At 49.8% G+C, this 71,288-nt stretch overlaps 1 protein-coding gene across 1 annotated transcript; it reads left to right on the top strand.

Annotated features, from left to right (window-relative positions):
* Positions 1–33,501: 33,501 nt before the first annotated feature.
* LRRC75A (leucine rich repeat containing 75A) lies at positions 33,502–70,745 on the top strand (the record flags this gene model as incomplete). The annotated part of the gene is made up of 3 exons (XM_080713454.1): positions 33,502–33,753; positions 58,966–59,094; positions 70,587–70,745. 3 exons carry the CDS (start codon positions 33,502–33,504, stop codon positions 70,743–70,745), a joined length of 540 nt encoding a protein of 179 aa, XP_080569580.1.
* Positions 70,746–71,288: the final 543 nt, after the last annotated feature.

The raw sequence follows: 71,288 nt of genomic DNA, 5'->3' as shown, positions 1-71,288 counted from the left end.
TGGTGCTGCACGATTATAATCCCCACGCTTGGGAGGCTGAGACAGGAGGATGGCAAAGGTTCAAAGCCAACCTCAGCTTACTGAGTGAGGCTCTCAGCAACTTAAACCTGTTTTCAAAGAAAGTATAAATAGGTCTGGGAGTATATCCCCGGAGGTAGAAAAGGCCCTGGGTTCCACCTCCAGTACCAAAAAAAAAAAAAAAAATAGGGCTGGGGGTGTGTGTAGCTTGGAGGTAGAATGCCCCTGGGTTCCATCCCCAGTACTGCAAAAAATAAAGACAGTTGTTTATATAGTGACATAAAGAAAATGAATAATACTTTCATAATATCTAAATATCTAGTTTCATGTTTAAGTTTCTCCTGTGGATCCAGTCATTTTTCACACATAATAGCTGATTGTTCTGTCTCATGTATCTAGAGCAGTCCCCACCTTTAGTTTGCCTCCTTTTGTTTTAAGAGAGCAGGTCAGTCCTGTCCATGTCTCACACTATGTTTTTATAACCACTTACTTACATATGGTTTACTTATGATTCCTATTTCCTGATGTTTCTGTAAATTAGAAGTTATAGCCAGCTGGGCATGGTGGGTGCATGCTTGTAATCCCAGCACTTGGGAGGCTGAGACAGGAGGATCATAGGTTCGCAGCCAGCCTCAGCTACTTAGTGAAGCCCTCTGCAAGTTAGTGAGGCCCTGTTTCAAAATCAAGGATAAAAAAAATAGGGCTGGGGGTGTAGCTCAGAGGTAGAATGCCCCTGGGTTCCATCCCCAGTACCACACACAAAAAAAAGTTACAGCCAAAGGCTTGATTGGATTCAAGGGAAATGTTTTTTGTTTGTTTTTGGTGGTCCTGGGGATGGAACCCAGGGGCCTTCTACCTCCAGGCTACACTCCCAGACCTATTTTATATTTTTATTTGGAAACAGGGTCTCTTAAGCCAGCTGAGGCTGGCTTCGAACCTGCGCGATCCTCCTGTCTCAGCCTCCCAAGCACGGGGATTACAAGCATGCGCCACCACGCCCAGCTGCAAGGTAAATGTTTTTAACAGTAACATTTCACAGATGGGTCTCCTTTTGTCTCATGGAAAGTTTCAATATCAAGCTGGCACCGCCCAAGGCAGGAGAGTGAAAAGTTGCAGGGCAGCCTGGGCAACATAGCGAAAGCATGTGACCATCAAAATAAAAATGGAAAGGGGCTGAGGGTGTAGCTTAGTGGTTGGGAGCCCATGAGTTCAATCCCCAGTACCGTAAAAAAGGGAGGAAAAAGTCACTATCAGGTTGACTCGCTGTTGATGATGTGAGGTTTGATGGTTCGCTTGAGGTGATGACTGCCAGGTCTTCCCAGTGTAGAGGCATTCTTTCCTGTTACAAATAAGTAATCTGTGGACTGACACTGCAACACGTGGATACCATCCTGCCTGGGACAGCTTTTCCCCTGGCTATGCCTTGTTGAACAACCCTGCCTCAGTCCATTTTCTCGCCAACATTTGCAAACCATTACTTTCTATCATTCTGCCTGCATTTGTTGAGTGGTATTCTTCTGTAAAGAACCTTCTCTCCCAAGGCCTGGTGGCACACACTTGTAATCCTAGCACTTGGGGGGGCTGAGACAGGAGGATCGCAGGATCGAGGCCAGCCTCAGCTAGTTAATGAGGCCCTCTGCAACTTAGACCCTGGTTCAAAATAAAGAATAAGCCGGGCGTGGTGGCGCACGCTTGTAATCCCCGCCCTTGGGAGGCTGAGACAGGAGGATCCCACAGATTCTAAGGCAGCATCAGCTACTTAGGCTTTCAGCAACTTAGACCCTGTTTCCAAATAAAATATAAAATAGGTCTGGGAGTATAGCCAGGAGGTAGGAAGCCCCTGGGTTCCACTCCCAGTACCACCAAATAAGTAAATAAAAAGAAATAAAAAAATAGGGCCAGGACCATAGCTTGGAGGTAGAATGCCCCTGAGTTCAATTCCCAGTACTAAAAAAGTAATAATAATAAAATAGGGCTTGGTATTAGCCTGGTGGTAGAAAACCGCTGGGTTCCATCCCCGGTACCAAAATAACTGGAATGCAGTAGAGGCAGGGTCACATGCAATTCTCTTAATTTCCAGTTACAGGATTTAATTGCAACTAAGGAGTTTGGTTGGAGGGATAACAAATGATTCAGTGTGTTAGTCAATTATGATCATTGTTACTTATATTTAAATTGTCCTGAGCTGCCAGGCATGGTGGCACACACTTGTAATCCCAGCATTTGGGAGGCCAAGACAGGAGGATCACCGTTCCTGGACAGCCTCAGCTACTTAGTGAGGCCCTCTGCAACTCGAGACCCTGTTTCAAAATAAAGAATAAAAAACAGGGCTGGGAGTGTAGCTTGGATGTAGAATGCCCCTGGGTTCCATCCCCAGTATTGCAAAATTAATAATAATAATAATAATAATAATAATAATAATAATAATAAATGACAAGTAGACATAAAATATGCCAGGCGTGGTGGTGCACAGTTGTAATCCCAGTACTTTGGAGGCTGAGACAGGAGGATCACAGTTCGCCGACAGCCTCAGCTACTTAGTGAGGTCTTCTGCAACTTCGTGAGACTCTATTTCAAAAATAAAGAATAAAAAAATGGGGCTGGAGGTATAGCTAGAAGTCAGAATGTCCCTGGGTTCAATCCCCATTACACAAATAAATTAAAGAAAGAAAGAAAGAAAGAAAGAAAGAAAGAAAGAAAGAAAGAAAGAAAGAAAGAAAGAAATATTGCCTATGGCTACTTTAGTGGGTCAACAATACCAAGGGCCATAAAACTGCAAAGCCTATAACATTTAATATTGGGCCATTTATAAAAGTTTACCAGCCGGGCGTGGTGGCGCACGCTTGTAATCCCCGCGCTTGGGAGGCAGAGACAGGAGGATCACGCAGGTTTGAAGCCAGCCGCGCTGGCTTAAGAGACCCTGTTTCCAAATAAAAATATTTAAAAAAAAAATAGGTCTGGGAGTGTAACCCGGAGGTAGAAGGGTTTCCAAGAACCCCAGTACCACCAAAAAAAAAAAAAAAAAAAAAAGTTTACCAACTGTGTCTATAAAATGGGGTGGGAATTTAGGTCTACATAAATTAATTAATTAATTAATTAATTAATGGAGCCAGACTCCTCCAGGGGAGAGGAGGGAAGTCCGGAAATAAACGATTACCAAGAGAGCTTTGGCGCGTGGATGTGAAGGTGTACACGGGCACGTGGCCAAGAGTCCAGGTTAGCAGAACTTTGATTCTTTCTGCAGGAAGCTTGGGGCCATTGCTACTGACAGAGCTTGGGACAGAGCTTGGGATGTGTAATGCCACCTCCTTCCGCCCTTCCCCTGACCGTGTGCCCACACCGTCTGTCTTAAATCGAGGTGAAGAATTACTGAGAATATGGGCTCTCGGACGGGCTCAGGGGAGTGGTTGTTATTCGCGTGCAGTTTGCCACAGTCCAGACAAGGGACACGTGGGTTCACAACCACTTTGCCCCTAACACGCCAGGCAGCTGGCATCCCTTTCCTCTAACTCTCGTCCTTCGTTCAAGTCTGCGAGAAGGCCGCCTTAACTACCCGCCTCCTTTCTGTAGACACCTCGCCCACCCCCTATCGATGCCCAACTTCCCCGGCCTCCAAGGGACCACGAGGCAACCACGAAGAGAGAAGATCCTTCTTGCCCGCCCCTGGCTACCGGCAGCCATCGGAGTGAGAGGGATGTGATGTCCAGGGGACCAATTTCATCTCGTGCAAGCCAGAGTTCAGCCCTAATACTCGTTTAAAACGAGCCCTGAAGCCGGTAATCCCTGTATTTGAGAGGCTAAGACAGGAGGATCGCAGGTTCAAGGCCAACCTCAGCAACTTGGCCAGACCCTGTTTCAAAATAAAAATTTAATAAAACAGGGCTAGGGTACAGGGCTCAGAGGTAGAATGTCCCTGGGTTCAACCCCCAGGACCACTTTTTTAAAAAAATTAAAAATAAAAAGGCCACCAAAACAAGAACTGCCGTTCCTTGAACTAGGGTTCCGCAGCCTTCAGGACACAGGACAGCTCTGTGGCCCAGAGAGACCAGGACCGAAACCCAGCTTCCGGTTTGCAGGGCTTCTGGGACACTGGGCGGGGCCAGACGCGCCAGCGTTCCTGGGAAATGTGGGCTGCAGCCTCAGCTGCGCAGGCGCAGCGCTGGGCCTCTGCGTGTCGGCCCCGCCCTACGGAGCATGCGCGCTGGAGGCCGCGTCCGCGAGCGCCCCCTGGTGTTAGAAGGAGAGGCGGCAGGTGGAGACACCTTTGATGTGTGCCAAGGATAACCAGGATTTTTGGGTGGGTGGGTGGGTGTGCTTGTGTGTTTTATTTTTAATGAGAAGAAAACGCTTTTTGTAGGAAGTAAGGGGAGTAAAAGATCCTCACTCGGTGCACAGCAGGATGTCCTCTGTGCTGCTTTAGAGGGCTCTGCTTTCAGGGAATCCAGGGACTTGTTGATGGGGTTTCTGTAAGGAACTGCGCTACCCGCCTTGTACAGCCCCCGTCCTCTGTTCCTTTCTCAGAAGATTGCAGCAGCCTGTGTCTGGTCTCTAAGTGAATCTTCACGTGCCTGTTACCAACCACCAGGTGCGGGGGCGCACTCCTGTGACTTTAGGGCTTGGGAGGCTGAGACAGGAGGACCACAGGTTGAGCCAGCCTCAGCAACTTAGCGAGAATCTACTTCAAAATAAGCAAAGCAAGGCGGGCGTGGTGGTGCACGCTTGTAACCCCAGCGCTTGGGAGGCTGAGACAGGAGGATCGCACAGGTTCAAAGCCAGCCTCAGCTACTGAGTGAGGCTCTCAGCAATTCAGTGAGACCCTGTTCCTAAATAAAATATAAAATAGGTCTGGGAGTATAGCCTGGAGGTAGAAAGCCTCTGGGTTCCACCCCCAGTACCACCAAAAATAATAATAATAATAATAATAATAATAATAATAATAGTAGTAGTAATAATAAATTAATTAAATTTTAAAAAATAAGCAAAGCAAGAAATAAAAATAAAAGCCGGGCGTGGTGTCACACGCTTGTAAAAGCTGAGACTGGAAGTTCGTAGACAGCCTGAGTTACTTAGTGAGTCCCTCTGCAACTCAGTGCAAGCCTGTTTCAAAATAAAGAATAAAAAAATATATATGGCTAGGGTTGTATCTCAGGTCCCCAGTACCGCAATAAACAAATAAATACATAAATAAATAAACAAACAAAGCCAGGCGTGGTGGCACACATCTGTAATCCCAGTACTTGAAAGGCTGAGACAGGAGGATCACAGGTTCGCTGCCAGCCTCTTAGTTTCTTAGTGAGGCCCTCTGCAACTTAGATAGATAGATAGATAGATAGATAGATAGATAGATACATACATACATACATACATACATACATACATACATACTAGGGCTGGTGGTGTAGCTCGGAGGTAGAATGCTCCTGGATTCCATACTCAGTACAAAAAAAAATTATTCCACGTCCTTTCTGACCTCCACCCTGCCACACCTCCACTACTGCCACACACACACCTGCCCTATTTTTTATTTTTTATTTATCTTTTAACTATAGGCACTGGTCTCCCAGTGTTGAGGTGGCCGGAACTGCACTTCAAGGCTCAAGTGATCACCCGGCCTGTCTCCCCCATAGGTAGAACTATAGTCATGCCCAACCACTGCAACTTTTCTATTCCTGATATTTTCAGAAGCACAGATGAGCAACATATTATTTCATCTGTAGACATTTCAATATAAATCTCTAAAGATGGAAACTAAATATCATGACTTTTTTTTTTTGGGGGGGGGGGTTTACTGGGAATTGATCCCAGAGGCATTCAACCTCCAAGCTATACCCCCAGGCTGATTTTGTTTCTTATTTGGAACTAGGGCCTCAGTGGGTTACTGAAGACCTCACTAACTAGCTGAGGCTATCCTTGAACCTCTGATCCTCCTGTCTCAGCCTCCCAAGTACTAGGATTTCAAGTGTGTGCCACCACACCCAGCTTATCATGACATCTTTGATATGATATTAAAACAAAATTTAGAATAATAACCTAATACTGTTGAATGTCAAATGGATAGAATTTTCCTGCTTAATGTAAATTTTTTGCACTTTTTTTTTTTCAGTTAACTTGAATCGGTATCCAAATAAGTCTCAACACTTTGAAAGTCCATCTGTAGCTCCTGCCATTTCTTTTATTCCTTTCGGTGTTTTACTTGGAGGACCTAGGGGATTTTTTGATGAGGCTTTTGTTGGTCCTGGAGTTTCCCACAATCCAGACTTTGTTGATCAACCAGTATTTTATTTCACATACTTATTTTTTTGTCCCATGTGTTTGCTATTAACTGATAGCACAAGAGGTTTGGTCCACTTCAGATTTGATTTTTTTTGGCTAAAAATATTTCGTAGGAGACTTGTGTTCTGTCTGAAATCACATAATGTCTGGATTTCTTTCTTTCTTTTTTTTTTTTTTTTTTTGGTGGTGGTACTGGGGGGTGGAACCCAGAGGCTTTCTACCTCCGGGCTATACTCCCAGACCTTTTTGTATATTTTATTTGGAAACAGGGTCTCACTAAGTTGCTGAAAGCCTCACTAAGTAGCTGAGGCTGGCTTCGAACCCGTGCGATCCTCCTGTCTCAGCCTCCCAAGCGCAGGGATTATAAGCGTGCGCCACCACGCCCGGTTTATAATGTCTGAATTTCTTGTGGGAGAGGGTTACTAGGAATTGAACTCAGAGATATTCTACCTCTGGGCTACACCTCCAACATTTTTTACTTTTTTTTTCAAAGAGAGCCTCACTAGGTTGCTGAGTCTCACTAAGTTGCTGAGGCTGACCTTGAACCTGCGATCCTCCTATCTCAACCTCCCAAGTAATGGGATTACAGGTATGTGTCACTATTCCTGGCTTGTATTTCTCTTTATGTAATGTCAGTAACCATTAGTAATCATTACCTGGATTCATCTGTTCACTTGGTATTACAAAATACTGTCTACACCTATCATCCCTTCATTTATAAATAGCATTATTCCAAAGCCCGGCCTGGTGGTCCACACCTATACTTCCAGTACTTGGGAGGCTGAGACATGAGAATTCCAGATTTGAACTAGCCTCAAAAACCTGGTGAGACTCTCAACAACCTAGCAAGACCCTGTTTCAAACAAAATTAAAAAGGCTGGGATTGTATCTCATACCTCACATCTTGATTATTGTTTACAGCGCTTCAATAAACATTTAAGTGCAGATGAAGAGATACACTTTACACAAGCAAAAAAAAAAAAATAGTAAAATACGCAAAAAAAAATTAATGCAAGCACTAATTTTGAAAAAGCTGATAGCACTGTATGATCACATCAAGGCAATTTTAAGGCAGGAAGCATTACTAAGATGAAGAATGATATTTTATGATAAAAGTGTTACTCCACCAGAAAGACTCAACATAAAAAAAAGCCCAATAAAGAAATGGGCAATTGAAATAAAAAGACGCATTACAAAAGAAGAGATACAAATGGCTAATGAATACATGAGAAGCATCCAACATCACTAGCAAAGGGGAGATGCAAATCAAAACTTCACTGAGATTTCACCCCAATCAGAATGGCAATCATCAAGAAGTCAAACAACAATAAATGCTGGCGAGGATGTGGGGAAACAGGAACTCTTCTACACTGTTGGTGGGATTGCAAATTAGTACAGCCACTATGGAGATCAGTGTGGAAATTCCTCTGAAAATTGGGGATGGACCCACCATATGGTTCATCTCTACCACTCCTGGGTATCTTTCCAAAGGGCATGAAATCAGAAAATTATAGTCTCTCCCTTGGCAGTACTATTATTATTTAAGAAAAACTTTTTCTTTTTCTCCTTTCTTTCACTCACTCATTCATTTTTTTTTTTTTTTTTTTTGGTGCTATTGGGGATAGAACCCAGGCGCTTTCTACCTCCAGGCTATACTCCCAGACCTAATTTATATTTTATTTGGAAACAGGGTCTCACTAAGTTGCTGAGAGCTTCACTCAGTAGCTGAGGCTGGTTTTGAACCCGTGCGATCCTCCTGTCTCAGCCTCCCAAGAGCTGGGATTACAAGCGTGCGCCACCACGCCCAACTGTTTATTCATTTTTTTTATTGGCACTGGGGATCTAATCCAGGGTGTTCTACCCCCGAGCTACAGCACTATCACTGCTTTTAGTTTTTATTTGGAAATGGGATCTCTCTCTCTCTCTCTCTCTCTCTCTCTCTCTCTCTCTCTCTCTCTCTCTCTGGCTGAGTGTGTCAGTATATTGCTGAGGCGGGCCTTGAACCTGCAATCCTCCTGTCTTATCCTCCCAAGTGCTGGGATTACAGTTGTGTGCCACCAAACCCAGCTACCAGCCTCCTACACCCAGCTAAGGAAATCTATTTTGTCAACTTGGAATATAGATTTCTGGAATTTATGTAACCAGCCTCCTTATTTGAGAGAGGGGAAGATGATAAGAGAAACTGAGCCCAGGGGTATTTTACCTTTGAGCTATACCTCCAGTCCTGTTTGTTTTCTTATTTTGGAAAAGGGTCTAAGTTGCTGAGTCTGGCTGAGAACCTGCGATTCTTCTTTTTTTTTTTTTTCTTTTCTTTCTTTCTTTTCTTTTCTTTTTTTCTTCCTTTCTTTCTTATTCTTCTTTTTTTTTTTTTTTTAGAACTGGTGATGACACCCAGGGGCATTCTACCTCTGAGTTGCACCCCCAGCCCTATTTTTTATTTTTTACTTTGAAACGGGGTCTCACTGAGCTGCAAAGGGCCTCACTAAGTAGCTGAGGCTGGCCACAAACCGGGATCCTCCTGTCTCAGCCTCCTGAATGCTGGGGTTACAAGAGTGCACCACCACGCCCGGCTCTCCTCAACTCTGTTCTGTAATAAATGACACCGCTGTGAGCATCTATTAACGACGTGTACATAGATGTCAAGTGAAGCCTGTATTTGTAATGTCTGATTCTTTAAATGGAAAGATCAGGAGCAAATATGGTAAAGCACTAACCTCTGCTGCGTCTGTGTGACAGGCACGTGGGCGTCTTCGTTTCCGTGGGCTTCAGTGTGTGTGAAATACCTTGTGATCAAAACTGTATTCAGAGAAAATCGTTTCAGCAGAATAAGAAAAAATTGGCCCAGTTTCACCCATTCTGTGATTTCTTTTTTTTTTTTCTTTTTCTTTCCTTTCTCTTTTTTTTTTTTTTTTTTTTGCGATACTGGGGATGGAACCCAGGGGCATTCGATCTCCAAGCTACACCCCCAGCCCTATTATTTATTCCTTATTTTGAAACAGGGTCTCACTAAGTTGCAGAGGGTTTAAATAACTGAGACTGGCTACAAACCTGCGATCCTCCTGTCTCAGCCTCCCAAGTACTGGGATTACAAGCGTGTGCCACCATGCCCAGCTTTGTGTGTGTGTGTGTGTGTGTGTGTGTGTGTGTGTGTGTGTGTGTGTGTGTGTGTGGTGGTAGTACTGGGGATGGAACCAGGGGCTTTCTACCCCAGGCTACACTCCCAGACCTATTATACTTTTTTTTTTTGTGTGTGTGTGTGTGTGTGTGTGGTACTGGGGGTGGAATCCAGAGGCTTTCTACCTCCGGGCTATACTCCCAGACCTATTTTCTATTTAATTTGGAAACAGGGTCTCACTAAATTGCTGAGAGCCTCACTAAGTAGCTGCTGGCTTCGAACCTGTGCGATCCTCCTGTCTCAGCCTCCCAAGTACGGGGAATACAAGCGTGCACCACCACGCCCGGCCCTATTATACTTTATTTGGAAACAGGGTCTCACTAAATTGCTGAGAGCCTCACTAAGTAGCTGTGGCTGGGTTTGAAATTGAGCGATCCTCCTGTCTCTGCCTCCCAAGCGCGGGGATTACAAGTTTACAAGCTTGCACCACCACGCCCGGCTTATTCTTTATTTTGAAACAGTTTCTCAATGAGTTGCAAAGCGCCTCACTAAGTGGCTGAGGCTGTCCATGAACCACGGTCCTCCTGTCTCAGCCTCCCGAATGCTGGGATTACAAGCGTGCGCCACCGTGCCCTGCTTGGAATTTCTCATTGAGTGTCTTAGTTAACCAAAGATAGCGATGGTGGGGGGAGTAAGGACTACAACCCACGATTTTCAACATTTCCGAAATCCAACTCCTAATATCATTGGGAGCTGATTAGCTAGGCAGAGTTTCTGCAATTGTTTGCCAAAACTAACATTTCTGCTCGACAGCAGATTAAACAGCTCTGGCCCCCAGGTGCCCTGGATTGGGCTTTAATGGGGAATAATGGTGCATTTTACCTCCCCAAATGGGCCTGGCTGGCAGGGACGCTTCCTAATCCTCTTATCTATCCACCAGATGGCAGTACAGTGACGTCTAACAAATCCTCTTGGAGCAAATATCCAAGTATTTTCAGTATTGGGGATTGAACCCAGAGCATTCTATCTCTGAGCCGCACCTCCAGCCCGTGTGTGTGTGTGTGTGTGTGTGTGTGTGTGTTACTGGGGGTGGAACCCAGGGGCTTTTCTCCCTCCGGGCTATATACCCAGACCTATTTTATACTTTATTTAGAAACAGGGTCTCACTAAGTTGCTGAGGCTGGCTTCGAACCTGTGCGATCCTCCTGTCTCACCCTCCCAAGTACTAGGATTACACGTGTGTACCTCCCAGCCCTATTTTTTTTATTCTTTACTTTGAAACAGTCTCGCTGAGTTGTGGAGGGCCTCACTAAGTAGCTGGGACTGTCCTCGAACCACCATACTCCTGTCTTAGCCTCCCCAAGTACTGGGATGACAGGTGTACATCACCGTGCCCGATTCCATGTCCACATCTGTAGTGAAAAGCATCCCAACAGAAATGTCTCCTGCTTAAAGAGTAGTTTGGGCCAGGTCTGAGGTTCGAGGCCAAACTCAGCAAATTAGACCTCAGCAAGTTAGTGTGACCCTGTTTTGAAATAAATTTAAAAAAAAAAAAAAAGGGCACGGTGGTGGAACGCCCCTAGGTTCAAGCCTCAGCATCACAAAAACAACCCAATAGTTTAGACTCTTAGATTGCTGACAGGCTTAGATTCGGGCTGAGGCCCCTCCCGTGGGGACAGTTGTTTCCTGAGTTACAGTTAGGGTGGCACCAGTTTGAAGGGGGATGAGGGCAACGAACTGGTGCGGACCAGGTGTCCGGACGCTGGACTTGCCTGCAGTCCACAGGCACTCAGTCTCCCCAAGACCAGCGAGCCAGGGAGCTCGGGTCCCCCAAAGAGGAGCACCCGTCGGGCCACTAGGGGGCGGTAGAGGGCCGCAGGGCAGAAGACAAGACCCTCTGGGACGCTGGGCACCGAGGCCCAGGACCCTGCAGCCTGGTGACTCTCAAAGATACATTCTTCCTCCTCTTCCTCCCTCCTCCCCCTCTCCTCCCTGCTCTCTCGCCTCATCCTCCCCCACTCCCCCTCATCCCACGTCTAATCTCCTTCATTTCTGCTCCTCCTCCCTCTCCTTCCTCCTCCTTTCTCCCTCCTCTCCCTCCTCTTCCTGTCATCCTCCTGTTCCCGTCCTCCCCTCTCCCTCCTCCTCTTTCTCCTTTCCCCTCCTCCCCTCCTCACCCTCCTCTTCTCTCCCCTCTCTCTTCCCTCCTCTCTTCTTCCTCCCCTCCTCTTCCCCCTCCTCCTCCCTGTCTTCCCCTTTCCTCTCCTCCCCCTCTTCCTTTCCTTCCTCTTCCCCTCCCCCTCCCCCTCTTCTCTCCCCTCCTCTTCCTGCTCCTCCTCATTCTCTGACCCTCCTCTTTCTTTTCTGGACTGGGGATTGGACTCCGGAGCATTCTACCTCTTAGCAACACCCCCAGCCCTTTTTATTAGTCTCACTGGCTTGCTGAGGGTATCACTACAATGCTGAGGCTGTCCTGGAACCTGAGATCCTCCGGCCTGAGCCTCCCAAGCACTGGCACAACGGCCGTGCACCACCACGCCCAGCTAATGCGTCCTTCTTTCAGGCATGCTGTCCTAGTCCCAGCGCTGCCCAAGTCCAAGGGAATGCACACAATCCCCTGACAGGCAACACCTTCGTGGAGGCCCAGAGGAATCCTCAGCAGGGGCGGGTGATGCCTTCTGCCCCCCTGAGGTCCAAGTGCTATCTCACAGTGCTTGCCCCTAAGAGTCTGAGCCCTGCGGGCACACGCCTGTCATCGCAGTGTGTGGGAGGCAGAGACAGGAGGATCACAGGCCAGCCTCAGCAACTTAGCGAGGCCCTCTGCAACTTAGTGAGACCCTGTTTCAATTTTTAAAAATAAAAACAGAGGTATAGCTTGGAGGTAGAATGCCCCTGAGTTCAATCCCCAGGACCACAAGAAAATGGAGAGTATAGCTCAGTGGTAGAGCACCCCTTGGGTTCATCCCCCAGTACCTATATATAGACACACATACACCTTATGTAACATATACATAATATATACATACATACACAGTATCTTCTCTAAAAAAAATAAATAAATAAAGCAGTAGCCCCCAGCTAGTGGAAGTAAGAATGAGACTAGCAGATCCCTGGCTCCTACGCCCCAAACAGGTGTCTTTCTGGCACACTGAGCCTTAGGGGAGACACAAGTGAGCGGCCCTGTCCCCCCACCCACCATCAACCTGCTTGACGGTGAGAACCGCTTTGAGTTCCATCTTTAGGTGTCGCTGGGAATCGATCAGCCTGATCTAACTCCTTGGGCAATCACCCGCCAGCTGTGTGACCTTGAGTGTGTGATATAATCTCTCTGGGCCTTGGTATTTCATCTCCAAAAGCCAAATTCTGCTTGTACTTGCATTTCAAGGCTGTGAAGGATGAAATAAGAGTGTGTAAGCCGGCTGTGGTGGCCCATGCCTTGTCGACCCAACATTTGGAAAACTGAGACAAAAGGATCGCAGGTTCCAGGCCGGCCTCACCAACTTAGCAAGATCCTGTTTGAAATTTTAAAAAATACAGCCAGAAGCCAGGCGTGGTGGCGCACGCTTGTAATCCCCGCGCTTGGGAGGCTGAGACAGGAGGATCGCGCAGGTTTGAAGCCAGCCTCAGCTACTGAGTGAGGCTCTCAGCAACTTAGTGAGACCCTGTTTCCAAATAAAGTATAAAATAGGTCTGGGAGTATAGCCCGGAGGTAGAAAGCCTCTGGGTTCCACCCCAGTACCATAAATAAATAAATAAATAAATAAATAAATAAATAAATAAAACAGCCAGGCATACTGGCGCATGCTTGTAATCCCGGCGCTTGGGAGGCTGAGACAGGAGAATCACACAGGTTCAAAGCTAGCCTCAGCTACTTAGTGAGGCTCTCAGCAACTTAGTGAGACCCTGTTTCCAAATAAAGTATTTAAAAAATAGGTCTGGGAGTATAAAGGTAGAAAAGCTCCTGGGTTCCACCCTCGGTACCACAAAAAGAAAAAAGAAAAAAGAAAAAGAAAATTAAAAAAAATAAATCTGGGCATGGTGGCGCACAGTTGTAATACTAGTATTGATTGGGAGGCTGAGACGGGAGGATCACAGGTTCCCAGCCAGCCTCAGCAATTCGTGAGGCCCTCTGCAACTTACTGAGACCCTGTTTCAAAATAAAAAATTTAAAAAGGCCTGGGGGGCATAGCTTGGAGATAGACTGCCCCTGGGTTCAATCCACAGCACCAAAAGAAAAAAGACAAAACACATAGAATTACCACCACGTGTCTCCTTCACAGTTTATAAGAAATATTCATATCTAACACTAGCAATTGTCTGCATAGGACCCACAGCTATTTTATTTCATTTATCCTAAATTTGTCTAACTCTTTTTTCTTTTGTGGTACAGGGAATTGAACCCAGGGACATTCTACCTCCAAGATACACCCCCAGCCCTATTTTTTATTCTTTATTTTTGAAACAGGGTCTCACTAAGCTGCGGAGGGCCTCACTAAGTAGCTGAGGCTATCCACAAACCACGATCCTCCAGTCTCAGCCTCCTGAATGCTGTGATTACACACGTGTACCACCATACCTGGCTCCTAGTTTTTTATTCTTTATTTTGAAACAAGGTCTCACTAGGTTGCACAAGGGCCTCACTAAGTAGCTGAGGCTGTATCCAGGAAAACGGATCCTCCTATCTCAGCCTCCCAAATTCTGGGATTACAAGCGCACGTCACCACGCCCGGCTCTGTTTTATTTTGACACAGGGTCTCACAAAGTTACTAAGTGTCTCGCTAAATTGCTGAGGTTGGCCTTGAACCTGCAATCCTCCCGGGTCAGCCTCCCAAATACTGGGACTACAGGTGTGCACCGCTGCACCAGGCTAACTTTGTCCGGCCCTCTGAACACGTAAGCAATGGTTTGCGGCGGTGCTGCAAAGCCGGCTAGCTGCTCCACCCCGCCTGGGAGAAACCTTCACGTTCGCCCCTGCCGTTCCCTCCACCAACAGGGGCTGGTTATTTTTGTCAACCATCATTTCCTCCCACTCCTCCCAAAGAAAGCTCGCGGGTGATTCATCCGGGAGACCCAGAGGCATCTGCCGGCTGCTCAACCCGAGGTCCCCTTGGGCTCACTTTGAAACAAATCCACAGAGTCATAGAGTCCTAGAAACTCAGCATCTCCACCGTGTGTGTGTGAGGAAGCTGGGCATGCACATGTTTATTTGTTTTCACTTCCAGACTTAGTAAATATCCCTGGAACAGGTGCTCTGTGTCAAGCATTGCATTAGGCTCTGTTTTGCAAGGAAACAGCAGTGTCCTTCTTTCACAGAGAACTGGAGAATGAACCCAGGGACACTCTACCTTCCAACTACACCCCCAGCCTTTTTTATTTTTTTTATTTTTTTTTGTTTTAGAAATATGATCTCAGAGCCGGGCGTGGTGGCGCACACTTGTAATCCCCGCGCTTGGGAGGCTGAGACAGGAGGATCGCGCAGGTTCAAAGCCAGCCTCAGCTACTTAGTGAGGCTCTCGGCAACTGAGTGAGACCCTGTTTCCAAATAAAATATAAAATAGGGCTGGGAGTATAGCCCGGAGGTAGAAAGCCTCTGGGTTCCACCCTTAGTACCACACACACAAAAAAAAGTGGGTAGAGCCAGGCACAGTGGTGCGCACCAGCTATCGCGTACTTAGGAGGCTGAGAAAGAGGATCACAAGTTCAAGGCCAGCTTCATCAAATAGTGAAGCCCTCAGAAACTTACCGACACCCTGGAGGGTGCTCATGGGTTCAGTCGCAAGTACGAAAAGAAAAGTTGTGTAGAACTACAAGTAAGAAGATGAGGCTTTTATTTATTTTATTTATTTATTTATTTTGTGGTACTGGGGGTAGAACCCAGAGGCTTACTCCCAGACTTATTTTATATTTTATTTGGAAACAGTGTCTCACAAAGTTGCTGAGAACCTCACAGTAGCTGAGGCTGGCTTTGAACCTGAGCGATCCTCCTGTCTCAGCCTCCTAAGTGCTGGGATTACAAGCGTGCGCCACCACGCCCAGCTCAAGATGAGGTTTTTAGCTGGCCGTGGTGGTGCATATTTGCAATCCCAGTACTTGGGACGCTGAGACAGGAGAATGGGCTCTATGTGTCTGGCCTCAGCTACTTAGTGAGACCCTGTTTTAAAATAAGGGTATAGCCTGGAGGAAGAATGGCCCTGGGTTATATCCCCAGAACCAAATAATAATAATAATAATAATAATGATGATGGTGATGATGATGATGCCAGGCGTGGTGGCGCACGCTTGTAATCCCAGCATTTAGAAAGCTGAGATAGGAGGACTGAGGTTCGCAGGCAGCCTCAGCTACTTAGTGAGGCCCTTTGCAACTCAGTGAGACCCTGTTTCAAACTAAAGAATAAAAAAAATAGGGCTGAGGGTGTAGCTTGGAGGTAGAATGCCCCAGGGTTCCACCCCCAGTACCACACACACACACACACACACACACACACACACATACACATCATCATCATCATCATCATCATCATCATCATCATCATCATCATCATCAATCATCATCAGGCTAGGGTATAGCTCAGAGGAAGAATGCCCCTGGGTTCAATCCCCAGTGCCACAATAGTTAATTAATTAATTAATTAAGCAGTAAACAAAAGACAGTCTGGGCACCATATCCAAAACCCTGTCACACACCAGTTTATGCCTCTCCAACCTTGATCTCTCCATCTGTACCAGGGATCCCCATCTTCCAAGTTATCACTGTCATGACAAATGGGTACAAGAGTCATGGGAAATCACACCAGACACTAGAGAAAGCTGTTGTTCGCATTTCAGAGTCTTCAAGGAATTCTGCAAGGTGCGCTGCAGGCATGAGGAGGTTCAGGCTGGGCGTCATGGTAGATACCTGGAATCCCAGGACTTGGGAGGCTGAGATGGGAGGATCACAGGCTCACCGCCAACCTCAGCTACTTAGGTCCTCTGCAACTCAGTGAGACCTGTTTCAAAATAAGGAATAATAATAGCCGGGCGTGGTGGCGCACGCTTGTAATCCCCGCGCTTGGGAGGCAGAGACAGGAGGATCGCACAGGTTCGAAGCCAGCTGCGCGCGCTGGCTTAGGAGACCCTGTTTCCAAAATGAAAATGTAAAAATAGGTCTGGGAGTGTAGCCCGGAGGTAGAAGGGCTTCCAGGAACCCCAGTACCAGCAAAAAAAAAAAAAAAAAAAAAAAAAGGAATAATAGCCAGGCGTGGTGGCACATGCTTGTAATCCCAGCGTTCAGAAGGATGAGACTGGAGGATCGTGGTTCATGGACAGCCTCAGCTACTTAGGCCCTCCACAACTTAGTGAGACCCTGTTTCAAAATAAAGAATAAAAAATAGGGCAGGGGGTAGCTTGGAGGTCAAATACCCCTGGGTTCCATCCCAAGAAAGAAAGAAAGAAAGAAAGGAAGAAAGAAAGAAAGAAAGAAAGAAAGAAAGAAAGAAAGAAAGAAAGAAAAGAATAATAAATAGGGTTGAGGGTGTAGCTCAGAGGTAGAATGCCTCCGGGTTCAATCCCCAGTACCAATAAATAAATAACTAAGTAGGGGGTTGGTGTAAAGCTCAGTGGTAGAATGGCCCTAGGTTCAATTCCCAGTACAAAAATTAAATAAATAAAAATAGAGCTGGGTGTGGTGGCACACACTTGTAAACCCAGTGCTTGGGAGGCTTAGACAGGAGGATCACAGGTTCACGCCAACCTCAGCTACTTAGTGAGGCCCTCTGCAACTCAGTGAGACCCTGTTTCAAAATAAAGAATAAAAAATAGGGCTGGGGGGTGTCACTCGGAAGTCCAATGTCCCTGGGTTCTATCTCCAGGGAGCCAGGGATCAGAACCTGACAAGGGGTGAGGCCAGTTTCAGGGTCAGCAAGGCTGGGATTGGAGCCTGCCAGGAGGCAAGGCCAGTGCTGGGGCCTTCGAGGCCGGGATCAGAGCCAAGGGGTGAGGTCAGTTTCAGGGCCAGTGAGGCTGGGATTGGAGCCTGCTGTGAGGCAAGGCTGGTGTCGGGGCCTCTCAGGCCGGGATCGGAGCCTGCTATGCGGCAAGGCTGGTGCTGGGGTCAGAAAGGCCTGGATCGGAGCCTGCTGAGGGGTGAAGCCAGTGTCGGGGCCAGTGAGGCCGGGATCAGAGCCTGCCATGAGGCAAGGTTGGTGCTGGGGTCTTGGACGCTGGGATCGGAGCCTGCTGAGGGGTGAGAGAGGTGCTGGGGCCAGCAATGCCAGGATCGGAGCCTTTGGTGAGGCAATGCCGGTGTTGGGGCATCGGAGGCCAGGATCAGAGCCTGCTGAGGGGCGAGGCTGGTGCCGGGGCCAGCAAGGCTGGGATCGGAGCCTGCCGTGAGGCAAGGCCAGTGCTGGAGCCAGTGAGGCCGAGATCAGAGCCTTCTGGGTGGCCAGGCCGGTGCTGGGGCCTCCAAGAGTGGATCAGAACTTACAATGCGGCATACACAGAGAAATATCACAGAAAACAAAAAATCAGATGCTTTCCCTAATATGCAAAAACTAATAAGAAATGGGTAATAGGAGGAAATCCAGTTGAAGAAAGGGCCCTATGGAGGAGCAATTAAGGTGACCAATGAGAGGGGATGGGATGGGGGAAGATGGAATATCTTTAAAGCACATGATGTGGCCGGGCGTGGTGGCGCACGCTTGTAATCCCCACGCTTGGGAGGCAGAGACAGGAGGATTGCTCAGGTTCAAAGCCAGCTGCGCGCGCTGGCTTAGGAGACCCTGTTTCCAAATAAAAATGTAAAAATAGGTCTGGGAGTGTAGCCCGGAGGTAGAAGGGCTTTCAGGAACCCCAGTACCACCAAAAATAAATAAATAAATAAAGCACATGATGTCTGTAAACAAATATATCAAAGTTAATCACTAAATCAAGCATGGGATCGAAGGAGGGGGAGGGAATGGGATGGGGATTAGATAAAGGCTAATTGGATGCTGTGTGCTTGTATACCCCCACAAGTCTTGTATTCCATTGAGATGTTTGACTACAATGCACCAATAAAAATATATTAAATTTAAAAAAATAAAAAATAAAGAATAATAAATAGGGCTGGGGGTGTAGCTCAGAGGTAGAATGCCCCTGGGTTCCATCCCTAGTACCACTATATATATATATATATATATTCCTTGCATAAAGCCGCACTCCTCACAATAGCAAAAAAAAAAAAAAAAAAAAAAAATTGAATGGCCACAAGAGGGAAAAGGAAACATAAGCCAAGGTACATACATCCAATGGGCTGTTTCACACAGTCTAAATGAATGAGCTCTGGGAATGAGTGAACCCTGCAGCATCAATAAGGATGATTCTTACCGATGCAATATTAAGTGACAAAAAGTCTCTCCGCAAAAAATATTCCAACAGCAAGATGTATTTTTTTTTTTTTTGCGGGTCTGGGGATGGAACCCAGGGGCATTTGACCTCCGAGCTACAGCCCCTGCCCTATTTTTTATTCTTTATTTTGAAACCGGGTCTCACTGAGTTGCAGAGGCCTCACTAAGTAGCTGAGGCTGTCCGCGAACCGCGATCCTCCAGATCTCAGCCTCCCGAATGCTGGGATTACAAGCGTGTGCCACCACGCCCGGCTAAGATGTATTTTTATAAGGTTAAAAAGCAACTGAAAGTAAAAATAGATATCCCTTAGGAACACATACAAATCCAATGGAGCTTCCCAACGGTGGGATAAAGTAAGTTTGGCCGTCCTGTGGACACGTAAAATCCACACCACAGTGCCCTGTGTGTCCATCAGTCTAATCTCTCTAGTTGTGCGCGCGCCTGTGTGTGTGTGTGTGTGTGTGTGTGTGTGTGTGTGTGTGTAATTTTCCATTATAAAAAGGAAATTTTAAGTCAAGCGTGGTGGCGCACGCTTGTAATCCCCGCTTGGGAGGCGGAGACAGGAGGATCGCGCAGGTTCGAAGCCAGCCGCGCTGGCATAAGAGACCCTGTTTCAAAAATATAAAATAGGTCTGGGAGTGTAGCCCAGAGGTAGAAGGGCTTCCAGGAACCCCAGTACTAACAAAAAAAAAAAAAAAGGAAATTTTAAAACAAGATACAGAGAGCCTGTAATCCTGTTATTTGAGAGGCTGAGATAGGAGATTCACAGGTTCAATACCAGCCTCAGTAACATGGAGGGACGCAGCAACCTAGTGAGATCCTGTTTCAAAATAAAAAATAAAAAGCTGGGCGTGGTGGTGCACACCAGTAATCTCAGTGCTTGGGAGATTGACTGAGACAGCAGGATCACAGGTTCGAGGCCAGCTTCAGCAAGTAGTGAGACTCTCATCAACCTAGTGAGACCTTGTTTCAAAATAAAAACAAAAGCCAGGCACGGTGGCATACACTTGTAACCCCAGCATTTGGGAGGCTGAGACCAGAGGATCGCGGTTCGTGGACAGCCTCGGGTACTTAGTGAGGCCCTCTGCAACTCAGTGAGACCCGGTTTCAAAACTAAAGAATTAAAAAAAAAAAATAGGGCAGGGGATGTAGCTCGGAGGTTGAATGCTCCTGGGTTCCATCCCCAGACCGTCAAAATAAATAAATAAATAAATAAATAAATAAATAAATAAATAAATAAATGAAATAGGGCTGGAGATACAGTTCAAGGCAGAATGCCCTTGGGTTCAATCCCTAGTACCACATCAAATAAATCCCTAGTACCACATCAAAAAGTTAAAAATAAATAATAGGATGGAGAGGAAAGCAAGAGGCGATGGACTCCACATTCAGGATCCAAGTTATTCAAGAAGTGGGAGGCAAGGGCATGGATGACCATGGACGCTTGAAGGGAACCCTATGATTCCACGCCAGTTCTTGTCAAGTGTGTTAAGCAGCTTTCTGTTGCTATAAGAAAATACCTGTGGGGGGAAATCAACTTATAAAGAAAAAAGGTTTATGTTGGCTCACAGTTTGGGAGGTTTCAGTCCCTGGCTAGGGACTGGCCCTGCTGCTTTTGGCTCATGGCAAGGCAGTGCCTTGTGGTGCCGCAGACTGCTCAATCGGAATGGCTGTGAGTCCACTCGGGATCGATTTTATCTCAGAAAAGATGGGCAAGGATTCGGGTGCCGTTCTGCAGCTGCTTATCTGCAGCGATTCTTTCCCCTCTATGAAATGAATTTCTTTAAGTTCCTATTTACGGCGCTTCGGGAAAGAATCTGACATGGACAAAAGCTTCTTGAGCTATTGACACTTTATTACAAGAACCCAGAAAATGTATACCCTTCACCAGTGAGATTAATAGTAAGAAAAAAGGAGGGGAGTGCAATCACTGCAAAACAATAGTGAATAACATGTAAACAAAGGTTAAAAAAAAAGTAGTCCGGCATTCAAGAGATTAGCTCCGGATCTTTTCCCGGATCTTGCAGACAGGGGTTCCAAAGGGCAAATTCCAGAAGACACGGCACGCCCAGGGCTTGGAGGCCTCTCATGGAATCTTCTTTAACTCTTTTGGAACTTTCCATCTTTAGGGCTTAGTCCATATGGCAGGCATGGGGAGATGTGGCGATCCAGGTGGATGTGATGGAGTTCTCCCAGGTGTCGTCTGCCTTGCCTTCTAAAATCTGAAAGCTTAAGCAAACTCACAACACAGTTTGGCAGATAAACACCAAAAAATACCATGAAGTTTTTAGATTTAGTTGTCAGATGTATTTCCTTAGCTGCTGAACACTTTTCCTCAAATGATAGGCTTATTAGAAGCCTATTCCTCTTTTAATAACCCATTTCCACATCACAATCCTTCTGCAACCTGCTTTTAATCTTTCTAATTCCTTTCTTTTCCATTTGGGACAATCTTATGATAAGCTCTCCTTCATACAAGAATCCTTTCTTACTCTCACCATATTTCTTTTCTTTTACACATTTATTATATCTATCCTTTGTTCTGACATATTCATTTCTTAGCCACGTGGCGTTTCCCTGTCTCGGGCAGCGCTCATACTGGGTGTAAAGGTCAAGAATCTTCCTAGCCTTCAGCTCTATCATATTGGGCAGTATTAGCTGCTCATAAACTAGGTTGCTTCCTGTATCTAGGCAGGATCACAAAGAGAGGGGTAAATAGAGGCACCGGGTTGCCTCCCCTCTAGGGCTTTTGTTGTAAGTTAGTGATTAGGATAAAGGTCAGAGATAGAGGGGAAATCTGCGTTTGTAATTACTGGCTGGAATGCTGCCACTGCATCTAAATTCTAACTAGATTTTATTACCATTTGAACAAAGCCGAGGATGTTTAGAGGCTTAGACAAATTACCAGAAAGTTTATTTTCCACGGACTCAGTTTCTCTCACAGTCCTGATCTTATACCACCGGAGCAATTCGTGTGGAAAGTTAAAAGAATCATTACCAAAAGAATAATAGTTATGAAAGAATATCTAAAAGTGAGGGAGTACTTTGGCCAGAGACAACACCCTCTCTCGGGGCTTTGCTCGCGTTGAGAACCTACCGATTAGCTGTGTGGGAGGCCATCACACAGATGCCGAGAGGAACCAGGTGGTCTCGGCATTGTGGCAGGTGTGAAGCTGGTCACCTTGTGGCAGCTGGGGGACCAAAAGAGGGTGACAGGAAGGAATGGGGTGTACCTGATCCCCCACAGAGGTGACACTGAGCCATGCCCTTAATGACCTCACTCCCTCCTGCCACTAGGTCTTTCTTCCTATGGTTTCTACTGCCTCCCAGCACCACCATGAGGCCAAACCTTCACTGCGCAGGTCTTTGGAGAACATTCCATATCCACACTGTGACATCACCATCCAGTATGGCTTTGCTTTGTTTCAGAGGGCAAGTTTTTGGGCGCCGGTTACATAAGCCACTGAATCAGAGCAGACCAGGCATGGAGCAAGGGAGAAAGAATGAGAGAGGTAGAAGGAAAGGCACGAAGGCATCCTGTCCACAGTCCTGGGTGGCACTAGCTGGACAGACCCCACACTGTGCCTTTCTGGTGCTCCGTGGGCAAGACAGAGCTCAGGCTTTACAGAGACCTGGAGGCCGGATCTCCTGCCCTGACTCAGCTCTCCAGCCTATGAGCCTCTCTGGTCATCTAACAGTGTGCTCTCTGAAAAAGGCCTGAGGAGGAGCCGGGCATGGTGGCGCACGCTTGTAATCCCCATGCTTGGGAGGCTGAGACAGGAGGATCGCACAGGTTCGAAGCCAGCCTCAGCTACTTGGTGAGGCTCTCAGCAACTTAGTGAGACCCTGTTTCCAACTAAGTATAAAATAGGTCTGGGAGTGTAGCCCAGAGGTAGAAAGCCCCTGGGTTCCACCCTCAGTATGACACACACAAAAAAAAAAAAATTAAAAAGTAAAAGACTAAAAAATAGGACCAGGGGTGTAGCTCGGAGGTAGAACACCCCTGGGTTCTATCCCCAGTACCAGAAGAAAAAAAAATCTTTTTCAAAGATATTTTTAAAGCGTCCTAAGGGCTCACCATGTTGGCCCATACCGTAATCCCACTACTGGGGAGGCTGAGACAGGAGGTCACAGGTTTGAGGTGAGCCTCAACAAATTATTTTTTACTTTTTTTGTGTGATACTGGGGGTGAAACCCGGGGGGGGGGGGTTCTATCTCTGGGTTATACTCCCAGACCTACTTTATACTTTATTTGGAAACAGGGTCTCACTAAATTGCTGAGAGCCTCACTAAGTAGCTGAGGCTGGCTTTGAACCTGTGCGATCCTCCTGTCTCAGCCTCCCAAGCACTGGGATTACACACGTGCGCCACCACACCCGGCTGAGCCTCAACAATTTAACAAGACTGTTTCAAAATAAAAAGGTATAGCTGGTTGGTAGAATGCCCCTGGGTTCAATCACCAGTACCAGAGAGATCGGGCTGTACTTGGAACACAGCATGGGCAAGTAGAGATTTATACCAAAGGAGGTCAGGAGGTCAGGCGGTCAGTGAATGGAAATCACTAAGAGGAAGCATCAGGTAATAAGGGGGATTCTGACAAAACCAACCTAACAGTACTGTGGCTGCAGACAGGCCGGGGTGACCAGACATCACCTGGGGGTGTCGAGGGGTGAGAAACTGGTAAGATTTTGAGGGTGGTCAGATATCAAGAGTGGAGGGGTTCTTGCTAAAACTGGATTTTACAAGTGCACAGATGGCCCTAAGTGTGTCAAGAGCCTTACTAGAGTTTGGTCAAGCAGAGAATCTTTGTCAACTAAGGAACACCCCGTACACTGTGCCTTGAGTGTATGCATGTGTGTGCCCTCGGGGTCGGTACTTTCTGTGACACACTTAAATTCCTGAGTCCAGAAATGGGCTGTCCCTTCTAAATCAGAATGAGACCTCCGGAGAAGAAACTTCTCTCTGATTTCCTCCCCAGACCCGCCTCTCCCTGCTCTTCTAAAAAAAATAGGAGCCGGGTGTGGTGGAGCACACTTGTAATCCCAGCGCTTGTGAGGTGGAGACAGGAGGATCACGCAGGTTTGAAACCAGCCTCAGCTACTCAGTGAGGCTCTCAGCAACTTAGTGAGACCCTGTTTCCAAATAAAATATAAAATAGGTCTGGGAATATAGCCCGGAGGTAGAAAAGCCTCTGGATTCCACCTCCAGTAACACACACACACACACACACACACACACACACACACACACAAATAGGGCTGGGGGTATAGCTCACAGGTAGAACGCTCCTGGGTCCAATCCTCAGTACCACACAAAAGAGGAGAGAGAGAGAGAGAGAGAGAGAGAGAGAGAGAGAGAAGGAGAAAGAGACTATACACACACACACACACACACACACACACACACACACACACACATTTGGCACTGGGGATTGAACCCAGGAGCATCCTTCCTCTGAACTGCACCCCCAGCTCACCCTTCCTTCCTTCCTTCCTTCCTTTACTTAATTTATTGTGGTACTCGGGATTGAACCCAGGGCATTCTACCTCCGATTCAGCTCTGTTTTGTCTTTTTTTTTTTTTTTTTTTTTTTTGCGGGTCTAGGGATGGAACCCAGGGGCATTTGACCTCCGAGCTACACCCCCTGCCCTATTTTTTTTTATTCTTCATTTTGAAACCGGATCTCACTGAGTTGCAGAGGCCCTCACTAAGTAGCTGAGGCTGTCCAAAAACCGCGATCCTCTAGGTCTCAGCCTCCCGAATGCTGGATTACAAGCGTGCGCCACCACGCCCAGCTTTGTTTGTCTTTTTGTTTATTATTTGACACTGGGGACTGAGCCCAGAGGCATTCTACCTCCAAGCTACACCCCAGCCTGACTTTATTTCGTATTTGGAAATGGTCTCCCTAGGTTGCTGAGAGCCTCGTTAAGTCTCTGAGGCTGGCTTCAAACCCGTGATCCTCCTGTCTCAGTCTCCCAAATCCTGGAATTACAAGAGTGCGCCACCACACCTGACTTCCCAATTGTATTTTCCTTTTTAATTAGGGTCTTGCTAGCTTGATGAGGGTCTCACTACTTGCTAAGACTGTCCTTGCACCTGCGATCCTCCTTCCCGACCTCTTTTTATCTGAACCACTGCTCGGTGTTGTGTCTGTGGCAAGGACCTTGACAGATGAGGTACTGTCTCCCTCCAGGACAGAGTAGGCTTGCCTGCTGCTTCCTACAACAGACAGTCGATTTCCCCCGGCTCGGTGTTTCTAGGCAATGACACAAACCGGCTGCGTGTGGAGCATCCGTCTGGGCCCATCACGTCGCCCTTGCTGAACCTGGACCAAGGAAACTAATATAAATGTGCTCAGCTACTCGCTGTGCCTGGAGCAATGAAACTGTAGGTCTCTGACCCTGCAGATATATAGTCTTCTGCCAAAAGCCATGCATCCGCTTAGAAGAGGGAAAGAGAGACGGAGTCATCAGTCTGTGACTGGCAGGTAAATTCATGAGTACAAATGGCGTGGCGAATAAAAGTCAGGGGGAAGAAAAAGAACTCCAGACAGAAACTGGACTGGGGCTGCAGCCAGCACGCATAAGGCCCTGGGTCCCATCCCCAGCATTGCAGATATAAAGAAAGAAGGTTGCCAGGCGTGGTGGCGCACGCTTGTAATCCCAGCATTTGGGAGGCTGGGACAGGAGGATCGCAGGTTCACGGACAGCCTCAGCTACTTAGCGAGGCCCTTCGCAACTCAGTGAGACCCTGTTTCAAACATAAAAAGACTAAAAAATGGGGCTGGCAGTATAGCTCGGAGGTAGAAGGGCCCTGGGTTCCATCCCTACTACCGCAAAAAAAAAAAAAAAAAAAAAAAAGAGAGAAAAAAGAAAAAGAAAAAGAAAAAGAAAAAAGAAGGATCCAGGTGCTGTGGCACTCACCTATAATCCCAGTACTCAGGAGGCTGAGACAGGAGGATCTTAGGTTCAAGGCCAGCCTCAGCAACACAGCAAGACTTGTTTTCAAAATAAAAGGTACAGTAGGGCTGGGGGAGTTACTCTCTTTCAGGGACCCCTTGCTCCGTGTGAAGGGAGATGTTTTTGTCTTCTTTCCTTGGATTACAAATACTTTCATATTTCTATATCCTTAAAAAAAATAGGGCTGGGGTGTAGTTCAGAAGTAGAACCCTCCTTAGGTTCAGTCTCCAATTACACACACACACACACACACACACGCACACACGCACACACACACACACACACACACACACACACACACACACACACCTTTTATTTTTGTGGGTCTGGGGATGGAACCCAGGGGCATTCGACCTCCAAGCTACACTCCCTGCCCTATTTTTTATTCTTTATTTTGAAACAAGGCCTCACTAAGTTACAGAGGACCTCACTAAGTAGCTGAGGCTGTCCGCAAACCGTGATCCTCCAGCCTCAGCCTCAAGAATGCTGGGATTACAAGAGTGTGCCATCACACCCAGATCACACAACATCTTTATATAAAAGCACATCCTACCCATTCAGTTTCCCTGGAGAAACCTGATTGATTCAGGAAGATTATGAACAAGGCTGGAATAAATCTCTAGGAGCAAGGCATGGTGGCACATAGCTTGTAATCCCAGCATTTGGGAGGCTGAGACTGGAGGATCGTGGTTCACGGACAGCCTCAGCTATTTAGTGAGGCCCTTTGCAACTCAGTGAGACCTTGTTTCAAAATAAAGAATAAACCAGGTATGGTGACGCACGCTTGTAATACCCGCACTTGGGACACTGTGATAGGAGAATCGCGTAGGTTGGAAGCCAGCCTCTGCTAGCTTAAGATACCCTGTTTCCAAATAAAAAATATAAAATAGCCGGGCGTGGTGGCCACGCTTGTAATCCCCGCGCTTGGGAGGCTGAGACAGGAGGATCACACAGGTTCGAAGCCAGCCTCAGCTACTTAGTGAGGCTCTCAGCAACTTAGTGAGACCTGTTTCCAAATAAAATAGGTCTGGGAGTATAGCCCGGAGGTAGAAAACCTCTGGGTTCCACTCCCAGTACCACACACACAAAAAAAAAAAAAAAAAAAAAAAAAAAATATATATATATATATATATATATATATATATATATATATATATATATATATTAGATCTGGGAGTGCAGCCCGGAGGTAGAAGGCCCCTGGGTTCCATCCCCAGTACCACGGAAGGAAGGAAGGAAGGAAAGAAAATAGGGCAGGGGTGTAGCTCGGAGGTAGAATGCACCTGGGTTCCATCAAAAAAAAAAAAAATCTCTAGGCCAGGAGTGGCAGCATAGGACTGTGATTCTAGTACTTGGAAGGCTGAAACAGGAGGATAAAAGGTTCGAGGCCAGCCTTAACAACTTAGAAAGAGCATTCCAAAATAAAGTCAGGCGTAGTGGCTCATGGCTGCAATATCAGTAGTTGGGAGGCTGAGACAAGGAGGGCTACAGGTACAATGCCAGACTCTGCAATGTAGTGAAACTCTCAGGAACTCGGTAAAACTGTCTCAAAAAATAAAATAGGCCGCGTGTGGTGGCGCACGCTTGTAATCCCCACGCTTGGAAGGCTGGGACAGGAGGATCGCACAGGTTCAAAGCCAACCTCAGCTACTTAGTGAGGCTCTCAGCAACTTAGTGAGATCCTGTTTCCAAATAAAGTATAAAAGAGCTATGGGAATATAGCCTGGAGGTAGAAAAGCCCCTGGGTTCTACTGCCAGTACCACCAAAAAATAAATAAAATAAAATAGGGCTAGGAGTTGTGGCACACACTTGTAATCCCAGCATTTGGGAGGCTGAGACCAGAAGATTGTGGTTCACGGACAGCCTCAGCTACTTAGTGAAGCTCTTTGTAACTCAGTGAAACCCTGTTTCAAAATAAAGAATAAAAATAGGACTGAAGGTATAGCTCCGAGGTAGAATGTCACTGGGTTTCATCCCCAGTACTTCAAAAAAATAAAAAATTAAAAAATTAAATAAATAAAATAGGGCCGGACGTGGTGGCGCACGCTTGTAATCCCAGTACTTGGAAGGCTGAGACAGGAGGATCCAGATCCGCGGCCAACCTCAGCCACTCAGCGAGGCCCTCCGCAACTTAGTGAGACCCTGTTTCAAAATAAAGAATAAGAAATCGGAAGCCAGGTGTGGTGGCGCACGCTTGTAATCCCTGCACTTGGGAGGCTGAGACAGGAGGATCACGCAGGTTCGAAGACAGCCTCAGCTACTTAGTGAGGCTCTCGGTAACTTAGTGAGACCCTGTTTCCAAATAAAATAGAAAAAAGGTCTGGGAGTGTAGCCTGGAGGTAGAAAGCCCCTGGGTTTCACTCCCAGTACCACAAAAGAAAGAAAGAAAGAAAGAAAGAAAGAAAGAAAGAAAGAAAGAAAGAGAGAGAGAGAGAGAGAGAGAGAGAGAGAAAGAAAGAAAGAAAGAAAGAAAGAAAGAAAGAAAAGAAATCGGAGCCAGGTATGGTGGCACATGCTTATAATCCCCACGCTTGGGAGGTGAAAACAAGAGGATCACACAGGTTCGAAGCCAGCCTTGCTGGCTTAAGAGACCCAAATAAAAATATTAAAAATAGGTGTCTGGGAGTGTAGCCCGGAGTTAGAAGGGTTTCCAGGAACTCCAGTACCACCAAAAAAAAAAAAAAAAAATAGGGCTGGGGGCTTAGCTCAGAGGTAGAATGACCCTGGGTCCAATACCCAGCACCACAAAAATAAAATAGGGCCAGGGGTATAGCTCAGAGGTAGAATGCCCCTGGGTTCCATCCCCAGTACTGCAAAAAGAAGTACAGAAACCTAAGAGAGAGTGGTTTCCTACAAGCCAAGGGAGTTGAGTGTCAATCAAAACCCAATAGGGAACAGGATCAGATGCTGCTTAAAAGCCAAGTACCATGAAGACTGAAGGCGGCCGCTGAACTTAGCAACTAGGTCACTGGCTAAAGGCATTTCAGTGATGTGCTACGTCCAGAAGCCAAACTGAAGCGGACAAGGGATGCCTGGAGGTAGAACCGACAAGATAAATGTAAGGAATTTCTAAAAATCGTGGCTGAAAGTAAGGAGCGAGGTGGGACACTGGTGACCAGAGCAGGTGGGGCAAATGGTTTTTGGTGGTGGTAAGGATGGGACCCAGGGCCTCATCCATACTCAGAAAGTACCCCACCACCTACCTACAGCCCAGCCTTGCAATTTTTCCTTTGGAGTAGATGGGAGAGATTCAAGTGATCATATACCAAGAGCAAGCCAGAAAAGGGGAATTTGGGGGGAAACAAATTAAAAGTTGATGGGCCAGGTGTGGTGGCGCACAGCTGTAATTTCAGTACTTGGGAGGCTGAGACAGAAGAGTCACAGGTTTGAGACCAGCCTCAGCAACGTAGCCAGACTCTACGCAACCTAGTGAGACCCTGTTTCAAAGCAAAATATAAAAAGAGCTGGGGTGTAGCTCAGAGGTAGAACGACCCTAGGTTCAGTCTCCAGCATCATGAAAACAGAACAAAACAAAGAAGAAAGGGAAGCCGGGAGTGGCGGAGCACGCTTGCAATACCAGTACTTGGGAGGCTGAGACAGGAGGACAGCGGTTCACGGCCAGCCTCAGCTACTTAGTGAGGCCCTCTGCAACTTAGTGAGACCCTGTTTCAAAATAAAGAATACAGCCGGGCGTGGTGGCGCACGCTTGTAATCCCGCGTTTGGGAGGCAGAGACAGGAGGATCACGCAGATTCGGAGCTGTCCTCCGCTAGCTTAAGAGACACTGTAACTTAAGAGACCCTGTAACCAAATAAAAATATAAAATAGGTCTGGGAGAAAAGCCGGGTGTGGTGGCGCACGCTTGTAATCCCAGCATTCGAGAGGCTGAGACCAGAGGATCGCAGTTCGCGGACAGCCTCAGCTACTTAGTGAGGCCCTCTGCAACTCAGTGAAACCCGGTTTCAAAATAAAGAATAAAAAACAGGGCAGGGGGTGTAGCTCAGAGGTCAAATGCCACTGGGTTCCATCCCCACACCCGCAAAAAAAAAAAAAAAAAAAAAAAAAAATAGGTCTTGGAGTGTAGCCTGGAGGTAGAAGGGTTTCCAGGAACCCCAGTACCACCAAGAAAGAAAGAAAGAAAGAAAGAAAGAAAGAAAGAAAGAAAGAAAGAAAGAAAGAAAGAAAGAAGAGAGAGAGAGAGAGAGAGAGAGAGAGAGAAAGAAAGAAAGAAAGAAAGAAAGAAAGAAAGAAAGAATTGTGCTAGGGGTGTAGCTCAGAGGTAAACGGCTCCTAAATTCAATCCCCAGTATCGCAAAAAAAAAAAAAAAAAAAAAAAAAAGGGCTGAGGGGTGTAGCTCGGATACAATGCCTCTGGGTTCAACCCCCAGTACTACAGAAAGAAAAGAGGAGGAGGACGACGACGACGACGAGGATGAGAAGGAGAATGATGTTGCTGATATTGTTATGGTTTGGATATAAAATGCCCCCAGGACCTCATCCTCTGGAGGCAGCCATGTTTGGAGGTGGGTTCCTGGGGGGCATGCCAAGTATAGCGCAGGTGTGTGCGTGTGTACAGTCTGTCTGGCTGCCTGTGTTCTGGCTCCGCCTAACTATGGCGTTTGGCTCTGACTCTCCTCTCTCCCCTTGCCATTTCTCCCTCCTCTCTCTTTCTCTCTCTCTCTCTCTCTCTCTCTCTCTCTCTCTCTCTCTCCTTTCTTCTTTTCCATCTCCTTTCTCTCCTCTCTCTCTCTCTGCAACCTGCCATCACGCCCTAAGAACCTTTAGCCCCGTCTGGCCCACGCTTGGATTCATTCCCCAGTACCAAAAAAACAAAACAAACCTTATAGCCCTGGCTTCTCCTTGGCAGCAGAGTAATATGGACTGAAATCTCCAGAAGTGTTAACAAATAAATAAGTCTTCTTTCCTCTAATTTATCCATGTCAGGTGTTTGGATCTTGTCCAAAGGCAAGAGAAGCTGCTGGGGCCACATGAGGCTTCATCCTCCAGGTACTTGAGGGTTGATGGAGAAGACATCTACAGAAAGATTCTACTATTCAGTAGGAAAAGTAGCTCTCACTGTAGAACACCTCTGGTTGGAGTGTTTTGTTTTGTCTGTGGTACTGGGGATGGAACCCAGGGACATTCTACCTCCAAGCTACAACCCCTGCCCTATTATTTATTCTTTATTTTGAGACAGGGTCTCACTGAGTTGCAGAGGGGCTCACTAAGTAGCTGAGGCTGTCCGCGAACCACGATCCTCCTGTCTCAGCCTCCCGAATGCTGGGATGACAAGCATGCGCCACCACGCCCGGCTTTGGCTGGAGTTTATATATTGACAAGATTCTATCCTCTATTCGAGTTCCTGAACCTCCTCCTAGGCTTGTCTGTGCACTTCCTTGTAATAACCAGAATCAGCAAAGAACCGCACCGGGTCAGTTGAGCAAGAACTCTGGATATCTGATCACCCTCCAATATCTGACCACCCCCAACATCTGATCAGTTTCTCACCCCTCGCCACCCCCCGGGCGATGTCTGGTCACCCCAGCCTGTCTGCAGCAAGAATCCTGTTAGGTGGGTTTCCCCAGAATCCGTGTTATATCTGATGCTTCCTTTAATAATTTCCATCCACTGACTCCAGACCTCCTCCTTCGGCTATCAATCCCCATTTGCCCATGTTGTGTTCAGAGTCGAGCCTGATCTCTGTCCCCTGCTACACAGTCCCATTGCTGATGATCCTGCATAAAGTCCGTTTTACCACGCTTCAATAAGCATCACTGGATAATTGTTCTCTTTAAAAGGATCCGCTCAGCCAGGCGTGGTGGCGCACGCTTGTAATCCCCGCGCTTGGGAGGCTGAGACGGGAGGATCGCACGGGTTTGAAGCCAGCTGCTTAGTGAGGCTCTCGGCAACTTAGTGAGACTCTGTTTCCAAATAAAATATAAAAAAGGTCTGGGAGTATAGCCTGGAGGTAGAAAGCCTCAGCGTTCCACCCTCAGTACCACCACCATAAATAAATAAATAAATAAATAAATAAATAAATAAATAAAAGGATCCACTCATTTTGTTCTCCTAATTTTTTTTTTTTCGGGTCTGGGGAGGGAACCCAGGGCCATTCGACCTCCAAGATACAACCCCTGCCCTCTTTTTTATTCTTTATTTTGAAACCGGGTCTCACTAAGTTGTGGAGGGCTTCACGAAGTATCTGAGGCTGTCCGTGAAACGTGATCCTCCGGTCTCAGCCTCCCGAATGTTATTTTCCTAATTCTTAGCACAGGAAGGAGGCCACAGAAGCTCAAGCCCAGCTGGGCGTGGCAGCACCCGCCTGTCATCCCAGTAATCAGGAGGCTGAGACAGAAGAATGACAGGTTCGAGGACAGCCTGAGAAAGTGGTGAGATTCTCATCAACCTAATGAGACCCTGTTTCAAATTAAAAAATAAAATAGGGTGGGGGGGTGTATAGCTAGAGGTAGAATACCCCTGGGTTCAATCCACAGTCACACACACACACACACACACACGCTGAAGCTCAGCCTTGCCCAATACTCAGGGCTCAGTGGAGTCCAGCTCTCTAGGGTTTCCTACCTCCACAGTCCATTCTCATCAACCTAATGAGACCCTGTTTCAAATTAAAAAATAAAATGGGGGGTATAACTAGAGGTAGAATGCCCCTGGATCCAATCCCGTGTGTGTGTGTGTCTGTCTGTCTGTCTGTCTGTCTGTCTCTCTCTCTCTCTCTCTCTCTCTCTCACACACACACACACACACACACACACGCACACACACAATGAAGCTCAGCTGTGCCCAATATTCAGCGCTCAGTGGAGTCCAGCTCTCTAAGATTTCCTCCCCCCCCCCAACATGGTCCGTGTGACCTTGAGCCTTAAATCAGCACCAGAGACCTGGGTCAAAGGATAGTCATATAATTGCGGCCTCCTGCAGCTGAGACCCCGCAGTCACCCCGACCTGCCAAGGTAGTCTATGATCTATATATCAGAAAAGATTCCCATGAGCCAGGTGGGGTGGCGCACGCTTGTAATCCCAGCATTCGGGAGGCTGAGACAGGAGGATCGCGGTTCCTGGCCAGCCTCAGCTACTTAGTGAGGCCCTTTGCAACTCTGTGAGACCCTGTTTCAAAATAAAGAATAAAAAATAGGGCTGGGTGTGTAGCTCAGAAGTAGCATGCCCCTGGGTTCCATCCCCAGTACCTAAACAAACAAAGAAAAGCACTTCCCCAAGGCCCACGTGGAGAGAGATTCCCTTTCCGTAGGTCTGGAGCGAGGCCTGGGAGACTGCACTTTTAACCAGCGCTGCGCTGGAGCTAAGGAACACCACTGTCCCCCTCCCCGCCAAATCCACCAAGCTCCAAACTTTCCCCACCTCACCCAGCGCAACGACCCCCTTCCATCACCTCCCGCAGGCCTCGCCCTCGCCCGGGGTCGCGGAAATTATCTGGGGTGAGTGATGGGGACCAGCGCCACAGCCCCCACCCGACCCCGGGGTCTGCCCGCGCAGTCTTTGCCACCGTGCCAAGCCCGCGCAGCGCGGTGGCCGCCAGGGGGCGCAGCGCGGTGGAAGATGCAGGGGCGGCAGCGCAGGGGGCGTGGCCTCGCTGAGGGGCGTGGCCTCGGGCGGGGCTATATAGGGGCGGGGCGGCGGCGCGCCCGGGGAGCCGGAGGGCGGAGCGAGGGGAGCGCGGGCCGCCGCCCGCCCCCGCGCCGCCCGCGCGCAACAGTTCCCCCAAAGTTGCGGCAGGGAGGCGGGCGGCGGCGGCATGGGCACCCGGCAGACCAAGGGCAGCCTGGCGGAGAGAGCCAGCCCCGGCGCGGCGCCCGGCCCCCGCCGCGAGCGGCCCGACTTCTGGGCGTCGCTGCTGCTGCGCGCCGGGGACAAGGCGGGGCGCGCGGGCGCGGGCGCGGGGCTGCCCCCCTACCACCGGCGCGTCGGCATGGTCCAGGAGCTGCTGCGGATGGTGCGCCAGGGCCGGCGGGAGGAGGCGGGCACGCTGCTGCAGCACCTGCGCCAGGTGAGCGCGGGCAGGGGGCGCCGGGGAAGCCCCGAGCTGCGAGGGGCACCGCCCAGGGCCCCCCGTCCGCGAGGTCGGAGCTCGGTCTGGCAGCAGGTGCCTCGGCGCTGCCGCTGAATTTGGGGCCTCCGGGTAGGGAGGAGGAAAGGGTAGCCGGAAGAGGCCCGGCTAGGGGACCTGTTGGACCGAGGTCCCCACCTCTGTCCCCCCGTAGGTCTCCGGGGATGGTTGGTGGGAGGGATGCAGGGATGCATGGCTGGTCTGGGCCAGGGATCTTTTCTTCGTCTTCCCACTGGCTGTGATTTCCCCTTGCCAAGGGTCCCCAAGGAATCCCCAGTTATCTGCTGAACCCCCGCTTCCCGGCCCAAGGGCAGGGCCCTAGCGTCCGGTGACCCTAGGTCATTTACCTACGTGGGAGGCATCCTGGATGGCGGCTCTGGGAGGAGACAGTGTTTCGCCTCTCATGTAACTTTGGTGGGTCCTTGGCAGTGAGCTCCTGCTGAAAGCAGAGGAGGAGGAGGAACGAGCGCCAGCCAGGCTTGGTTTTTCTGGCCGGTAGGGACTTCAGGGGACCGACAGCACTCTGCCCTCAGGCTGTCCCGCTGGGCAGGGACAGACTGCAGATCTGGCCAGATTCCTCGCCTGGGGGCTGCCTTGGGGCTGATGATATCGCTTGTTTTTCTTTCTAAGTTTCTTTTGTTGGATAAGGTGGCTTGCGGAGGCTTTCCTTGAGTGGGAGAGAGGCAGCTGGGGGCACAGCTGCCCTCCCATTGCCAGACAGTTGCCCTGGCCTGGCTTCGTGGAAGTAGACACCTCCAGGCCCTGAACTGCCGCCAGACTGACCCTAATAGAGATGTAGTCCGTGGTGGACAGTGGAGGAGAACCTCGCGTGACCTTCCCCATTACTGATGAAAGAGGCTGTTGGAGCGACTTCCTGGAAGGAAAATCTAATCAGATCCACATTCCTCCTGGATTCTGTAGCCCCTTTGCCCCCCACACACATACACACCTTTCTATCTAATGCAGTGTTATCCCTGAGTACGGGCACGGCCCAAGGAGAGGGAAACAGAGATGTAAGGGGCTTGGGAAGACCCGAGGCTCCCGCCTGGCCTCTGCTTTTCCATACCAACATTCAGGATGATGGGCGGTACCCCAGGTGCCTTCCCTGGAAAAGAAAGATGACATTCGGCACCACGTAACTTTAGCCCTGTGTTATTTCTCTCTGTCTTCTGAAAACTGGAAACCGGCGTACATACAGCCTTGATGGTGACTCTTTGTGTTACCATTGCTTTCCAGCAGAGTAATGGATTTTCCAGACTTCGTATCCCATTTGCACGCTAGACAGTGAGAAGGTTTTACAGATCATATGCTGTCCCCGCCCCATCCCCGCCCCCGGTTCTGGGAAGAGTATGTTGGGGGAACCTAGGAGCACGGAGGTGGATGGGGGGGGGGGTTGGAGACCAAAGGGAAGCTTGCGTTTTCCTGCCAGTTGGAAGCTCGCAGGAAGAGGCTGGACCCGGAGTCTGCAGATGCTTTGGGCTCTCCGGTGTGATTTTTCTTGTAGGGTTTTCGAGGCAGAGAGCCCTCCCACTGTACGTGGGTCTCGTTTGGTCCCTGTCACCCTCGTCAGCCTCGGGACTGGAAGGGCTGATGAGAAAAAGGAAGGGCTAATCAAACTTTATTCCTTTTCTGAGGCTTCCTTGACCTCCAGCTGATGGGTGACGGCTGGGGACCCATGTTGCCTGAAACACGGGGATCGGTGCCACTCCAGGAAATGGTCACAGCCCTTGGAGGTGGGGGAGGGGAGATCAGTGGTGTCCAAAGGTCCATGATGAATGAGAGGAGTTTTCTAGGACCCTGAGACCTGCTGGAGGGATGTCCAGTTGGGATTGTGCTGTGCACGGAAGAGTCTTTTTCTCTCCAGTCCGATTTCCCTTTACAGTTTCCTCCTTTAGCCTGAAGGTGCTGATGATCAGAAAGAGAATGAGCAGTCGGGGTGACACACGAAAATCCCCAGGGCCTCCCAAGGGGTCAGACCGGGAGAGCCTGTTCGTACAGCAGCACAGCGGGCAGAGACGGGGGTTTGCTTAACACAGGGTGTGGGGGGTCAGCAGCCGGGATAGCACCTTCTCCTCCACACGTCTGCTCCTGTGTATTTGGTGGCCAGATGTGTGGATGCTCAGAGCACACAGGGCTGGAAGGAACGCAAGTCCTTAATTCCTGTGGTTCTCGACATCTTTGAGTCCTTGATCTTTCTGAGGCCCTGGAAAGGCTACACAGGCTCTTCCGTGCAGATGCACCCCACCCAAGGTCCTGTGAGGAAGTTCAGAGCGTTCACAGACCACCCCCCAATGCTACAGACAGAGGCCACATTCAGAATGGCTGCTCCAGCCTGGTGCCCCCACCCCCACCGCTGGATGACTTGTTTCAGGCTGGAACAGAGAAACGGAGCCAGAGCCTCATGGGGCAGTCCCGGGTGGACTGGTGGACTGTGAGTGCCGCCACCGCTTCTCCCGGATGACCCTCTTTTGGGTCTAGGATTTGCAGAGTACTCCCTTGGAGACGGTCCAGCTGGTCACTTGCTGGAGAGGTATCCAGAGGCCTCTCTTGTAGCCCAGGGCCTCTGGCTGGGTGCCAGTGGCCCAGTGATGCCCTACCCTTTAGGAGCAGTGAAATGTGAGAAGAGCCAGGAGCCGAGGACCAGGTGTAGGTGACTTGTCCTTTAACCTCAGTCGGCTGTGACCTTGAACCCCATCGATAGCCTCTCTGAATTGGGGTTCCTTATTTCTCAAAAAGGAGATGTAAAGAGGGTACTGAAAAGAGCAAATGCTACAAAGTATATGGGATTGTGTTGATTCTGCCGATCCAGACATGTTCCGTAGCAGCCAAGCACATTGCTGTACACGGGTCATCCCCGTATGTGGAAGGCCCAGGACAGGATGATCGCAGGTTCCAAGGCCAGCTTCGGCAACTTAGTGAGAACCTGTTTCAAAAGAAAAAATTAAAAAGGCTGGGGGGAGCCGGGCGTGGTGGCGCACGCTTGTAATCCCCGCGCTTGGGAGGTTGAGACAGGAGGATGGCACGGGTTCGAGGCCAACCTCAGCTACTTAGTGAGGCTCTCAGCAACTTGATGAGACCCTGTTTCCAAATAAAGTATAAAATAGGTCTGGGAGGAGGGCCCGGAGGTAGAAAGCCTTTGGGTTCCACCCCCAGTACCACCAAAAAAAAAAAAAAAAAGGGCTAGGGGTATACCTTGGAGGTAGGAAGCTCCTCGGGTTCCATCCCTGTATATTAAAAATTAAAATTAAAAAAGACATGTTTTGAGTCAGACATGGTGGTATATACATAATCCCTGCTACTTGGGAAGCTGAGGCAAGAAGGTTACAAATTCCAGGCTAGTCCAGGCAACTTAGACCCTATCTCAAAAAATAAAATTTAACCATTTAGCCCTATATGGTGGCGCACACCTGTAATCCTAGTACTTGTGAGGCTGAGAAAGGATGATTACAGGTTCAAAGACAGCCTCCGCAAGGAGTGAGACGCTAATCAACCTAGTGAGAACTTGTTTCAAAATGGAACTAAAATGCCTGGCATGGGGGCACATGCTGGTAATCCCAATATTTGGGAGGCTGAGACAGGAGGATTGCAGGTTTTTGGCTAGCCTCCGCTACTTAGTCCTTCCGCTACTTCATGAGACCTTGTTTTAAAATAAAAGGATAAAAGAAAATAGCTCTGGGGGTTCAATCCCCAGTAACACACACACACACACACACACACACACACACACGTTCCTACTGCAACCATGGATAAAAAACTTCTACTTTGGGAAGCAGTGACCTCTGTCATAAAGGGGGGGGGGGGGAGTAGCCCGGCTTGGTGGTACACACCTATAACCCCAGTATTTGGGAGGCTGAAACAGGAGAAACGCAGGTTCAAGGTCAGCCTCAGCAACTTAGCAAGACCCCGGTTCAAATAAACTAAAAAGGGCTGGGGGTGTAGCTCAGAGGGAGAAGTTCCCTGGGTTCCATCCCCAGGACCAAAAAAAAAAGAGACAGGAAGGGGACACGGGGCCAGACCCACTATCCCCTTTAACGGCCAACTGCAGTGACTGAAAGCGCTTCCAGAAAGCTCTACCTCCTCAGCCTTCTGCCACTTCCCCATAGAGCCACGAGCTAGAGACCAAGCTGTGTGCACGCGGGCCTTTAGGAGACACTGATCCAAAGCTCCGTGTCTACTTTCCCATAAGGAGGTGTGGTTGGGTTGGTTGGCTACCAATATGGCTTCCCTCCCTCCGGCCTGTGCAGGCAGAGCTATTGCAGTGTGACTTGGGGATGGACTCCTGATTCTGTCTTCCGTCCAAGGAATAGGAACCGTTATCAGCTAATGGGGAAAAAAAGGAAAAGAAAAGACCCCTGGGACCTACGATGTCATTTGCACCTCCCCAAGAGGGGCTAAATAATGGACCAGTGCTTGGGGGCTCCCTGGTGACTGGGCAAGTCTCTCCTACCTAGAGACAGAAAGAAAAGGGGCAAGCCGGGCATGGTGGCGCACGCTTGTAATCCCAGCATTTGGGAGGCCGAGACAGAGGATCGGGGTTCGCGGCCAGCCTCAGCTACTTAGTGACTGCAACTCAGTGAGACCCTGTTTCAAAATAAAGAATAAAAATAGTGCTGGAGCCGGGCATGGTAGCGCACACTTGTAATCCCAGCACTTGGGAGGCTGAGACAGGAGGATCGCGTATGTTCGAAGCCAGCCTCAGCTACTTAGTAAGGCTCTCAGCAACTTCGTGAGACCCTGTTCCCAAATAAAATACAAAATAGGTCTGGAAGTATAGCCCAGGGGTAGAAAGCCCCTGGGCTCCATCCCCAGTACCACAAAAAAGTAAAGAATAGAAAATAGGGCTGGGGAGTGTACCTTGAAGGTAGAATGCCCCTGGGTTCCATCCCCAGTTCCATAAAATAAAAAAAAGAGAAAAAAAATGAAATCTGTGTAGGCAGTTGTGGTCAGAAGGCCTCCAGTCCCTGAGCAGGGAAGTCCCCGCTCGTGGCTTGCTTTGATTCTTCCTCCACCTGGAAACATTTCCTTCTTCCCACCTTCCGGGTTACATCAGCCCAGGCTCCGAGATCCAGTTGCCATGTAGGTCCTGTCATGTCGGGTAGGACTTGATCATCCACACTCAGTTTTAACCCCTGATGACCATTTCATTAAGTCAATTAAGGACATGTGCTTCCTGTGGGGGTGGAGACCCACCCTCACTCTGTTGTCTCCCCCCAAGGGAGCTCAAACACCCCCAAACACCTGCAGGTTTGTGACATTCCTTTAGTAAGTGTGCATGCTATGAAGGTGCGTGTGTGCACGCGTGTCTGCCGCTGCATCATGGCGGTGTGTCCCCTGCAAGCGCCTGGACGCCCCAGCTGGGCTGTGCATACGGAGGCCAGCTTGCCAGGCTGTCTGCCACAGTGGACCATGAACTCCTGTGCGTTCGCTTTCCGGCTGGTTGGGTTTCTGGGAGGGATGTTCCCGGGGCCTGATGGCGCCTGGCCTCGGTGGCACTGCGGGATTCCCTCCGGCAGGTGCAGTCTGGGGCCTTTGCGGAGGCGACGAGAGAGCTGGGCCTGCACAATCCGATCTGCTCCCGTGCTGAATCATGTGGGTTCCCTCCCCAAAGAAATGTGCTTTTTCGAAACCTGCCGCTCTCTGACTGCGCCAGATCCAGGCGTTTCCAGTGACAGAGACACAGCAGGATTCTAAAGCCCGGGTTTTGTTGGTTTTCTAAGGCAGCCCGTGTGGTGACCCAGGCCTGTGACTGGGCTGGCTATCCTGATCTCTCAGGGTCTGATGGGGCAGGAATAGGCATCCTTCTTTCTGAGACAGATGCCATCTTCTCAGAGATGTTTGCTTTCTCTCCTGAGATCTCCTGAAGTGCCTTGGCTCTAGCCAGGAGTGGCAGAGCACACCTGTCATTTCAGTACTTGGGAGGCCGAAACAGGAGGACCACAGGTTCGAGGCCAGCCTCAACTTAGCCAGTTTCTCAGCAATTTAAGGAGGACTTGTTTAAAAATAATTAAATTAAATAAAAAATAAAATAGAGGGGTGTAGCTCAGAAGCCGAATGCCTCTTGGGTTCAATCTCTAGCACCATATAAACATACCAATATCCTGGCCTCTCCCCAGGGACAGCAGGGTGGGCTCAGCCTCACTCCTCCCGCTGCCTGTTCATTTCCGTGTGTGTTTGCCTGGGGCAGAGGCCATGGATCAGGTACTTGGCACGTGGTCAGTTTCCAGGAAGTCCTTGCAGACTGGGTTTTAAGTGTCTCGCCTGGCCATCGTCTCCCTGGCCGCTGTCAGAACACAGCTGGGTTTGTCCCACACTCAGTAAGGAGCCATTTTCCAGCGTAGCCATCAGGTACCTGCAGGTAGGTTCTGCGCTATCATAGGCTCCTGCATCCCACCGCCTCCTGTAGGTGAGAGGCTGCTTGCTGGAGGGCTGCCCAGGTGAGCTGTCTTTCTCCAGCTTCTCAAGCAGGATACCCAGGGCAATGACTGGGCATTAGAGAAGATATCCCGCCTTCCAAAGTGGGGCTCACCAGACAGTCATCTGGCTCCTTTCCCCTCCAGGAGCAGCGCCACCCGCATCATATGAGCAAATCATACACACATGTACATGCATACACATATGTGCCCAAACACACATTCATAAACACACACACACACACACCCATATGTACATACTCTGTGCCCTGGCTCCTCCTGGCTGCCTTCTTGTATTAGAAGTCAAATGTTGCCATCTGTATTAGTTGCCAAATGTATTAGACCCTGCAGACTGCTGTATCAAAATACCAGAGACTGCGTGGCTTATCAGCAACAGAAATGTAGTCATCGCATCCTGGAGGCCGGAAGCCCACAATGAGGGTGTGCGAGCAGATGCGGCATCTGGTAAGAGTCTGTGTGCTGGTTCATACACGGTGCCTTCTCGAGTGGCCCCGTGTGGGAAGGAGTGAAGGCTCTCTCTGCGGCCTCCTTGTGAGGGCAGCGACCACCCACACGTCACCTCCCAAATGCCCTGCCTCCGAGATCCTCGCCTGGAAGGTTAGGACGGCAACACATGAATTTGGAGGAGAGCGGGGACCTAAACTTTCCACCATCGCGTCTGCTGCTGCTGCTAGGAACCAGAGGGGAGCCAAGTGCCGGAGCGCTCGCTTGTAATATGGTATTTGGGAGGCTGAGACAAGGAGGCCACATGTTTGAGGCCAGCCTCAGCAATTAAGTGCGGCCCTCAGTCACTTAGTAAGACCCTGTTTTGCAAGAAAAATAAATAAATTAGAACTGCAGGTGTGGCTCAGAAGTAGAATGCCCCTGAGTATCACAAAGAGGGAGGGACGGAGGGAAGGAAGGAGGAAGGAAAAAAAGAGAGAAAGAGAAACTGGAGGGGCCCGGGTATCAAAACCCATGGTTCAGTAGCTGAATCTTAGACTCACCGTGTTAGAGAGTCCGGTGTTTGAAATGAGACGAGACTGAGGCACGGGAGCAGGGGTGGGGCCCCTGCTGGCGGCACCTGCTCTCCTCCGCACCCCACCCACCCGGGCCGAGTGCCCACGTGGCTCCCCAGAGCATTCCCAGCTTGCTGCTTTTTTTTTTTTCTTTACCTTTTATTAGCCTGGCTGCTGCAGCCATATGGAGTTCTGCCGACAGCTGCTACTCAAAGGGACGGGCATTTTGATGTTTCTAACTTTACTTTAGCCAGGAAAGACACAGAGTGTCCAGCCGAGAGTGGGGTGAACCTGGGCATGCGTGTCTGCAGTGGCGGCCTCCCTGGGCCTGCAGCCCATGGGCTAGGGTTCACATGTGTCCCCAGAGGTTCATGTGTTGGGGAACCGAATCCCCAAGTTTATATACTAATGATATATAGAGGTGCAGCCTTTGGTCAGGACTTGGGATTAGAGAAGCAAATCTGTGCAGGGCTCCGTCATGGGGCCAGTGGCTTTTTGAGTAGAGAGATCTAAAGCTGGGCATGGTGGCACACACCTATAATCCTGGTACTGGGGAGGCGAAGATAGGAGGAAGTTGAAGACCAGCCTGGGAAACTTAACAAGGACCTCAGCAAGTTAGTAAGACCCTGTTTCAAAATAAAAAATAACCAGGCGTGGTGGCACACGCTTGTAATCCCCGCGCTTGGGAGGCTGAGACAGGAGGATCATGGGTTCGAAGCCAGCCTCAGCTACTTAGTGAGGCTCTCAGCAATTTAGTGAGACCCTGTTTCCAAATAAAATATAAAAAAGGTCTGGGAGTATAGCCTGGAGGTAGAAAGCCTCTGTGTTCCACCCCCAGTACCACCAAAAAATAAAAATTAAAAAATAAATAAAATAAGTCGGGCGTGGTGGCGCACGCTTGTAATCCCCGCGCTTGGGAGGCAGAGACAGGCGGATCATGGGTTCGTGGCCAGCCTCAGCAATTTAGTGAAGCTCTCTGCAACTTAGCGAGACCCTGTTACAAAGTAAAGAATAAAATAGGGCTGGGGGATATAGCTCAGAGGTAAATTCCCCTGGGTTCCATTCCTGGTGCCACAAAAACAAATAAATAAATAAATATATAAATAAATATTTTTAAAAAGCAGGGCTTTTAATGTTATAAAAATAATGCATAATCATAGAAAACCAAAACATATAGATGGGCTTAAAAAAGAAAAATGGCATGGGATAATTCCTGGATTCACTGGATTCAGCAATCAAATGTCTTTTTTTCCAGGCCCGGCTCAGGGCAGCTGGGGCTGCAGCCAATGACCCAGTCAGTGAGAAAGACTGTGGTGGACAGTGGTGCCCCTCCCTCCTGGAGGGGTGGCAAGGCTCCAAGAGACCTGGTTGATAGCCTGTTCAGCCTGGCACCTAAGTGAGAGCTGTGTGGCACGGCTTCCTTGGCCAGGAAACAGAGCCCACACTATTGAGCCAGAGTGCTCATTTCTGTTTTGCTGAGGCTAGCCTTAAACCTGTGATCCTCTTGTCTCAGCCTCCCAAGTACTGGAATTATAGGCATGGGCTAGCGTGCACGGCTGTGTGTGTGTGTGTGTGTGTGTGTGTGTGTGTGTGTGTGGTGCAGGGGACTAAACCCACAATGCTCTGCCTCCAAGCTACGCTCCAACTCTTTATACTTTTTAATTTTATTTTATTTATTATTTGTGTGTGTGTGGTACTGGGGATGAAACACAAGGGCATTTTACCTCTGAGTTACAACTCCAGCCCTATATTTTGTTCTTTATTTTGAAACAGTGTCTCACTGAGTTGCAGAAGGCCTAAGTAATAGCTGAGGCTGGCCACAAACCGGGATCCTCCTGTCTCAACCTCCCAAATGCTGGGATTACAAGCGTGCGCCACCACACCCAACCATACTTTTTATTTTGAAACAGGGTCTCGCCAAGTCGTTGAGGCTCTCCCTAAATTGCTGAGGCTGGCCTCAAACCTGCAGTCTTCCCGTCTCAGCCTCCCAATTGCAGGTTGGGGGCACTGTATCCACCGTCTGAGGTCCCTTCCTGCCCTCTGTGGCCTCCCACTTTCCTCAGCCCAGGCCTCTCCCAGAGCACTGCAGGGCCCTGCAGGGAGCATCTGCCAACTCCTCTGGGCCTCTCAGTGCTCCCTGCAGGAAGTCCTCCCTGCCCCCAGCTGCTGTCCTGTGGACACTCAGCCACCAGCTGCCCAGAGAGGCTCATGGGATGTTTCTCCCCTGCCTCCCACACCTGCTCACTAACGGATGAGTGACAGAGAAAGACTTAGGGGGCGGGGCTCGTTCTACCTGGTCACCTATGGGTGCACACCAAGGCAGGCCGGCGGCCTTACAGCAGGCTTGACCACCGCAGACCTTGCAGCCTCACTGGCTCTCAGGGGCAGTGGTCCTGGGTCCCTGCCACCAGCGGATGGGCAGAGCCGGGTTTTAATGTCCTTAGTGATCCAGGGATATGGTTGTGCCCCTCGTTGGAGGCAGTGAGGGAGGAGGGGAAGGGGTCCCAGGGATCCTTCAAGGAGGCCCGCTGCAGTCAGTGCCAAGATGGTCAAATAAGGCTCAAAGAGCCCAGAGAGGCGTCGCCGCCTGCACCAGGTCTTGAGACCGGGCAGGGCAGGGCCAGTCTCCAGAGGTGCCGTCCCACCCTGGGGTGCCTCCGGATGTATTGGAAGCCTGGGTGTGAGCTGGTGAATAAGGCGCTGTTTTCTGGGCCTCCTGGGGTTGGGGCAGGTAGCTGGAGTTCCCTCCACAGGGGCAGGGTGGAGAAAGAACTCTGGGGCACAGGACCCAGGGGCCACCTTTTCACGGTGGCAAGAGCCCTAGAAGGTGAGGGTGGGCGTTGCCTGAGCTCCTTTGCTAAGTGACTTTTTCCTGTATGTGTTTTTTTTCACAGTCCTACGGATTGAACCCAGGGGAGGTTCTACCACTGGACCACACCCCAGCCCTTTCTCTTTTATTTTATTTTCTTTTTTTTTTTTTTTTTTTTGTTGTTGTTGTTGTTGTGGCGCTAGGGATGGAACCCAGGGCCATTCCACCTCCAGGCTACACCCCCAGACCTATTTTTATTCTTTGTTTTGAAACAGGGTCTCACTAAGTTACAGAGGGCCTCACTAAGTAACCGAGGCTGTCTGCGAACCACGATCTTCCTGTCTCAGCCTCCCAAGTACTGGGATTACAAGTGTGCACCACCACACCCGGCTTAGTTTATTTATTTATTTATTTATTTATTTATTTATTTATTTATTTTTGGTACCGGGGATGGAACCCAGGGACATTCTACTTCCGAGCGACACCCCCAGCCCTATTTTTAGTCTTTATTTTTTGTTTTTGTTTTTTTTTGTTTGGTTGGTTTTTTTGGTGGTACTGGGGTTCCTAGAAGCCCTTCTACCTCCGGGCTACACTCCCAGACCTATTTTTACTTTTTTTTTTTTTTTTTTAATTTGGAAACAGGGTCTCCTAAGCCAGGTAAGTGGCTGGCTTCGAACCTGCGCGATCCTCCTGTCTCCGCCTCCCAAGCACGGGGATTACAAGGGTGTGCCACCACACCCGGCTATTCTTTATTTTTTGAAACAGGGTCTCACTGAGTTGCAAAGGGCCTAAGCAGCTGAGGCTGGCTGCAAACCTGCATGATCCTCCTGTCTCAGCCTTAGTTTATTTCTTAAGCAAGATGTGAAGGCGGTGGTGTCGGAGATAATGAAGTAACGCAGAGGAAGCAGTTTCTCTGGTCCCCAGCCTCCACTTTGAAGCCGGGTTGGCCCTGGGAAACTAGGAACCTGTTCTCCCACTGATCTTACACAGCCCTCTCGCATCCCCTAAAGCAGGGGCCAGTGAAATGCCAACCCCAGCTCAGCTTGCGCCTCTCTGCAGGACCAAGGCGCCCCCCTTCCCTGACACCTCCCCTCACCTCCTGTGCAGACTGAAATATGGTTCCCTCCTCCTCCAGGGAGAATCAGGCTCCGAAGAGCAGGGCCTTAGGCTGGGAACCCAGTCGACCTCTTGGGCCTCAGTTTCCACTGAGAAAGCCCTGGGAAAGGGTGTCCCACGATGCGGGATGCAGGGGTGCACGCCTGTAATCCCAGTACCTGAGATGCTAAAACAGGAGGGTCACAGGTTCAAGAGTATCCTCAGCAACTTAGACCCTGTTTCAAATTAAAAACGGCTGTCCAGACATGGTGACACACTCTTGTAATCCCAGGACTTGGGAGGCTGAGACAGGAGGATCACAGGTTCCTGGCCAGCCTCAGCTATTTAGTGAGGCCTTGCACAATTTAGTGAGACCCTGTTTCAAAATAAAGAATAAAAAATAGGGCTGGGGTGTAGCTTGGAGGTATCAGAGCTGGGCGTGGTGGCGCATGCTTGTAATCCCAGCATTTGGAGGCTGAGACAGGAGGATCACAGATAGCCTCAGCTACTTAGTGAGGCCCTTTGCAACTCCTCGGAGACCCTGTTCCAAAATAAAAAATAGGGCTAGGAGTGTCAGACGTAGAATGTCCCTGGGTTCCATCCCCAGTACCGAAAACAAATTTAAAAAAAGCTATCAGTGGCTTCATCCCTGGACCAGCCCCTGCCTTCCACTTCCCAGACCAACAGGCAGCCCCTGGGAGTGGGCAGCAGAGCTCCTGGCACAGGCAAGGCCTCACCCACCCCTGTGGGTCCCGAAGGACCCCTCCCCCGCCCCTGCCTGGAGTCTGGAGCCAGCTGGACTGGAGCTGGATTCCTGGTTCTGGGTGATTCATCTCAGCCCGCCCAGAGGGAGGGCAGCCAGGGGTCTGAGTCCAGATTCTTGGAGATTTCTCGTGACCTTGACCTTGCCTCTGACCTAGACATTTAAAATGGTAGAGATGCCGGGCCTGGTGCCTCAAGCTTGTAATCCCAGTACTTGGGAAGTTGAGACAGGAGGATGGCAGGTTCGTGGCCAGCCTCAGCTACTTAGCGAGGCCCCAATGTAGTGAGACCCTGTTTCAAAAAAATAAAATAAAATAGGTCTGGGGGGGTAGTTTGGAGGTAGAACACCCCTGAGTTCAGTCACCAGTACAAAAATTGTAAAAAGATACCCCCGCTATAGTGGTCAGTTTGTGTGTCAATTTGGCTAGACTATGGTACCCAGTTTGTGGCCAAACATACGTCTAGATAAAAGTGTTTATTAGACATGGCATACAGGTGAATCAACAGACCAGTACTTGGCAGGCAGAGACAGGAGGGTCGCAAGTTCGCGGCCAGCCTCAGCAACTTGTGAGGCCCTCCACAACTTAGTGAGACCCTGTTTTGCAATAAAGAATAAGATAGGTCTGGGAGTAGAGCTTGGAGGTAGAATGCCTCTGGGTTCAATCCCTAGTATCATAAAAAAGAAAAGAAAAAATCTAAACTTGGAGTTTAGAAAAGATTAACTTCCATAATATGGGTGGGCCTTGTTCAATCATTTGAAGCCTCTAAAAGAAAAGACAGAGCCCCACCACCCGCCCTGCTCCAAGAAGGAATTCTGCCTCCAGATGTCCTTCAGCTGGAAGAATGCAATGTCAACTCTTCCTGGGTCTTGGGCCTGCTGGCCTGCTCTGCAGATTCCAGGCATGCCAGCCCCCACAATCACATGTGCGACTCCTTAAAGTAAACCAACTTCTCTGCGGGGCATGGTGGTGCCACCACTCGTCATCCCCATACATGGAAGATCCAAGACAGGAGGATCGTGAGTTCAAGACCAGCCTCGGCGACTTAGCGAGGCCCCGGGTAACTTAGCCCCGCCCCTCCGCAACTTAGTGAGACCCTGTTTCAAAATTTAAAAGTAATAAGGCTGGGTGTGGGGGTGTACTTACTCCTGTTATTTTAGTACTTGGAAAGCTATGACAGGAGATCGCAGGTTCAAGGCCATCCTCAGCCAGTAGACTCTAAGCAACCTAGTGAGACCCTGTTTCCAAACAAAATAAAAGGGCTAGGGGTGTAGCTTGGAGGTAGAACGCCCCTGGGTCTAATTCCCAGTACTGCAAATAAATACATTTATTTTCCTCTCCTGGCCCCCCCCACACACATATATATTGGCTGTTTCTCTGAAGATCTCTAACTTGTCGGACCCCCCCAAGGGCTGGTGGCTGGAAAGGTGATGCACGCTCTTAATCCCAGTACTTGGGAGGCTGAGATAGGAGGATTACAAGTTTGAGGTCACCCTCAGCTACTTAGTGAAGCCCTCCACAACTTAGTGAGACCCTGTTCCAAAATAAAGAATAAGAAATAGGGCTGGGTGTGTGGCTTGGAGGTAGAATGCCCCTGGGTTCCATCCCCAGTACTGAAAAAATAATAATAATAAGTTTACAGAGGCTTTGGGTTCCTCCTATTACCACCCTTCCCTCACTGGCTGTGGCCACTCTCCAAACCTCAGCTTTTCACTCGGAAAAGGGGCCGCTCCCCGGAAGCCCCCCCTCGGAAGACCAGAAGGATCCTGTAAGTCTTCCGTCCAACCTAATGATGTTTTGAGGACAGACCAAACCTTTCACATAAATTGGACAGAAATTTACCATGCAGAGAGAGGCAAATGGATTTAAATGCATTCACCAGAAGGTATAAACAAGTGATTCGATTATTTCCCAAGCAGATTCGGAGGTCCTGAATGCCAGAGTGCTGAGAATCCTCAGAACGGAGGAGCCTGAGGACCTCGGGGACCATCTGGCCCGGGGCTTTCTGCAGAATCCCAGGCGCTGAGAACGGGGAACACGAGGGGGGAGGGGGCTTGGGAAACGAGTCTGGGAAATGCCGAACCCGCCAGCAGCCTTCCAGACAGAGGGAAAGCACAGGAGGGCTGGGGGCGGAGCTCCATGGAGGAGTGTGAACTTAGCTCGCACAAGGCCCCATCCATCCCCAGCACCACAGAGGGGGAAAAAAAAATACTGGCTACCAGGAGAAAGAAGGTGCTTATCTGTCGACTTCTTTGTGTTCCTGTGTTCTGTCCTAATTTAGTCCAAGCTTTTCTGCCTCTCATGGGACAAATGAGACTGCAACCCTCTCGTTTGTAGGTGGGGAAGCTGTGGCTGCAGAGGCCTAGCCTGGGGCCACGTGGAGACTTTTAAGACTAGCCAAGGATGAGGACCAGACCAGGTCTTCTGACCCTGCCTGAGCCATGGTAGGGAGCTGTGGGGGGCCATGAGAGAGAGAGACAGAGAGAGAGAGAGAGAGAGAGAGAGAGTGAGGGAGAGAGAAAGAGAGATGCAGCTTCAAAGATTTTCCTAAAGCGGAAGCTTGCTTTCGTATTTATTTGTTGCTGCTGCTGTTCCTTGGATTGTAATTAAATTACACGTGGCAGGGGATGGGAATCTGTTTCCAGGAGCCTGTTTCCTACAGAGGGTGTCATTTCAAGGACTTCAGAGTTAAAACAGTACTGAAATCCCAGTGCTTAGGAGGCTGTGACAGGAAGATGGCAGGTTCAAGGCCAACTTTGGCCTTTTAGTGAGACTGTTTTTATTTTGTTTTGTTTTGTTCTGTTATGTTTTGTTGCGGTACTGGAGGTAGAACGAAGGGGTATTCTACCTCCGAGCAACACCCCCAGCCCTATTGTTTTTTCTTTATTTTGAAACAGGGTCTCACTGAGTTGCAAAGTGCCTCAGTAAGTACCTGAGGCTGGCCAAGAACCATGATTCCATCTCAGCTTCCCAAGTGATGGGATTACAAACCTGCACCACCATGACCGGCTAAGACCCTGTTTTAAAAAAATTTTAAAGTGCATATATGCCTCCACCATCTTGTACCCCATTAAGATGTATGACTATAATGCACCAATAATTTTTTTTAAAAAATAAGGGCTGGGGATATAGCTCACAGGTTCCATTTTATCCTGGGTTCAATCCCTGGTACCATAAAAAAAAAAAAAGCTAAGCCACAAACAACACACAGTCGTGAAGTTCTCCCTGAGCAAGGCTGTTAAACATATTTGTTACCATTAAAGAGGGCTAGAGTGAGACCCTGTTTCCAAATAAAAAAATAAAATAGGGCTGGGGTATAGCTTGGAGGTAGAAGGCCCCTGGGTTCCATCCCCAGTACTGCAAAAATATAAATAAAACCTTTCACTTCCCAGTAGCACCACGGGCTGGACACACATAGGCCTTTGAGGGACACTTACTCAAATCATAACACGTAACAAAATTTATCATTTTACCCTTTTTTGTGGTTTTTATTCTTTATTTTGTAACAGGTTCTCAGTAAGTTGCAGAGGGCCTCACTAAGCAGCTGAGGCTGGCTGCAAACCAGGATCTTCCTGTCTCAGCCTCCCAAGTACTGGGATTAAAAGTGTGCGCCATGCCGGGTGTGGTGGCGCACGCTTGTAATCCCCGCGCTTGGGAGGCGGAGACAGGAGGATCACACAGGTTCAAAGCCAGCCTCAGCTGGCTTAAGAGACCCTGTTTCCAAATAAAATATAAAAAATAGGTCTGAGAGTGTAGCCTGGAGGTAGAAAGCCCCTGGGTTCCATCCCCAGTACCACCAAAAAAAAAAAAAAAAAGTGTGCGCCACCACACCTGACTCATTTTAACTGTGTGTGTGTCTGTGTGTGTGTGTGTATGGTACTGGGTACTGGGAATGGAACCCAGGGGCTTTCTACCTCCAGGCTACACTCCCAAACCTATTTTATACTTTATTTGCAAACAGGGTCTCACTAAGTTGCTGAGAGCCTCACTTAGTAGCTGAGGCTGGCTTCGAACCTGTGCAATCCTCCTGTCTCAGCCTCCCAAGTGCTGGGGATGACAGGCCTGCACCGCCACACCTGGTTTACATGTTCTTTCCTGTATTGACCTGAAAACCATCTTGGGCTGAGCAGTCCCGCAGGAAACATTTCTGCCAGTCCAACCTAGGAGCAGACAGCAGAGGAGAGTGTTGGGCCCCATGCTGGAGGGACCAACTGCAAGTAGAGCTTGGGATCTGCCATCCCTTGGCTGGGGTGAGCAGCAGCCAGGGAAGGAGAGATCCCAGCCCCTCACTGGGCCTTACCCCCCATTCTGCCTTCTCTGCTCCCTGGGAAGAGTGCCACCCTGGTTTCGGTCTGAGGTGTTGGTTTTCTAGGGCGGCCGTAACAAATTACTACCGGATGGGTGACTCAGAACAACAGAGGCTGATTCTGTCGCCGTTCTGGGGCTGGAAGCCTGAAATTGGGGCGTCAGCAGGACTTACTCTTTTTTTTTTTTTTTTTTTTTTTTTTTGCGCGGGTCTGGGGATGGAACCCAGCAGCATTCGACCTCCGAGCTACACCCCCTGCCCTGTTTTTAATCCTTTATTTTGAAACAGGGTCTCACTAAGTTGCAGAGGGCCTCACTAAGTAGCTGAGGCTGTCCGCGAACCACGATCCTCTTGTCTCAGCCTCCCGAACTCTGGGATGACAAGCATGTGCCACCACGCCCGGCAGGACTTTACTCTTCCAGAGGCTCCAGATTTTTATTTATTTATTTATTTTGTGGTACTGGGGTTCCTGGAAGCCCTTCTACCTCTGGGCTACACTCCCAGACCTATTTTATACTTTTTATTTGGAAACAGGGTCTCCTAAGCAGCGAACCTGCGCGATCCTCCTGTCTCCGCCTCCCAAGCGCAGGGATTACAAACATGCGCCACCACGCCAGGCGAGGCTCCAGATTTTGGTCTTTCCCCATCTCAGCTCTGCCTCCACCCTCAGGTCGCCGCCGCCCCTCGGTCTCTGATTTGCACCCTTCTATTGGATTTATTTAGGGTCCACACTTGGATAAGCCAGGATGGTCCCAAGAGTCTTAATTTAATCACACCTGCAAAGACCCTTTTTTGGAGGGACGGTTCTGGGGTTTGAATCCGGGGAATGTGCTATCTCTTAGCCACACCCCCAGCCCTATTTTATTTTATTTTTGCGGCACCGGGTACAGGAGCATTCTACCTCTGAGCTATACCCCCAGCCCAATTTTTTATTCTTTATTTGGAAACAGAGTCTCACTAAGTTGTGGAGGGCCTCACTAAGTAGCCGAAGATGGGGCCACAAACTCAGATCCTTCGGTCTCAGCCTGAGCCTCCCAAATGCTGGGATTCCAAGCATGCGCCACCATGACCTGCTTAATTCTTTTACTTTGAAACAGAGTCTCGCTAAGTGGCTGAGGCTGGCCTTGAACCTGGGATCCGCCTGTCTCTGCCTTCCAAGTACTGGGATGACAGGCATGTGCCACTACTCGCAGCTGCAAAGACCCTTTTTCCAAATGAGGTTACCTTCACAGGTTGAGGACGAAGGCATGTCTTTTGTGCGGCGGGGGCCACCATTTAGCCCACCACATCCCACATCCGAGTGTCGCAGGCAGTGTGCACCCACGGCCCAGGCATCTCCTCCCCTCTCGGGGACACTTTTAAGACTCAGCCCTTCTTCCTGAGAAACCATTGTCTTCCTAGGGAAGCAAGTTTCATCTACTGAGGCCTCTTTTAACGCTGAGACATCCTGGCTTCTCTCCCTGGTGGCTTCCTCGGGCTGCGTTTCCCTAACAGCACCTGACATTTCCCTCCCTCCCCCTGGGATTCCCTTGGGAGGCGAGCCAGAATGTCACCAGGAAGAGGGGACGGGAGCTCAGGCAGCCAGCCAGCCCAGTAATCCCCAGGCCTGTCCACTCCCTTGAGAGCTGAGAAGAAGCTGCCTGGGGTTTCTGGAGTGGGGAGAAGAGGCAGCCCCTCTGCCCCCTGCACACTAATTAATTTCCTTCTTCTGGGCTGTGTTTGATGCCGACCTCATTACGGAGCGCTGCACATCTGGGCCCCGGTGGCTTCAGTACTGAAACCGCCGTCTACGTCTGCTGGTTAGTATTCCTAGCTCGCCGCCGCCGCCTCTCCTCTGCCTCATGGCTCAGACTGTGCAGTTTCATGCCTGCAGGGGACAAGCCAGCTGCTTCCCCGCCGGGGATGGTACCAAAGCAAAGGGGGAACCGAGGTACAAAAGAAGAGAACCGCGCTTGCCAACCCCTCGTCCCCTCCCACGCCTCAGGGGACACCCCCGAAAAAAGACCAACTTTCAGAGAACATTGAAACAAAGACAGGTGGACAGTCTGAGCAGAGCCTCCCTCCCGCCAGACAGATGGAGCTGGTGTAAGAGAGAAACATCCAGGCTTCCCTCAGCAAGGGGTCAGAAGCGCCTCCCTCCCGCCCCAGTCTGAGGACCTCACCAGCCACCCAGTGAAGACTTGGGGTAGGAAGAGCGCCACACCTCTCCCTAACCTGTGTCGGCATCCGTGATTTTTGTTTTTGTATTTGTTTTTGTTTTGTGGAACCCAGTGGCTTTCTACCTCCGGGCTACACTCCCAGACCACCATATATATATATATATATATATATATATATATATATATATATATATATATATACACACACACACACACACACACACACACACACACACACACACACACATATTGAAAGTCTGGGGATGGAACCCAGAGGCATTTGACCTCCGAGCTACACCCCCTGCCCAATTTTTACTCTTTTTTTTTTTTTTTTTTTTTTTTTTTTTGGCGGGTCTGGGGATGGAACCCAGAGGCATTTGACCTCCGAGCGACACCCCCAGCCCTTTATGTTTTTCATTTGGAGACAGTCACTTGCTAAATTGCTGAGGTTGGCCTCAAACCTGCAGTCCTCCTGTCGCAGCCTCCCAGTACCGTACTCGGATGACAGGTGGGCACCACCAGGCCAGAAAAGCAGCTCTCAGAAGCAAAGGGGCGAGAAGCCGGGAGAGGGTGGTCGCTGTCCAGCATGACCAGTGGGCTCTGCCTTGGCCCGGGAACAGCCTGGAGACGTCCGAGGTTTCCTGGGACTCTTTAGGTACACCCATGAGGGAGGGATGCAGGCTGGGGGAGAGGTGCTGGTGTCTCTTCTCAAGGTCAGAGTCACATTAACTGTTGCCCGAGGCACAGCCTGGGGCTGGATTCCCAGCCAGCCAGCGCCTCCGGAGCTCTGGGCTCCCTGGAACTCTTGAGGATAAGTCCTCCATCTTGCCTTCCTCCAGCGTGGGCCAGCCTGGAAGCAGGACGAGTACCAGGACCCCGAATCCAAGCTCTGAAATGGATCTCTGGCGGGATGGAGCAGAAATGAACTTGATAGGGAAAGAACAAAAGTCCACAGAGAGAGGCCAAGCCAAGATGGAAAAGAAAGCCGGCGGGTGAGATGCAAAGGAAGATTAACAAGCAGGCGAGCGATCGAAAGGAAATGAGACGTTTGCCGACGCGCAGTCCCCAGACGCCGCGGTGGACGGAAGGCGAGCTCGAGACCCCGTGAGAGCGCACTGTCCAAAGAATACAGGACCAGATAAAGCCAGATTCTGAGTGTGCACTCCAGAAAGGGTCCGTGCTCACAGATGGAAGGCCCCCCAACTTGAAAAGATCGCCAAGATTCTAAGAATGCAGGCTCGCCCCTGGGCACCCGGTGCCAGAAGCGGATTTTGCTTGGTCTACGGTGCTGGGGAGTGAACTGGGGCCTTGTGCAGGCCACATAGGTATGCTCTACTGCTGAGCCACGCCAGGCCACGGTCGCAGGTGTTTAATAACCAGCCAGGTATGTCGTGCACACCCGTAGTCCCAGTTACTTGAGAGGCTGAGACAGGAGGGTCACACATTATAGTAATCTCAAAATAAAAATATAAAGCTGGACGTGGTGGCGCACACTTGTAATCCCAGCATTTGGGAGGCTGAGACAGGAGGATCGCAGTTCGCGGACAGCATCAGCTACTTAGGCCCTTTGCAACTCAGTGAGACCCGGTTTCAAAATAAAGAATAAAAAATAGGGCTGGGGGTGTAGCTCGGTTGTAGAAGCTCATGGGTTCCATCCCCAGTACCACAGAAAAATGATAATAATAGCAAAAACCTGGATCTAACGCCGGGCGTGGTGGCGCACGCTTGTAATTCGCGCACTTGGGAGGCTGAGACAGGAGGATCGCACGGGTTCGAAGCCAGCCTCAGCTACTTAGTGAGGCTCTCAGCAACTTAGTGAGACCCTGTTTCCAAATAAAATATAAAAAGGGGTCTGGGAGTATAGCCCAGAGGTAGAAAGCCTCTGGGTTCCATCCCCAGTACCACAAAAAAAAAAAAAAACCTGGATCTAAATTCCCCAGTTATACCCACAGAGACCAAGGAAGGCAGCCAGCCCACAGGTAAGGACTGAAGATTGGTCCGTCCCCACCAAAACTCACGTGTGAGCTTGGTTGCCAACAAAGGAGCGTTGGGAGGCAGGACCTTTAAGAGGGGCTCGTCTTCCTCGTGAGGCTGGGTGAGTTCTCTTGGGAACAGATGAGCTCTCCCGAGAGCTGGTGGTTATGAGGCGGGTCAGCCCCTTTGCCCCCTCCTTGGTTCCTCATTCTCCCACCATGTGATTCTCTGTCAGGTCACAGCACAAGGCCCTTGCCAGATATGGCCTCCCAATCTTGAACTTCCTAGTCTCCAGATCCATGGGCTAAATACAAACCTTTTTTTTCTTTATATATTATCCAGTCTCGGGTATTCTGTTATAGCAACAGGAAACAGATTAAGACAGTCATGGATCCCTGTCCCCATGGCACCACCTCTCTCTTACTTACTAGTTGGAAGATCAGGGCCCAGTCTTTGGACTGATGTTGCTCCCACCACGCACAGCTATGGAGCTATGGGCCTAGGTCTCCCTTGTAGCCCTGAGCACACCACGTAAGCTGTGCTACATAGATGAGCCTCACCAGATTGCTGGGGTAATAGGAGACAGGGGGATGAAGACAGGAGTGTGTCCGGGAAGCCAATCCCTTCCCAGCTGCCTCCAGTTCCTGACTTGGCCCCTATCTTCCCTTTCCCCTCTTTTCCAGAATACTACTTTTTTTTTTTTTTTAACGGGTCTGGGGATGGAATCCAGGGGCATTGGACCTCCAAGCTACACCCCCAGCCCTATATTTAATTCTTTACTTTGAAACAGGGTCTCACTGAGTTCCAGAGGGCCTCACTAAGTAGCTGAGGCTGTCTGCGAACCACGATCCTCCACTCTCAGCCTCCCAAATGCTGGGATTACAGGTGTGCACCACCACGCCCGGCCAATAGTACATTCTTCTAACCATTCCCCATGGCTTTTCCATATCCAGACCCCTTTTATCTAAGTCTCTGAAATTACTGAGGACTTCAAAAAGGTTTCCTTTATGTGGGTCATACCTAATGCTAGTTGCAGTATCAGGAATGAAAACAAAAGCCTTCTCTGGAAGTATTTGCTTTTTTATTTTACACTGAGTAATAAGGGAGAGGGAAGTGTTTTTGATCAAAGGATCTATAATTGCAGTTAGATAAGAAGAAAAGAAAAATCTGGAATAGGCACACATAGAGAGACAGGAAGTAGGTGAGCAGTCGCTTGGGGCCTGAGTGGGAGAGGACTGAGAACGAGTTAATGATTATGGGTTTTCTTCCTTGGATGATAAGAATGTTCTAGATTTGTTGAGGCCACGGCTGCACAAATCTGCAAACATACTAAAAACCACTGGGCTGCATTTTTTTTTTCCCTGTGTGTGTGTGTGTTGTGGGGGAGCCTCGCTAAGTTGCTGAGGCTGGCCTCGAACTCGTGATTTTCTTGTTTCAGCCTCCCAAGTGCTGGGATTACAGGCAAGTGCAACCATGTCCATCTTGGACTGTATACTTTAAGTGGGTGGACCATATATATGTGAATTACATCTCAATAAAGCTATTTTTTTAAATAAAAGAAAGATAAACTTACATGTGGGAGAAAGGCATTTATACGAAAATAAGTAAATTTTCCAAAAGGAAATGCGTAAAATGAGGGGCACTGTAGCTGGGCGTGGTGGCCCGTGCCTGTAATCCCAGCACTTGGGAGGCAGAGACAGGAGGATCGCGCTGGTTTGGAGCCAGCCACATTGGCTTAAGAGACCCTGTTTCCAAATAAAAAGTATAAAATAGGTCTGGGAGTGTAGCCCGGAAGTAGAAGGGCTTCCGGGAACCCCAGTACCACCAAAAAACAAAAACAAAAAAAAATTAAAAATAAAATAGGGCTGGAGTTGTAGCTCTGAGGTTCAATCCCCAAGTACCAGCAAAAAGAAGGAGGAGGAGGTTTGCACCCAGGCTTCTGCCGCAGGTTCTTTTTAGCTGCCATCTGTGAATATCCAGTGTCAAACAGATTATGTCCTTGGGAAAAACGCCCTTTGGGAGCCTGCAGTGACTCCTCCCTTTTTGAAAGCCCCGCCTCCAGGCCCATCATCTCTCAACCTGCTGCACCAGGTCCCCAAACCGCCCCAACTCCTGAGTAGCTCAAGGGAGAGCCAGAGACTCGGAGCTGCACCAGCCCGCCAGCGGTCACTCGGGCACATCTGCTGACCCACAGTAAGCTCCCAAATTCACCGGCGAGCAGCTGTCCATGCAAGTTGTTTCTGCAAGGGAAGCCAGCCCTTCAGCCCTGTGGCAGGAGCCCCCCCCCCTCCCCCGTAGAGTCGGTGCAGACAGAGGACATTAAACCAGAGCAGCCCTGGTAGGAAGTGGTCCCCAGTAATACCTCCAGTGACCTGGCTTAGGACCGGGTGCACCTAGGCAGGGCTGCCATACAGTAAGGTATTCAGCGGCCTTTGCCCAGCCCTTATCTCCAGCCCTTATCTGGCATCCTGGCTGGGGATGGGGAACTTTGGAAGCCCTGCCCCAGCTGGAAGGCACGGACCGTGACTCCGTTTCCCCAAGTGTACCCTTCTGAGCGAACCACCACCCCCAGCAAGCAACTGCACAAAGCCACACAGAGAAGGAGGCAGGCCCCCAGGTGACCACAGGGCAAATAGTAATAATAATAATTGCTAGCCCGCCGTGGTGGCCCACGCTTGTAAATCCCAGTCTTCCGGATGCTGAGACCAGAGGATTTTGGTTCCTGGACAGCCTCAGCCACTTAATGAGGCCCTTTGCAACTCAGTGAGACCCAGTTTCAAAATAAAGAATAATAAAGCCGGCCGTGGGGGCGCACGCTTGTAATCCCTGTACTTGAGAGGCTGAGACAGGTGGATCGCACAGGTTCAAAGCCAGCCTCAGCTACTCAGTGAGGCTCTCAGGAACTTAGTGAGACCCTGTTTCTAAATAAAGTATAAAATAGGTCTGGGAGTATAGCCTGGAGGTAGAAAAGCCCCTGGGTTCCATCCCCAGTACCACAAAAAAAAAATAATAATAAAAGAATAAAAAATAGGGCTGGGGGTGTAGCTCGGAGATACAATGTCCCTGGGTTCCATCCCCAGTACCACACACACACAAATAATAATAATAATTGCCTTGTGCCCCCTCTGTCCCTGGAATAGGCTAGTATGCCCCTCTGCTTTACCCTGTCCCTCTGCCTTCTGTCCTGCCTCCCTGTCCCGGAAAGGGAGGCTCAGATTGCAAGCAGAGGTCTGGCTGGGAAGCCGGATGCTGGACCCTGGCCTTTGACCTCAGAGGCCTTCTGAGACCTTCAGCACAAGCCCTGGGACTTGAAGCCTCCTGAGTTCCCAGCCTTCTCCTGCACCGGGCAGGGTGGCCAAGTCTGTGCACAGTACAGGGTGGGGGGTAATAGTGTGTCCTTTGGTACCACATGTCCAAACACACCCTGAACTTTGTGCCAAGGTCCCTGTCCCACCCTGACTCCTGTGTTTTTCTAAATGGTTCGTGGCATTTGATACAGTCTCTGATGCTGTGGTCCCGAAAGAGGTCCAGAGGTCTGGCATGGCAGGCGCCCTGGCCCAAGCCTGTCATCCCAGAACTTGGGAGGCTGAGCCTGGAAGATCACAGGTTCAAGGCCAGCCTCAGCAGTGCAGCAATATTCTGTTTCAGAACTTTAAAAAAAAGGCTGGGCGTGGTGGAGCACGCTTGTAATCCCAGTATTTAGGAGGCTGAGACAGGAGGATCTCGGTTTGTGGACAGCCTCAGCTACTTAGTGAGGCCCTTTGAAACTCAGACCCTGTTTCAAAATGAAGTCTAAAAAATCGGGTGGAGGTGTAGCTCAGAGGTAGAACACTGTAAAGTCTGGGCGCAGACGTGCAGTGTAAAACCCGAGAGAAGTCCAGTACCCGTGGTATCAGCTTTAATGGTACTGTTCTCCCAGGGTTGGGCCCATCTGGGGCTAGAAGGGGAGGGCCCTTCTTTTAAGGTATGCATCTCGGGGGTGGGGTTTACTCGTGGGAACATGCAATTCTCACGAGATACTATTGCAAGGCCGACTATTTCTGCCTCCAGAGTCGCCCCCTCCCCATGCAGAAGTCACGTGGGTGAGGAGGTCACGTGAGTGAGGGGACCCCGACTTATCAAACACCTCTGAGTTTCATCCCCAGTACTGCAAAAAAATTTTTTTAAAGGGACTGGAGCAAGCCGGGCATGGTGGCGCATGCTTGTAATCCCCATGCTTGGGAGGCTAAGACAGGAGGATCGTGCAAGTTCGAAGCCAGCCTCAGCTACTTAGCGAGGCTCTCAGCAATTTAGTGAGACCCTGTTTCCAAATAAAATATTTTTTAAAAAGGTCTGGGAGTATAGCCCGGAGGTAGAAAACCTCTGGGTTCCACCCCCAGTACCACACACACACACAAAAAAAAAGGGACTGGAGCTGGAGCTCAGAGGTAGAGAGGTAGAGCACCCCTGGGGTTCAATCCTCAGCATCAAAAATAGAAACAGGCACCTGTCCTGGTCCCCTGGGGGCCGGGCCAGGGCTGGGAGATGGCAGCTGAGCTGCCTGGGGGGCCCACGCCTGCTCCTGGGGAGTTTGCCCTGGCGCTTCCCCCCTGACCTGTGGACATCCTCTGCTCTTGCAGGACCTGGGCATGGAGTCGACCTCCCTGGACGACGTCCTGTACCACTACGCCAGCTTCCGGAACCTGGTGGACCCCATCACGCATGACCTTATTATCAGCCTGGCTCGCTACATCCACTGCCCCAAGCCGGTAGGAGGGCTGTGGCCCAGAGCTGGCCAGGACCAGCCCCATCACCATTGTTGTTGGCCTCAGGGGTGAATTCTTCTGGAAAAATAACTTTTGTTTAAAAACCCCCATTTTTTTTTAAACATAATCCTTATAGTCTGCTGCCCGTGGAAAACTGGAAACATCACGAGGTCCTCATTCCTGGATGGAGGAAGGCACAAGATAGTTAAAATCCAGCCTTCCTTCTCCAGCCACCACGCGGAGGTCCGGGACAAGACTCCGTCCGGAGGACAGCCTTTTCTTCTTTGCACAGAGGCGCATAGAGGCTCCAGGTGCCAACCTGGGCTCTCCAGAGTGCGGTGCTGGTCACTCCCAGAGCCGGCCTCCAACTCGGAGGCTGAGCATCCTATCACACCCAGCAGTACCCTCGGGTCCCTTTTCTGACCTGCCCTGGTAGCACAAGAAAGAAAAGCTCCAACAGAGCTGGGTGTGGTGGCGCACGCTTGTAATCCCAGCGCTTGGGAGGCTGAGACAGGAGGATCGCACAGGTTCGAAGCCAGCCTCAGCTACTTAGCGAGGCTCTCAGCAACCTAGTGAGACCCTGTTTCCAAATAAAATATAAAATAGGTCTGGGAGTATAGCCCGGAGGTAGAAAGCCTCTGGGTTCCACCCCCAGTACCACAAAAAAAATTTATAAAAAGCTCCAACAGTCTGCAGGCACCAAAAGGGCTGCTCATCCCTGCTGGGTGGGAGATTTTATTCCCATTCCTCGAGGGTGCTGGCCTGGCTTCTCCACGGCTGTGCAGCAAGACTGGGGCTTGGGAGGAGAAGGCCACATTTCAGTTCTCTGTTATTTGGGTTTATATTTTATTTTTTATTTATTTATTTTGGCACTGGGGATTGAGCCTGGCAGCATTCTACCTCTGAGCTAAACCCCTAGCCCAGTTTGTTATTTTTTACTTGGGAACAGGGTCTCACTAAGTTGTGGAGGGCCTCGCTAAATTGTCGAGGGTGGCTTGGAACCCGCGATCCTCCTCTTTCAGCCTCCCAAGACCACCTCGCCCAGCTTCTTTTTATTTTTATTTTTGTGGTACTAGGGATTGAACCCAAGGGCATTTTACCTCTGAACTACACCCCCAGCCCTATTTTATGTTTTATTTTGTAACAGGGTCTCTCTAAGTTGTGAAGGGCTTCACTAAGTATCTGAGGCTGGCCTTGAACTCAGATCCTCTTGTCTTAGCCTCCCAAGTACTGGGATTACAGGCATGTGCCACCACGCCCAGCTTTATTTTTTATTTATAAACAGGGTCTCACTAAGTTGTGGAGGGTCTCAGTAAGTAGTTGAGGCTGGCCTCAAACCTGTGATCTTCCTGTCTCGGCCTCCCAAGTACTGAGATTATAGGTATAAGCCACCACATCTGGCTTAATTCCCAGCGACTTCTAAAAGAAGACTTTCCTCCATGGCAGGGGTAAGAAACCAGAGAAGGACCCAGAGCGGAGGGCCAGGCCCTGTCAGAGCTGGGCCAGGGGTGTGCGAGGGCAGGGTTTAGGATATGAGGAGGGAAGGACCCCAAGCCCACTCCTCGCTCAGCCTGGACACAAACCTGACTACAGTCACCCACGGAGCTGGACCAGTGTTGGAAAGGAAACTCCTGCAGCCGAGCCCCATCTGCAGCCTTGTCTAGGGTCTTCTGTCTGTTCTCTGGGGTGTCTGTCCCAAGACCGTGAGGTGGGGGATCAGCTGCCAGAGGGCTTGGGGCCAGCCAGGATCCACAGAGTATGTAGAAGGCAGCAAAATGCTGAGCTCAACAATGATACAGGAAGAAGCTGAGCATAGTGGTGGTGCGTGCCTGTGATCCCAGCACTTGGGAGACTGAGGCAGGAGGATCGCTGGTCTTTGGCAAGACCCTGTTTCAAAATAAAAAAGGGGCTGGGGTGTATAGCTTGGAAGCACACTGAAACCATACACAAATGGCACTTTGTCCTCATTGTGAGTGTGTGTGTGTGTGTGTGTGTGTGTGTGTGTGTGTGTGTTACTGGGGACTGAACCCAGGGGCATTCTAGCTCTGAGCTAAACCCCCAACCCATATATATAAATATATACATATATATATATGTATATATATATATACATATATATATATATATATATATATATGTATATAAGTATGTGTGTGTGTGGTACTGGGGATGGAACCCAGAGGCATTCACCTCCGAGCTACATCTGCAGCCCTATTTTTTATTCTTTATTTTGGAACAGAGTCTCACTGAGTTGCAAACGGCCTCACTAAGTTGCAAATAGCCTCACTAAGTAGCAGCTGAGGCTGGCAACGAACTGCAATCCTCCTGTCTCAGCCTCCCAACCACCACACCTGTCTCCGGCTTTATTTATTTATTTTTTTTAATTAAAACAGGGTCATCACTGGCCGTGGTGGTGCATGCTTGTAATTCCAGTGCTTGGGAGGCTGAGAAAGAAAAATTGCACAGGTTCAAAGCCAGCCTCAGCTACTTAGGTTCTCAGCAACTAGTGAGACCCTGTTTCCAAATAAATTATAAAATAGGTCTGGGAGTATAGCCGGGAGGTAGAATGCGCCCATGTTTAACCCCCTAATGCCTCGGTTCCCTCATCTGTACAGTGGAGACACTAGCTCCTTGTCAAGCCTTGGCTTGTAATGGAGTCAAGCCTGCAGTGCACAGAGATGCCTCATGCAGCGCGGCGGGAGGAACTCGAGCCTGTGAGGTCACGAGCTCACGTCCTGGCCCACCTGGACCCTAAGGGGTCCATCTGCTGTCCCTGAGTAGCCTGAGGCCCACGCCCCCTGGCGTTTCTCTCCTTAGAGGCTAAACCGCATCAATCCCAAACCTCTCCCTGCGCACAGCTCCCCCTTGTGGCAGATGTGGAGCATTGAAGCCCATTTTTCCCCCTGTCTTTGTTCTCTTTCTTGAAGGCTCAGCTGCCCAGGTCTAGAGCGCAGAGGGAGAGTCCTTGGCCCCGCGTTTTGGAAACCCTGGCAAGTGGTTGGAGCAGGAGCCCCCGGGATGCGGGGCTCAGCTCTCAGCTCTGGGTCAGCTGCTCCCGGAGGCCTGCGATGTTCTGTCCTGGGGGCACGTGCCTTCATCCGCTGGTCCTTTCTTGTCTTTCAAAGCATTGGGTCCAGTGTGTCTCCACCTTGGCTGGTCGATGGAATCGGCTGGAACCTGTTTAAATGGCCAGACAGAAGCCAGGCGTGGTGGCGCACACTTGAAATCCCAGTACTTGGGAGGCTGAAACAGGAGGATTGCAGGTTCAAAGCCAGCCTTGGCTACTTAGTGAGGCCCTGTTACAAAATGAAGAGTAAGAAAATAGGGGTGGGAGTATAACTTAGAGGTAGAATGCTCCTGGGTTCAATCCCCAGCACCACAAAATATAAAAAAATAAAAAGTCAGGCAGAGCTGCCTACCCACCTCCATTCATATCCCAGGGGTTGTTTGTTGGTTTGGGTGTTTTTGTTTGTTTGTTTTGGTGGTACTGGGGTTCCTGAAAACCCTTATACCTCCGGGCTACACTCCCAGGCCCATTTTTATATTTTTATTTGGAAACAGGGTCTATTAAGACAGCGAGGCTGGCTTCGAACCTGTGTGATCCTCCTGTTTCCGCCTCCCAAGCGCCGGGATTACAAGGATCTGCCACCACGCCTGACTTGTTTTTTGGGTTTTTTTTTTGGTGGTACTGGGGGTGGAACCCAGAGGCTTTCTACCTCCGGGCTATACTCCCAGACCTATTTTATATTTTATTTGGAAACAGGGTCTCACTAAGTTGCTGAGAGCCTCACTAAGTAGCTGAGGCTGGCTTCGCACCTGCTCAATTCTTCTGTCTCAGCCTCCCAAGCGCGGGGATTACAAGTGTGCATCACCACGCCTGGCTTTTTTTAAAAATATTTTTATTTATTAAATTTTTTTGCAGTACTGGGAATGGAAACCAGGAGCATTCTACCTCCAAGCTACACCCCCAGCCCTACTTTTTATTCATTTTGAAACAGGGTCTCACTGAATTGCAAAGGGCCTCACTAAGTAGCTGAGGCTATACACGAACCATGATCCTCCTGTCTCAGCCTCCCGAATGCTGGGATTACAAGTGTGCACCACCACGCCGGGTTCTTATTTTTATTTTAAACAAAGTCTTGCTAGGCTGATGAGCATCTCACTACTTGCTGAAGTTGCCCTTAACCTGAGATCCTCCTGTCTCAGCCTCCCAAGTACTGGGATTACAGGCGTGCACCACCACACCTGGCTCCTACTCCGGTTACTCTGCCTCCACAGTCAGCCGTCACCCCGCCCCCACCTGTGCTGGCCAAGGCCTCCTTGCTGGGGATCTAACTGGCCACCTCCTCTGGTGCCCATGGCTCTGCCCACTGCTGCTTCCTTGAGGTCAGGGTCCCTCCGACTCCCGCAGCCTGTTCTCCAGTTCCATCAGGTGCTGAGAAGCGAGTCCACCCTGTAAATCTGAACCATCTCCACCCCAGGTCCCCAACCCAAAGGCTGACCTGCTCCCCTCCTGCCCACACCCTCCATCCTGCGCTCTGTCGTTCAGGTGTGTGGCTCACCTTCAGCCCGGCCTGGCCTCGGTCCCCCCATCTGCCTCCAGTCCACACCTCCCATCTCCGGGTCAGGAAGACGTTCCCAAAAAGCAAAGCTCATCCTGCCGTTCCCCTCCAGCGGTGCCCCGGCGGCCCCGAAGACCTAAACCCTGCCCGCATGACCACATCATCTCTGTCCCCACCCCACACTACTGGGCTTGGTGAGAATCCAGGTCTCAAATCCAGTGGCTGCTCCAGGTGACGGTCAGCTAAACCAATTCCATCCAGTCTCGGCTGCCATTGCCTCCTGGATCCCTCTCCCGTGCCATTCCTGCAGACACTCCACCCCACTCTCCCTCCTCCTGTCTCTGTCCCTCCCTGCGCCTGGAGTCCCCTTCCATTGTCTTTCCATCAACCCTGGGCCTGTGGGCCTCAGTTTCCTCCTCTCCATAACAAGAATGAAGAGAGCATCTCTCTTCTGAAGTCTGGGCATCCCATAAAGTTCTGGCGTGACGTCAGATGTGCATCCAGGTTGCAGGTGACAGAGGCTGGAACCCAAGCGGCGGCCATGGAGCTGGCTAAGGTCTGGCCCCAGGTGCTGCCTGCCCAGTGCCTACGGCACTCGGTTTGTTCCCTCCCAATTCCAGGAGGCCACGTGTTTCCATCCCCGCCACAAAACACTGTCCAGGCCGCTCTTAAAACCTGGCGTGGTGGGGCACAACTGTAATCCCTGTACTCGGGAGGCTACGGCCGGAAGATTGCAAGTTCCAGGCCAGCCCCAGCAATTTCATGAGACCCTGGTTTAAAATAAAAAATAAAATAGAGCTGGGGGTGTAGCTTAGAAGGAGAATGTCCCTGGATCAGTCCCTGGGACAAAAAAAGCCCAGCTCAACTCTGAGCCTGGGCAGAAGGAGCCACTTTCTTTGCCTGCCAGGGTTCAGTGTGTTTGTGGTGGTCTTGCAGGACAGCACAACACACTTGTCTCTCAGTTTCCATGGGGAATTATTTCCAGGACGCCCTACAGATACCCAAATCCACCAATGCTTAAGTCCTGTATATAAAACGGCACAGTGTTTGCATATAACATATACGCATCCTCCCGTGTGATTTAAATTATCTGTAGATGACGTATATCTAAGTAAGGAAAATGCTCTCTCTCCCTCCTCTCTGCCTTCCTTCTCCTCCCCCACCCCACTTTGTGGTACTGGGAATTGAACCCAGGGGCATTCTTCCTTGAGCTATACTCCCAGCCCTATTTTATTTTTTATTTGAAAACAAAGTCTCACTAAGTTGCTGAGACTGGCTGAAAACCTGCGATCATCCTATGGCAGCCTCCCAAGTACTGGGATTACAGGTATGCGCCATCACACCTGGCTAAAAAAAAAAAATCTCAATTTTTTTTTTTTTTTTTTTTTGGTGGTACTGGGGGTGGAAACCAGGGCTCTCTACCTCCGGGCTATACTCCCAGACCTATTTTATATTTTATTTGGAAACAGGGGCTCTCTAAGTTGCTGAGAGCCTCACTAAGTAGCTGAGGCTGGCCTTGAATCTGTGCGATCCTCCTGTCTCAGCCTCTCAAGTGCTGGGATTACAAGAGTGCGCCACCATGCCCAGCTAAAAAAAATCTCAATTTTTGAGTGGCAACAACTAATAAGATGAAAACCACCGTCCAGATCAGGTTGTGCCCACAGCTGCCTGCGAAGGGTTCCTCCCAGGGCCGGCAGGGGAGACCTGCGCTTTTCCCAGGGAGACAGGAGGCCTGGAATTGAGGCTGTGCACTTCCAACTGATAACTCAGGGCCTGTCTAACCTCTGCAGGAAGGGGACGCGCTGGGCGCCATGGAGAAACTCTGCCGGCAGCTGACCTACCACCTCAGCCCTCACTCCAAGTGGAGGCAGCGCCGGGGGATGGGGAAGAGGAAGCCACAGGCCTGGTGAGTCAGCCCCCCACCCCAGGCAGGGCTGCCCCGGCAGGGCAGAGGGTGAAGGCAAGCGCGGGAGCCAGAACTGGGTATCGGGGAAGGCTGGTAGAGGAGATGAGGTCAAGAACTGCAAGAGCCGGGCATGGTGGCGCACGCTTGTAATCCCAGCCTTTGGGAGGCTGAGACAGGAGGATCGTGGTTCGAGGACAGCTTCAGCTACTCAGTGAGACCCTCTGCATTCAGTGAGACCCTGTTTCAAAATAAAGAGTAAAAAATAGGGCTGGGGGTGTGGCTCAGAAGTAGCATGCCCCTGGGTTCTATCCCCAGTACCACAAAAAAAAAAAAAAAAAAGAAGAAGGAGAAGGAGAAGGAGAAGGAGAAGAAGAAGAAGAAGAAGAAGAAGAAGAAGAAGGAAGAAGGAAGAAGGAAGAAGAAGAAATACTGTAAGAGCCATACACAGGGGCACATGGCTGTCAGCCCAGAGCTCTGGAGGCTGAGACTGGAGGATTGCAGGTTCGAGGCCTGTATCTTAGATCCTTTTTCAAAACTGAAAAAAAGCCGGGCATGGTGGTGCATGCCTGTAATCCCAGTACTTGAGAGACTGAGACAGGAGGATCTCAGGTTCCAGGACAGCCTCAGCCAGTAGTGAGACTCTTAGCAACCTAGAGAGTTTCAAAATAAAAATGAAAGAGGTGTAGCTCAGAGTTAGAATAACTCTGGATTCAACCCCTAGTACCACAAAAAAAAGACTGTTAGGAGTGGGAAACGCAGCCAGGAGGGCATTCCATGTGCCCCTGGGGTGCAGGTGGGGCTGGAGAGTATGGCCCCTGATGACGTGGGGGCGAGATGAGGAGTTTCTAATTCCTTGGTACTAAATGTGGATTCTCTCAGTGGAACCCCACAGTTCTCTGGGACTTCCTCCCAGGTTGACCTGGCCCCCAACCATGTCCCTGGCCCATGAAGTGAGGTCTCTCCGGGGTTTGGTAACCCCTGAAGAGATGCAAGGGGGTGGGGGCACAGGAGACAGGAGGACCCTGAACATGAAGCACCATGGGAAATGAGCGGAAATGAGCTGGAAGGAAGGCTCCCTGGAGGCGGAAGCACTTCTGTTCTGCCTTCTTTGCAAATGACCAGGATGGGAGAGTAGCTTTTATTTTTTTATTATTATTATTTTTTTTTTTTTTGGTACTGGCGATGAAACCCAGGGGCATTCTACCTCCAAGGTACACCCCCTCCCCTATTTTTTATTTTTTATTTTGAAACAAGGTCTCACTGAATTACAGAGAGCCTCACTAAGAAGTAGCTGAGGCTGTCCTCAAACAGCTCCTCCTGTCTCAGCCTCTCAAGTACTGGGATTACAAGTCTGTTGCACCACACCTGGCTAGATGGCTTTGTTCTCCCCCCTCCCTCCCCATTTCTGGGGATTGAACTCTACCACTGAGTTACACTCCCAGCCCTTTTTATTTATTTAGGCCAGGGGCATTCTACCTCTAAGCTACACCTCTACCCCAATTTTATTTTGAAACAGTCTCAATAAATAAATTGCTGGTGGCGAGCCGGGCATGGTGGCCCACGCTTGTAAGCCCAGCATTTGGGAGGCTGAGACAGGAGGATCACGCAGGTTCTGAGCCAGCCTCAGCTACTTAGTGAGGCCCTTTGCAACTCAGTGAAACCCTGTTTCAAAAAATAAAGAATAAGGCCGGGCGTGGTGGCGCACGCTTGTAATCCCAGCATTTGGGAGGCTAAGACAGGAGAATCATGGTTCACAGACAGCCTCAGCTATTTAGTGAGGCCCTTTGCAACTCGGTGAGACCCTGTTTCAAAATAAATAATAAAAAGTAGGCTGGAAATGTAGCTCAAAGGTAGAATGCCCCTGGGTTCCATCCCCAGTACCACAATAAAAAGAAAAAAATTGTCAAAGACCTTGCTAAGTTGAGGCTGCCCTTGAGCCTGTGAACCTCCTGTCTCAGCTTCCCAAGGACTGGAATTAAAGGTGTGCACCACCGCACCTGGCTGCCCTTTTTATATTTTGAGACTAGTTTTCACTAAGTTACCCACGCTGGCCTTGAGTTTGCAGTCCTCCTGCCTCAGCATCCCGCTCACTTAGGAGTCACTGGATTACTGTGCACCGCCACACCCTTCCCAAGGGGCTTGCTTCTGAAAGACTCTCTCCTGGCAGTGCTACCAGCTCATCCTGTGGGTCCCTGCAGACTGGGGAACGGGGTTGTCCCTCCCTCCATAGAGAAGAGCAAGGTCTGAAGCCTCCTTCCCTTCTGGACACCCCAAAACCAAGAGAGGATCTGGACCCCGGGCAGGCCTTCGCAGATGGAGAGAGCACAGACTTGGCTCCAGCGGGCTCAGGCCCGGGATAGGACAGAGCAGGACTGGGAGCCCGAGGGACTTGGAATGGCACGAGGGGGCTTTGTGAGCTAAGTCATTAGTGTTGAAAGCTGGAAATCTGAGTCCTGCCAGCATCTGCCCCTTCTGTCTCCCCAGTCTGTGTACGCACACACGTGGGCTCTGTCCACACTTCACGTGGGCATCCTCCTGCCCCTCAGCAGGCTTCCCACCACAACTGAAGGACATGCAGACAGGGCCCTGTGATCGGCCCTAACCACTTGGCTCTCCTCTCCTGCCCTCCCTCACCCCAGCCACAGGGCCTCCCGACGAGCTCTTTGCAGCCCCCAAGGCCTTTGAAGGCCTTTGCACCTGTACTGCCTTGCCGGATTTTTTTCTTTTTTATGGTCCTGGGAATTAAACCCAAGGGTGCTCTTCCTCCGAGCTACACCTCCATCCCTGTTTTATTCTTTATTATGAAACAGGGCCTCACTACGCTGCAGAGGTCTCACACGTTGCTAAGGCTGGCCGAGAACCTGTGATCCTCCTGTCTCAGCCTCCCAAGTACTGGGATTATAGGTGTGCTCCACCATGCCCAGCCTCGGCTAGAACTCTTACCAAGCTCTTCTGATGGTCTCCGCGGAATCTACCTCCTCTGTTTTGGAGGTCAGGGTGTCAGCTCAAATGTTACCTCCTCAGAGAAGCCTTTCCCAGGTAGCCACGTCCCTAAGGCTACTTAACATGTTGATTTGTTATCTCTCTCCCCCATGATAAAGTGAAAATGGGTCACTTCAACTCAAGAGACTGAGGCAGGACTGTAGGTTAGAGGCCAGCTCTGGCAACTTAGGGAGACCTTGTCTCAAAATAAATTTTAAAAGGCTGGGGGTTATAGTTCACTGGTACAGTGTTTGCCTACTATGTGCAAGGCCTGCAGGGCCCTTGCTGTCTGGTGGCAAAAAAATCAGCTCAAAAGAGGTGCCTCAGCCAGGCATGGTGGCGCCCACCTAGTAATCCTAGTACTTGGGAGGCTGAGACAGGAGAATCGCAGGTACGAAATCAGCCTCAATAAGTAGTGAGACTCTCGTCAACCTAGAGAGACCCTGTTTCAAAATAAAAATAACCTTGCAACTCAGTGAGACCCTGTTTCAAAAAATAAAGAATAAAAACTTGGGGCTGGGGGTTGTCAGAGGTAGAATGTCCCTGGGTTTCACCCCTTGTACCGCAATAAATAAATAAATTAATTAATTAATTAAATAAAATAAAATAGGGCTGGGGATGTAGCCCAGAGGTAGAATGCCCTTGGGATCAATCTCCAGTGTCACACACAAAGAGGTGTCTCGAGACACTTTGTGCCACTCTGTGGGTGTAGGGGGGACACTACTGGGGACCAAAACCAGGCTTGTTCTACATCTGAGCTACACCTCTAGCCCAATATAGTTTTTTATTTATATGTGCTTATTTATGAAGGGGTACTGGGAATTGAACCATTTTATTTTTTTTATTTTTTGCGGGTATGGAACCCAGGGGCATTCGACCTCCAAGCTACACCCCTGACCTACTTTTTATTCTTTATTGTGAAACAGGGTCTCACTAAATTGCGGAGGGCCTCACTAAGTAGCTGAGGCTGTCTGTAAACCAAGATCTTCCGGTCTCAGCCTCCCGAATGCTGGGATTACAAGCGTGAGCCACCTTCCCCGGCTCCTGATTTTATTTTTGAACAGGGTCTCATTAGGTTGCTAAGGACCTCGCTAAACTGCTGAACCTGGCTAGCCTTGAACCTGTGATCCTATTTCAGCCCCCAAATACTAGGATTACAAGCGTGTGCCACCCAGCCAAGGGTTGGTGGAAGCAGCTCAGCCTAAGTGACGGGTATAACAGCAGCAAATATTCCCCTACCACTGTCCTGTAGAAGGCATTGTCCTATGGCTCTGCACTTATTTTCCCACATAGAGCATCCTACCTCTGGGCTACACCCCCAGCCCGGCCCTTTTTTATTTTTTGTTTTGAAGCAGGTCTCACTAAATTGCTGAGACTGGCCTCAAACTGCAATCCTATCTCAGCTTTACAAACACTGGGATTACAGGGACGCACCACCACACCCGGCTCTTAGATATATATATATATGCATCTTAGATATATATATATATGCATATATATGATATATATGCATATACATGATATATATATGCATATATATGATATATATGCATATACATGATATATATATGCATATATATATATATATATATATATATATATATATATATATATATATATGCATGCTAGGGATGGAACTCAGGGGCATTCTACTTCCGAGCTACACCCCAACCCTATTTTTTTATTCTTTATTTTGAACAGGTTCTCACTGAGTTGCAAAGGGCCTAAGTAGCTGAGGCTGTCTGGGAACCGAGATCCTCCTGTCTCAACCTCCCAAATGCTAGGATTCCAAGTGTGCATGTGCGCTGCCACGCCCGGCTACTTTGCACCATTTTTCAGGTAACTGAGACAAAGAGAGGTTAAGCAAATGGAGGTCAAAGAGTAAGAAGCCAAGGGGCAGAGACAGTCAGGAGCCCATGGCCTTCCCTGCATGGCCCACTCCAGCCAGACTGGCTTCTACCACAGTGGTTCCAGGGCAAGTTCTGTGACAGCGCCCCTAGGTCAGCGCGCTGGCTCGGCTCACCGGCTTGCTCTCTCCCCTGCAGCCTCAAGGCCGTCCTAGCCGGGAGCCCTCCAGACAACACCGTAGACCTGTCAGGCATCCCACTCACCGCCCGCGACCTGGAGCGCGTGACCAGCTACCTGCAGCGCTGCGGGGAACAGGTGGACAGCGTGGAGCTGGGCTTCACCGGCCTCACGGATGACATGGTGCTGCAGCTGCTGCCGGCGCTCAGCGCCCTGCCCCGCCTCACCACGCTCACCCTCAACGGCAACCGGCTGACCCGGGCCCTGCTGCGCGACCTGACAGACACCCTGAAGGACCCCAGCAAGTTCCCCAGCGTCACGTGGATAGATCTGGGCAACAACGTGGACATCTTCTCCCTGCCTCAGCCCTTCCTGCTCAGCCTGCGCAAGCGCTCTCCCAAACAGGGCCACCTGCCCACCATCCTGGAGTTGGGCGAGGGCCCTGGCGGTGGGGAAGAGGCTCGGGAAGGGACAGTGGGCCAGGAAGACCCTGGTGGGGGGCCTGTGTCACCTGCCAAAGACCATTGTGAGGGTGAAGAGGCTGCGGGTGAAGAGGCTGTAAGTCAGACGTGATGCTGTGGAATGGGACCTATCTAGGAAGTCCTATGGAATAGGGTGGCTGAGGCAGTGTAGGGCACCAGGTCAGGAAGCTCAGGCTACCGCAGCCCCACCAGGAAAGGCTCTGGCCCTAGCACCTGGGGAGGGGGCTGTGTACCACTTCC

Source organism: Muscardinus avellanarius (genome assembly GCF_963383645.1).
Source record: "Muscardinus avellanarius genome assembly, chromosome: 16".
Lineage (NCBI taxonomy): Eukaryota > Metazoa > Chordata > Mammalia > Rodentia > Gliridae > Muscardinus > Muscardinus avellanarius.
The sequence above is the reverse complement of the archived record's forward strand: the minus strand, read 5'-3'. Positions and strand labels throughout refer to the sequence as shown.